Genomic DNA, 65,614 nt, shown 5'->3' on the forward strand with positions numbered 1-65,614 from the left:
TGCTGATTCTGTAAACTTTGGCAGATCACGAGAGGGAGGCATCTGTGCTTAGTTCTTGTGACCTCTTCTTACACACCTAAGGAAATACTGATTGCTACTTTTGGGACAGTCAGCAATTTTTCTCCAGGCCAGTTTGGCAAGGGATCCTGTTGTTTTTTTTTTTCCATCTTCTGGGCATGGAGCAGGGGTCACTGGGGATGTATATGTGTGTGGGAGGTATTTGAAAATTTCTTGCATTGTGCAGGGGGTTGGTCTAGATGACCTTGAAGGTCACTTCCAACTCTATGGTTCTATGGGTGATTACAGAATAGCCTCTGAAATCGACCCAAAAAAATCCTTCCAGATGGCAGCATCTGCTGCCTGTCTGCTGCCTGTCTGCGTCCTGTACTCACCCCGTCCTCCAGGCTCCACAGAGAGGCACAAAAAGCTACCATTTCCAAAGTGGTGGCAAATATTTGAGCCAACTGCCAGCTATCTGGATGAGGAAGGGTGCAGTTGAGGTGACGTGGCTGTGTGTCAGTGCCAAGCCGCTTCTGCCTTTTTTTTTTTTTTAAGAAACCAGCCAGAGTGCTTGAGTACTTGACCCATTGGGGGGAAAAAAGAGGAGTCCGGCTTCTGAGGCACCTCCAGGTCTGGAGGTGCCCGGCCTCCTGGCAGATAGGATGCAGGTGTTTTGCTGGGGAGTGTGCTGAGACTTCAGGATGGCTCTTTTTGAGCTGGCCAACTTTGGAATGGCTCCCAACCGCCCCAAACTGCCCATCTGTTATCATGCTATGATTCTAACCCAGAGCTGGCAACCCTACTTGTCAACCCCCACAGCTCTTTTGAGCTACTGTGGCCATAGGTGGAAAGTGAGAACCTTACTAGACCTTATTCTGGGTTCTCCAAGATTCTTAAAAGCTTAATTTTCAGGTGCCCAAGCCCCTAGTTTTGATTTGAACCATACAAAGGTGGAGAATAATAGGACCAATAGGACAAATAGTGTGTCTCTGAGGCTGTTTCAGGCTGTGGGAAAAGCCCTCCCTGTGTGTTACAATCCAACTTTGGGCCATGTGTTCCTGAAAATTAAGTTTAACATCTTACTGGAAGGTCCAAACACTGAATTCATAGCATGTGTCAGGGACAGCCATGAGGCACAGGATACTAGATTCCACAGTGTGCCTCGTTCATCTTAGGGTAGGTTCACTCTGTCCATTCTCAGAGTTGTATAGGTCTTTTTTTCTTTTTAAGTTGGTTTTTTGGGGGGAATCCTAGACATGTTCAAAGCCACTCAGTCCAAGGTTTTTGAAAATAACAGGCCACTTAGCACAGATTGGTTTCCCATTTATACTAATGGCAGCTATCAAGGTCCATTCATATAAACATTTCAATTTTAGTATATGTTATTCTGTGACTATGTCATAGCAGAGTGCTTGAGCAATAAAAGTAACATTATTTACTGATCTCCGACATGTAGTGGAAAGGGTTATAGTTCTGGAATTTCAGAGAAGTTTCTTTTTTTATTTACAATAAACAAACAAGCCAATAATTGATTGCTGTAGCACTACTTCACTCACTCCAGGGGTTGTCCCTCTGTAATCTTAGATTTATAGTTGCTTCACCTGAACCAAAATACTTTGGATTTTATATGTTTGCTGCACCTGCCTTCCAAGCATGACAACAAGGCATCTACCACAATGCAAGACTGTTAAAAACCAAAGCAGTCTGGGGCACAGAAACACAAGAATACGTATTTCCAGTTGGTTAGTTACACCCAAGCTGAGCTCCTGCCCTGAAGGGCGGGCAGTATTAACATAACTGAACAGATAACAACTCACCTGCCCAAGAGAACAGAAGGAAGAACCTGGAGCTGTTGGTCTATAGTGTGAGGACTTGCCTGGTGAGCTTGGAAAGAAACCAACAAGATGTCTTCAGCAACCACTTCTGTCTCCTTACCCAGTGGCCTCAAAGTCCTGGCTTCTTTTCCAGATATTCTTGTTCTCCCTGAATTTGTAAGTATGGCTTTAAAAAACAAGCAAAAAACATAGTCCAGTTCTGTAGGTAGAATCTATCTTCCAAAAACATTCTCTTCCATCAGCTTGTATCTCTTTCCCTAAAACAATGTTGCTATTATAAACAGAGAGTAAATCCTGAAAGCCTTTTTTTTTCATTCTAAGATCTAAAAACAAATTGATTAGTAAATACAACAGCTAAATTAGCAGGTGTGTTTGCCTCCCCACCCTCCAGTGCAGATATGATTTCTGGAGGAGTCTGAACTCCTATTTTTGAACCTTTTGCTGCCTTTTATTTTGTGACCAGAGCAGGGTAAGTTGGTTGCCCCTCAAGGTTACTCTGCTGCTAATCCATGCTGTCTTCCTTCAGCGCAGGTGGGGTGGGTAGCATTCAGGCAGCAATTTGTGACGCTGAACTGGTGGCCTGTGCTAAAATGAATCTTCAAGGTCCACTGAGCGTGCGGCTTACTGTGAAAGCACGGCTTGCTGCTCTGATTCAAAGAACTGGCAGGTGCTTGACTACTTTAACGGCTAATAAAGCCAGGAGCAAACTGGAAAAAAAGGGGGCTTGGGGAATGTGCAGCTGGGGGAAAAGGCTGCTGAGACTTGGAAGTTGTGAAGGGATGGATATGATTGCCAACATCCCTTACTGCCTCTGCTCTTGTGCCTTCTACAGCTTATATTCTCTGGTTACGCAGCAGAGGATGTTCTTTTATAGCTTCATTTCCTTTACAGACAACACACTGCCAGTTTAACTTTGGATAAAAGTGCAGGGAGAGAATGAGTACAAAACTGGGATGATGAACTGACATCTTTGGTTCTTGCATAGCCTTGTTTTAGCAGAAGGTTCATGGTCAAACAGAGTTGTAAGGTGTCTTACATGGATGTATCACAGACAGAAATTCAACAGGTGACATTTTCAACAGACATAACTGTCTATTAGAGTTGCCAATCCCCAATTGGGGACAGGGAATCCCCCTGTTTGGAGGCCCTCCCCTGCTTCAGGGTTATTAGAAAGTGGGTGGGTGGGTGGAGGGAAATGCTTGCTGGGCACTCCATTATTCCCTAAGGAGACCAAATCTCCATAGGGTATAATGGAGAATTGATCTGTGAGTATCTGGGGCTCTGGGGGGTGTTTACAGTCACAGAACCTTTATTGGCATAACTCGGTGTGTGTGTTTTTTGAGATAGAAGTATTTTCAGCATAGCACCTGGTGCTTCTACTAAATAAAACCCCCTCCAAGTTTCAAAATGATTGGATTAGAGGGTCCAATTCTATGAGCTCCAAAAGAAGGTGCCCCTATCCATTATTTCCAATGGAAGGAAGACATTTAAAAGGAGTGCAGTACCTTTAAATGAGATGACCAGAACTCCCTTTGGAGTTCAGTCATGCTTGTCACAACTTAGCTCCTGGCTCCACCCACAAAGTCCTCAGATATTTCCTGAACTGGACCTGGCAACCCTACTGTCTATACCAAGAATGGGTGTATGTAATAGTAAAACTGAAGGATAGGTGATTTTGTATGAATATGACCATGTTTTGAGGTGTTCTTTGATGGCTTGGCTTTGAGCTTACAGAAGTTTCAGATGAGAGCAGCAATTGGAGTCATGGCTGTTTGTGTAACTTCCGTTCCCAGAGATATTCAAAGGCTCCCTGATGCATCTCGTAGGTGCCAGTTTTAAGATGTGTTTATTTTCCCAGACATTTGATACTTGATTGGTTTTCACCGCTTTTATATTGCATTGCCTCTAGTTCTTGCTGCCTTATAGCAGTTTCATTTCATTGTTTTATAGTGTTTTGTTCAGTGGCTATATTAGTTTACACTGTTAGCTATCTTGCAGGCATTCTAAACACAGGCAAAACCTTTTTTAAAATAAACCCTACTAACTCAAATTCAGTACAGTATTTGGGAAATCTGATTTGTGAAGCTCTCAGTCACAATCTATCAACCTAAGCTTGCTCACAGAGTGTATGCTACAGTTACAAACTTCCAGGTGCAGCCTGGTCTTCCATTGGAATGTCCAGACCACAGAGATCAATTTCCCTGGAGGAAATGACAACTTCAGAGGGTGGACTCTGTAGCACCATATCCCCACTGAGTTCCTTTCCCTCCTCAAACTCCACCCTCCACAGGCACTACCCCAAATTGATAGGAATGTCCCAAAAGACGGTTGGTAGTAGGGTTTCCCGGTCACCAGTGTGTGTGTTGGGGTTGCCAGCTCCAGGTTGGGGAACTCCTGGAGATTTGGGAGTGGAGCCTGTGGAGGACAGAAACTTCAGTGGGGTACAATGCCATAGAGTTCACCCTCCAAAGCATCCATTTTTTCCAGGGGAACTGATCTCTGTAGCCATGAGATGAGGTGTAATTCTGGGAGATCTCCAGGTCCCAACTGAAGGCTGGGATCCTTAGTTGGTAACACTATGGGGTGGAAAATAATTTTTATTGTATTGAGTACCTTTTGAGGAAATGTAAGATGTAAATATGAGAAGTAATAGTCTGAAATGTCAGTTTTTATTTAGTGTGATACAGCAACGTTAAACATGAGGCCTAAGTGCTAAGAGAGGACCTTGATGAAAATCTGTGCCTCATATTAAAGATATACTTATGATTTTTTCCCAGACTAATAAAGGGTTTTAAGGGGACTGTCCAGAGATCTTTTGTTCCCTAAAGTTTCTGATCAAACAGGAAGCAATTAGTGTGGTAGCATGCTATGAAATGATGAAATATGCATATTAAGACAAAAGAGATTCCATTGGCTTAATGTTGGTAACAATCTGATATCATGGACACATGGATTCTGAGGAAGGGGCAAACACTGTCCCCTGGGTCCATTCCACCAGAGAAAATGGTGCAGAAAAGAAGCCTTGATCCCATCCATCCTTCTTGCAGTGTCTGGAGCTGCACAGAGCAACACAACAACCCTTTCAAAGTGAGCGTGGTGATCCTACATGTGAAACAAGCTTTTGAATGTCTTGGGAGTGATTAGGGTGCTGTGAGACTGAGGTTTTCCACTTTGCCTGGTTAATATTGGACATTAGGTTTAAATTCCATTTCTTAATTTATAACAAGTGTACACTGACCTGTGTTTTGAGTACCAACTGCATTGCATAGCATGATATTAATTTATCCAAGTCTGTGTTCGTAACCCCCAAGAGAATACCATATGCTTTGACTAGTATAACTGATCTCTGGGTAAATCTCAGTCTTCCTACCTTTATTGCTGTTGAAAGGCCCTCTGGTCTTTCACAGCACTAAAGCAACAAAGAGAAGTTGGAACAGAGGATACCTCCTAAACATGGGATTGGTTCCCTTTGTGAAAAATTTATTTGTATATGATTAGGGTTACAAATTCCTTATAGGCGTATTCCATTTTGTAACCAAGATATTTATATATGTGAATGGTATAAATTGCATTTTGAGAAATCTTCATAATACTACAGAACATTTTTGTAAGTCATGTATTTGTAATCTTGTGCACAGAGGCTATCTGCCTTTCCCTCCTTCATCAATCTCCTGCTAAAAGGAGGACTCTCAGAAATGGCACCTTAATCTTAAAGGAATATCCCAAGAAATTATAATTTAAAAAAAAAACCCCTACAAAAATCCCATCAGCAGTGGTAGAAGGGAAAAGGGTAGCAGATGGGGACAGTGAGAACAAACAGCCTCTGTATTCTGTTTTAGTACCTGGTTGCTGGTAGATTTAATTTCCCTTTTCATACAAAGGTGCTTGCATCTGGTCAGCAAAGCACGATTGAGCCAGTTTTGCAGGAAACCACTTTCTTCCATTATCATGTCTTCATTATGCTTCTGAATCACTGCCTGTAGCGCTTCCTACAATGTTGCTTCTTCCCCTTTCCATGGTGCAATCTTTCTTGAACTTTTTTGAATGTTTTAAGTTGAGTGCTATGGAGCTAGACCAATATAACAGTTCAGTGCTACTGGGGTACTGTTGAGATGCCTCGGCACCACTATGTTGGTCTAGTACTATAGCGCTCAATTGAGAACATTAAAAGGAAAAAAGTTGAAGGAAGACTGAGCCACAAAAAAAGGCAGGGAACCCCCCCCCCCTTACTCTTTGAAATGACCATAGCATTTCAGAGACAGCTCATTAATGGAAGGAAATTCACTGCATGAAACCCCTGTCCCTATATTGCATTACTTGGAACCAGGCCAACAATGGATAGCAACTGGTTTGGAATGGTAATGTGAAAGGGGCCATGGAAACCCATACCTTCTTCTATATTCTTCTGAACTTGAGGTACAATTTTTCAGAAACTAAAGTAACAAATTAGGTTTGGGAGAAATGACAGCAGAGCCAGGGAAAACAAGGAAGGCTGGCAGAAATTCAGTGATATCTTGCAGAAGCCAAAATTTAAATCCATTGTAGTGGGGGTAGGGAAGAAGAGTGCTGTGTGAAAGCAACCCATGTTTCTCAGCTGTTCAAAATATTCTGATCAGCACCCCATGAGCCTGGTTTAACTTCCAGGTGAAGATACTACTTTTGCATGCTTTTTTAATTTTGAGAGCCACTGTCTGACCTTTTAAAGATCTTGGGAACAACAGGGAGCTTGGTTTCTGACAGAGGAATCTTTCTGTATAAAGTGAATGAAAACCAGAGATGGCTGGCTGTGTTCAAATCGAAGGGCCACACAGTACCATAAAAGCTAATTTAACTTTCTCTGCAATGGTTGCAGTTGTGCAAAAATATAGCTAATAAGCTTCAACCATTCTGAGAACAAACTATTCTATGGAATTCAAGAAACTACATAATGACATCTCAGAGCCCAGTTTGGTAACTGAGGGGGACAGCAAATGGATGGCCAAACTGCATAGTTGTTGGAACAGCCCAAAGTTTCCAGCACTCCCAGTCTGTTTTCCTCCATTAAACAAACTGATAGCACAATTGAGACTTGTGATGGAGATAGCAAGAACTAAGGCTGGCACGGGTGGTGCCCACCCAATAAAAGATTAGGGAATGGGTTCAGAGTCTTGACAGCCAAAACCAACTTCCCACCCAGCTGATACAATAGCAGAGAATCTGATAGTGAGCAAAGATTAAGCAGAGGGTGGTGGCAAAAGCAGGAGAGAAACCCGTAGCTCCAGAGCTAAGAGTTGGTGGGGGAGAGGATTAGTGGCCCATTTGATCTTCATTGTGCAGCAGCTGCTAGAAACCTGTTAAACCAGGCTGCCTGCTGCAGAATGAAGACTCCAGTCACCTTCTGCAGCTAGGGAATATGAACCATAAAGTCCTTCCTTGCCATCTTTTGAGGAGGTGTGGTCAAGAGGACTTTGAGGTATGCCCCTAGCCCATCCAGCTCCATTGCACTCCCTCCTCCTAGGATCTCTGTCCTCCTCCTGTCTGGGGTCTGTGCTGCCTCCACATAGACCATCCATTGACTGCCCCCTGAGTTATGAAACCACAAACATAGCATTTGGTCAGAGGTCTTGATGCTGGCTGTTAAGCATCTGAAGGGAAGAAACTGTGATGGAGAACTGGAGGGTGGGAGACTGTTTTTGAGACTTTTTATAGATCCAACCTTTCTGCTCAATGAACAGCACTCCAGGCAGCACACCAAATAAGATCCAACAATAAAAGTCCAATACTCTTCAAACTGTTGTGAAATGTTCTCCTTTCTCTCCTCTCCCTTTATTTTTCAAGTTCCAACCATTGTTTTAATTCTTCTACAAGGCAAATGAAGGCTCAGGTTCATCAGAGAAAGAGTCAGGTGAACTGAAGGGAGAGACAGGTCGATGAGGGGACCTAGGGAGACCTCAGCACAACAGCATTTCCCTCAGAGCCAGAACCTAGTTCTCAAGGCCACACCCCAAGAACCTGCAGCTGAGACCTTGCTAGTGGGAGACCTGGAAACTTCAGCTCCATCCTGAAGGTGTGTGCCAAGAGCCTGCAGCCAAAACCTCACCAGCAAGAGACCCATCCTTGTCTGATGAAGTGTGCTTTTAGCACACGGAAGCTTACATCCTGAATAAAACCTTTGTGCTGCTGGACTCCAACTTTGTTCTGTTGCTTCAGACCAACATGGCCACCTACCTGGATCTAGGAGACCCAGGAGACATTCCAGATCCAATGACAACTATCCATTAGCTGGATCTGTCCAAATCCAGGACCACCAGCTCTCCTGGCTCAGCTGTCATTCCACAGGAGCAGTCATGCAAGGCAGGCAGGTGCATGCCATGATCACCAAGCCAGCTGCTGCTTGAGCCCCAGAGGGGGTGGGCATGCATGGCTGTTGCCAAGCTGGCTGGCTGCTACTTGAGCTCTGGTGGGAGCACATGGCCACTGTGGAATTGGCTACCTGAGAGCCAGAGGAGGTGCATGCATATCATGGCAGGAGCCTGCCTGCCTATTCTTCTTCTCCCCATTGGGGGTAGGGTGGGGTCATAACTTGTCACTGCTTTCTGCAGCCAAGGATTAGGGCAGCTGCCCCAGGTGTCCAGTGGCTAAGACTGACTTAGCATGTATCTGACTCATAACTTTAAGTTTTACCCTATTGGTTTTCATTTGTGTGAGCCAATTGGGCTTAGGATGAATGAATGAACTGAAGAAGACTGCAGAAGAAGACTGCAGATTTATACCCTACCCTTCTCTCTGAACCAGAGACTCAGAGTGGCTTACCATCTCCTATATCTTCTCCCCCCCACAACAGACACCTTGTGAGGTGGGTGGGGCTGAGAGGACTCTCACAGCAGCTGCCCTTTCAAGGACAACCTCTGCCAGAGTTATGGCTAACCCAAGAGCATTCCAGCAGCTGTAAGTGGAGGAGGGGGGAATCAAACCTGGTTCTCCCAAATAAGAGTCCGTACACTTAACCACTACACCAAACTAGCTCGCTACACCAAACTGGCTCTCTGATCATTATGAATGGGCTGATTTGGTTTATAAGCCCAAGGCAGTTGGGAAGAATGTTTCCAACATACCTGCCCCTTTCATGGGAGACATGGAATGTTTCTGCTTAAAAAAATGTGAAGGACAGCAGGCCAAAGGCTGCTTGCATATAGTTGAAATACACACCCAGAAACAGGCTTTTTTTTAAAAAAAACAGCCAGTTCCCACCTTTCTGATAACATCTGCACTCTAGCGAAGGTGGGGCCAGTGCACAGATTGCCTCACTTAAAAGGTCTTTTAAAAATGGAATTTACCTTCAGACATGACCCTTTATCCTTTTTAAAAAATGGGACATAGCGTTTAGTATATTTCTGTGGGTTTTTTTACTTTAATCTCTTCACTATTTTGATTAAATGTTTAGACCACAAGGCGTTACCTTCATAAATATATGGAGGTTTTATGCCTGCATGATATTCCCAAAAGAAAGAGTCACAGAAACTTAACCAATTTAAACTAAATGAAATATTAAGTAGCACTCACAACTAGAAATAGATCAAAACTGCAAACCTTTTTCTCCTACCCCCCCAGATGTTTTGTGAGTTTTCTCCCCCCCACCCCAGTAGGATGCCCTGGTTGTCCAGGATCTGCAGAAAATCTATAGGGCACCATCTGCATCTCATTAATTTTTATAATTTTAACTAATTTGTTATAAATACATGTTTTTAATTATATTGTACATCGCCCAGAGCCTGGTGTGAGCTGGGATGGGGGCATGGGGCAATCAATTAAAAGTAATAAATAATAATATAATAAAACAATGACTACAACTACATGAGCAAAAACCCATAATAAAAACCACCCTCTCCCTCCCAATAAACACATATGCAAACCTGAGAAGGGTAAGAGGATGAGGGGCAGAGGTTTTGAAAAGTTGATACTACCTGATCCTGGATGTGTAAGAAGTGGAGAATTGCAGCAAATCCATGCAGCAGAAGTCCAATGAGGAGGTACAGGAGTCTGCAAAGTCAGTGGTATTAATGGAACCTGGCACATGCTTCACTTCCATAGTTTGGCATGGGACCTGACTTCCCCAGGATCAGGATTGGTCCAAGGAAAAAGTTTGAATTTGACTAGACAGCTTGAAGGCAAGTGCTGCCCAAATCTGGTGGGAAGATTAGGAAGTAACATTTGCAACATACCTGCTCCTTTTATGGGAGACATGGAATGTTTCTGCTTAAAAAAATGTGAAGGACAGCAGGCCAAAGGCTGCTTGCATATAGTATTATATAGTTTATAGTAGAAAACTTCATGGTCATTCTAATTTGATGGGATGTAGAGGAAACCACAAAATGAGCACCACAGTATGTAAGGCAACTACATAAAGAAACACAAGTCCATTGATAGATCCAGCTGGGCAGCCGTGTTGGTTTGAAGCAGTTGAACAAAGTCGGAGTCCAGTAGCACCTTTAAAACCAACGAAGTTTTGTTCAGAATGTAAGCTTTTGTATGCATGCATACTTCTTCAGACGAGGGGATGGGGTACAGTGAGCTAAAATACATACAAGTCCATTGAAATATTTAAATTATTCTTAACAAAATTACTAAAGTAATTCACATAAACAATTTACGAATCATAGAAGTGAAAATGTCCAGTCCAAAAAGACTAAGGCCCTTTCTACACTAAGTTTTGATTCAGATTTTGTGAACACTTGGTCCACCTGTTACAGATTTGTATTATCTATATTAAGGGGGGGTAGATAAAAAGCCTAGCAGGAACTCATTAGCATATTAGGCCACACCCCTGGTGTCACTGGAAGTGCGGTCATCCTACCACTGGTCTCTAATAATAATTGTGCATGCAGCTGGGAATCAGCGTCACCATATTCACAGGGGCGCAAGCACTGTACAAGAGGTCCAAAGATGCTGACTGTTGCATCCTACATGTCTGCTCAGAAATCTGTCCAATTCAGTGAGAAATTACAGAATAAAAGCATCCGGTTCTGGGATTCTCACTTAAGCTATTTTTCTCTCTCACCTGAAATGCCATTTAGTTGACTGAAGAAATAACTCCCTGAAATACCCAGGCTAGCCTGACCTCATCATTTATTTATTTATTTACCTTACATTTGTGTGCCCCCCACTCCATAGGGACTCTGGGTGGCTCACATCAGACCTTGGAAGCTAAACAGAGTCAGTCCTGGTTTGGATGGGAGACTACCAAAGCTGTCCAGGATTCCTGGGAAGAAGCAGGCAATGGCAAACCATCTCTGAATATCTCTTGCTTTGAAAACCCTGTGGGGTCTTCATAAGTGGGCTGCAACTTAACAGCACTTTCCACCACCAGGCATCACTAATTTTTCACAGGATAAGGCTGAAAGTTGCCTGCATGTAATGGCCCCAGGTGCCTTAATCACACCTCGTTCTTACTACCAACAGACTATCCAAGTCACATTCATAACAACTCCTGTCCCAAGTTAACTGTCATCTTAACTGTCAGGCCCCTTTGCATATCAAAAAGGTATTTACAAAGGATGTGAACCACTAATGATTAGTACCTAGGGTTGCCAATCCACAGGTGGGGGCAGGGGATACCCCGGTTTGGAGGGCCCCCCCCCCCATTCAGAGTCATCAGAAAGCAGGGCAGGGGGGAGAGGATGGCAATGTCTGCTGGAAACTCTACTATTCCCTATGGAGACTTATTCCCATAGAAAATAATAGAGAATTGATCTGCGGGTATCTGGGGCTCTGGAGGGGCTGTGTTTTGAGGTAGAAGCACCAAATTTTCAGTACAGCATCCAGTTCCTCTCCCCAAAATACCTCCCAAGTTTCAAAAAGTTTAGACCCCAGGGTCCAATTTTATGAGCCCTAAAAGAAGGTGCCCCTATCCTTCATTATTTCCTATGGAAGGAAGGCATTGAAAAGGTGTGCAGTCCCTTTAAAGGTGATGGCCAGAACTCCCTTTGGAGTTCAATTATGCTTCTCACAGCCTTGCTCCTGGCTCCACCCCCAATGTCTCCTGGCTCCACCCCCAAAGTCCCCAGCTATTTCTTGAATTGGACTAGGCAACCCTATTAGTATCTGTAGAGAAAACAAACAGAATAAGGTGAGTGAAAGTAACTCTGTGAACAGATGGCTGGAGAATGCAAAGTGAAGAGACAAGGGAGTTCTTTACCTCCCAATCCTAGGAGTTCGGGGATATCAAGTTGCCTGTAGCAGAGCCAAATAAACCCTGCTTCCATCAAGCAACTTTCTAACATCTCTCATTCTACCAGGCATTTGTGCACTAAGAGGGAACTGGGGGGGGGGGGGCACATCCCTCTGCTGTGTTTTTAAAAAACCTTAAGAGCTGGTAGCAAACCTGATTGTTCCAGCACACCTGACCTGTCCATCTGTCCACAATTAGGATGGAGGGGCTCCTCCTCGCTCCAACAGGTGAATCCTGGAGGCTTGTCATGCCACCCTGGCTACTTCATCCACCACCCTTTTTCCTGGATGAGGAGAGCAACACTAAACAAACTGTTCAGAAACAGAGAGACAGAGAGAGTGTGAGAGACACCTACCTGCGGAGTTGGGCAACTATGAGGCCAAGCCTGTGGCTGCAGCCCCCAAGCCGCTAGCAGCCTGCCCACTTCCCCACTCTTGCTGTCCTCTGATGAAGGCTAAGGGCACCTGCTAAGGGCTCCTGCAATGGGTCCTGCCTCCTGACTTCCAGATGCCTCCATGCCTCTCACCCGTATCACCTCGTGTTGCCTTTGCCCCTCAGTCTTGTACCAGGTGTTGCCCAGCAGAGAACCGACAGGGAGGGGAACTACCTGTGGCTGTTGCCCCCATGCCTATAGAGTGGTACAGCCCATGTCTGTGTGCTCACTGAACATCTGTGTTTGTCAGCACTTCCTTCAGGCTAACCTTGTGCTGGGGCTGGAAAGGTGTGCGCGTGTGTTGTGTTCATTCAGTTGGACTCTACTACATTCCTAACTATTACAGAGGGGTGTGTGTGTGGGGGGGGGGGGAGATGAAGGAAAGGAGTCGCTCTCACACATGCAAGAAACAGGCTTGCCCTTTGTAGCATTTCATTTGCTCATCCTTCCTCCTGTGTATTTTACAAAAAGGCATCTGTAGTGCACAGAATGACCCTCTGGGGTGCCACCAGAGATGTCGCTAGTTACAATCACTCAAAGCAGGGCTTTTTTTTGAGCCAGAGCATTGGCCAAGCCAGCTGGAATGCTGTTTCAGTGTGTTCTGGCTCAAAAAAGCCCTCATTCTTGAAGGAGCTTCTTTCTCAAGAGTAGTTCTCAAAAGAGCTCTCTCAGCCCCACCTACCTCACAGGGTATCTGTTGTGGAGAGAGGAAGGGAAGGAGATTGTAAGCCACTCTGAGACTCCAAGTGAAGAAGAAGATGAAGAAGATATTGGATTTATATCCCGCCCTCCACTCCGAAGAGTCTCAGAGCGGCTCACAATCTCCTTTACCTTCCTCCCCCACAACAAACACCCTATGAGGTTGGTGGGGCTGGAGAGGGCTCTCACAGCAGCTGCCCTTTCAAGGACAACCTCTGCCAGAGCTATGGCTGACCCAAGGCCATTCCAGCAGGTGCAAGTGGAGGAGTGGGGAATCAAACCCAGTTCTCCCAGATAAGAGTCTGCACACTTAACCACTACACCAAACTGGCTCTCCAAGTGAAGGATGGGGTATAAATCTAATCTCCTCCTCCCTTTCCTAAACCAGAATTAGAATAATAGAATCCAGGGTTATCTAGTCCAACCCCCTGCACAATGCAGGAAATTCACAAATACCTCCTCCACACACCAGTGATCCCTGCATAATGCTTAGAAGACAGCAAAAAAACTCCCTGGCCAATGTGGCCTGGAGAAAAATTGCTCCCTGACCCCAAAGTGGTAATCAGCATTTCCCTGGGTGTGTTAAAAAGGGCCACAAGAACTAAACACTGATGCAGCTCTTCTGCTCTCCTTCTCATAATCTGCCTAATTCACAGAATCAGCATTGCTGTCAGATGGCCATCTAGCCTCTGAAAATCTCCAAAGAAGGAGAGCCCACCACCTCCCGAGGAAACCTCTTCCACTGAGGAACCACTCTAACTATCAAGAAGTTCTTCCTAATGTTTAGCCAAAAACCTTTGATTTAATTTCAACCAGTTGGCTCTGGTCTGACCTTCTGGGGCAGTCTTATCCAGAACTGATATTATTCTGTAGGAAAAATCATAATCAAAGCACAGCAGCACACTATGTGGGTTGGAAGGTTTGCATTTTTTTGAATGTCTGACCTACATAAACAGCATTTCCTTGCCTCAGTCCCTTATGGCATCATTCTCTCCCCCTGGCCACAGATGGGGCATTTTTTTTTAAAAAAGTTCAGTAATTACTAGATCACTATCATTTTGTAACTCTGACTTGCAATGATCTTCTGAATTACCAGCTTCATTTTACATCAATCTTTAACCCTTTTTTGTTGTAGAAATGCACCTTTCTCCTGAGAATTCCAGGGAAATAGCAGATAACCAATATGCTATAATTCAGTTGCAATTATAATTTTTTCCCCATTTTAAAACAACTGCATAAACCCTATCATATTCTGTTGGGGAGATCCCATTATGTGAGTAGTTTTCTGTTAGTTGCTTAAATATAAATTCTCTGTGGTTTTTCAGGACCACTGATTCGAATGAAAAGTAAAAGAAAAGAAATAATGATAGTGCTATAGTTCAGTTGCAATTATCATTTTTTTAAAAAGTCCTCCAATGGTGTAGTGGGAAGAAAATGCAGGGGAAATGGCCGATGGATAGGGTTGCCAGCTCTGGATTTGGAAATTCTTGGAGATTTGGGGGATGGAGCCTGGGGAAGGTAAGGTGGGATATGGGGTGGGGAGGCACTTCAGTGAGGTATAATTCCATAGAGTCTGCCTTCCAAAGAAGCCAGAGGGTTCCAAAGAATCTCTGTTGTCTGGAGATTAGTTGTAATCTCAAGAGATCTCCCCACCCATTACTCAGAAGCTGGCAAACCTATACAAAATGTCCCTGTGAATGATCTGCTGCCAGTGAGAATACATTAGCAGCAGCAGTGACAGAGATGTGAAGAAGCCTTGCTGTGCCTGAATCTCTAGAACATTTAAGCCCACCATGGAGCAGTTTAGAAAGCAGGGGCAAAGTACATTATTTCAACCTAGATCTCTCTCTCTCTCTTTCTGTGTATTTGAAAAAAGATTTAGAAGGTTTTATAGCCTTGCTTTCAAGCAGTAAAATAAAGGTCCTTCAGATATACTATCTATTAGATAGGCTTCTACACTCCTGTTGTTCAGCAGATTGTGTGAAACAGAATTGTTCAGGAGGGCATTTTTATAAAAGGAATAAGTCTGTAGCAAAATAGAATTGGTCAGAATGGCATTTTATTTAGTAGTAAAATGGAATGGATCAGGCAAAGGACATTTTTATTAAGTGTTCAGGATTCTAACAGAATTCTAGTGCCTGAAAAATTTAGGCAACTTTCTTTATTCTTGCATTATTTATTATATGTATTATGCTATTTGTATTGCATTGTTTATAGCATGTATGGCATTGCTTTGCTTGCATTATTTGCAAGTTTTATGCTTAGGGTTGTCTACTCTGGTTAGAAATTCCTGGAGATTTGGGGAGGCTAGGATTTGAGGAAGGGAGGGACCTCAATAGGGTATAATTCTATAGAGTAGAGCCTCCAAAGCGGCCACTTTCTTCAGGGAAACTCAGCTCTGTAATCTGGAGTTCAATGGTAATCCCAGGAGATCTCCAGGGCCTACCTGGAGGTTGGTACCCCTAACTGTAAAGAGCCCCGTGGTTCAGAGTGGTAAAGCTGCAGTACTGCAGTCGGAGCCCTCTGCTCACAACCTGAGTTCAAACCCAGCGGACGCTGGTTCTCAGGTAGCCGACTCCAGGTTGACTCAGCCTTCCATCCTTCTGAGGTCGGTAAAATGAGTACCCAGCTTGCTGGGGGGAAAGTGTAGATGACTGGGGAAGGCAATGGCAAACCACCCCGTAAAAAGTCTGCCGTGAAAATGTAGTGAAAGCAGAGTCAAAAATGACTGGTGCTTGCACAGGGGACTACCTTTTATCTTTTTATCCCTCATTGTATTATTTTAAGTGCATTTTCTTCTCATTCTGTAATCTGCTTTGTGTTCAAATGAGAAATGTGGGCTGTGAATGAATTCATATATTATGATGAGCTAATGGTCTGCAATCAGCTGCACTAAAGTATAAATTTTGCTGTAACAATGGTCCAAAATCCTGGATAAATCAAACCCCACTCGAATTACTACCCAATGTAGATTAGAAGGACCATGGAAATCTTCTCTTTGTAGGCTTGAGGGAAAGTGACAAATCTTGTCACACGTCAAGAATCAACAACAGCAGTAAGGTTACACAAGATGTTTTGGGCTGTGGGTGGTGCACAGTGACAATGCAACTATTTGCACATTTGCAGGTCACAGGACAGCTGAATTCTCCAGGCTTTTGCATAAGTTTGTTTTGCAGTTCAGGGGAACAGCAAGAAGTTACATTGAAAGCTCCACCCCCTAAATGATCTTTGATAAGCTTGTTCAGTGTATGAAATGTCAGCCAATATAGCATCCCTCTCCGTTGCTTGCCCAGCTAAGACTCTCAGGGACTGAATGGTGCTTCCAGTACCGCATTCTCTGAACAATCCAAAATCAAGGCAACAAAAGAGGAGAAAAAATAAACTGCAGTTCATTTGGTGGTACTGCTAAGATTGATTTGAACAATTTCTTTAATCTCCCCTACTACTGTGGTATCGTCAATATTAATTGTATGGGAAATTGCTGTAAGATAATGACTCCCATCCCAGGAGTGGAACAAGAAAGCACAAATGGCAACCCTAATCTCATTTGCTAGAGAGTTAAGACAGGGTTGCCAGCCTACATGTGGGGCTGGAATTGCAACTACAGATATCTGTTCCCTGGAGAAAATGGCTGCTTTGGATGGACTCTAGGGCATTATAACCTGTTGAGGACCTTCCCCTCCCACGGTTGCCTACTCTAGGTTGGAAAATTCCATGGGATTTGGGATAGAGCCTGGGTAGGGTAAAGTTAGAGAAGAGAAGGATCTTAGTAGGATATAATGTCATATAGAGGATGTCCTCCAAAGCTGACATTTTCTCTAGGAGAACTGATATAGTCCGGAGATGATGGACCAAGGGTCTGATTCAGTATAAGCCAGCTTCATATGTTCATATGTTTGTATGGTGTACAAACTCCATTTTCCCCACATTTAAAAATTTTTAATTAAAAATTTAATTAAAAATTTTTAATTAAAAATTTAAATAAGCAGAATGAATTTAGCAATATGAGGCTATTGCTAGTCTTGGATTGCTGAATAAAAAAAATTAAATGATGGGAGGAAAGTCTAAAAGGAGCTGCACAAGGTTTAGTTCCCTTCTGGTATTGACAAGAAAGGGGGATTGCAAAAGAGGCAAACAGCAGTGTCCCCAGTGGGGAGAAAAGATTTCAGTGCTGCCTGCAAACAAAATAAAGGGGGGCGGGGATCGGTACAGAATAAAATTGACATGAGATGTAAAGAGAGACACACACACTGCGATGGGAAGCCTAAAACTTTGAAAACATTTCCCCTTTCATGCTGTAGTGAACAAAGGGTGTTTTTTTGGGTAGGGGGGCATTTTGGCAGTCTCCGAAATCCTAACATTTAAATGACAGCTGAAGCATATGGACCTTCTGTAAACTGCCAAACATATGGATTGCTTGGGAGGATCAATCCACTTGGAGGACAGAATGCTCTAAAAAATGGTAAAATCACAACCAGAGTGCAGGATTAAATAGAGAGTCACGAAAAGAAAACCATGTAAATTTGCAAGGAAAGGCAAGAAATTAGCATTACCATGCCCAGCTATGCTAGGGCAGTGACAAAAATACACCCCCCTTCTTTCAATTTAGTGGCACAAGACAAAAAAGCTCTCCAGAGCTTCTGCCAGAGGACTCCTACCCATATAAATTGCAGCCCTGTGCAAAGCATGGTAGAGTTGCAGCCAACTGCACAGGTGTGTGCAAACACACACATGTTGCCAATGATCACAGCTTGCAATGCCAATGTCAGTGGGTTCTACTGTGTATTCTGTGTGACTTTTTCTCATTGTTCACAGAGCAGAGAATCCCCTGTGATATGAATATGTAAGCTTAGATACCTTTGAAGTAATTAATGTTCTCCCCCCCACCCACCTTGTATTTGTAAATAGAAAATTCAATGAAAATTTAAATCAGGGAAAAAAGTAAAGTAAAGGGGGCTTTGCAGCTGCTTGTCAGTTTTTTTTTTAAATAAAAAGTCTTGTCAATTTCAGCATTGGGTTTTCCCCATTTGCCTGCCTTCTTTTCTGTTCTCTTTAATTCAACAAACTAAAATACATGTGCAGAACCTCAACCACAAGGATTTAAACAGAAGGCACTTGATGGACGCTACTATGCAGCTGCAATAGAGCAACTGCATAAATAAAAAATGTTTGAACACCCCCTTCCCACATACATCACAAATGATGGTTCATCCCTATTTAGAAAAGCACTTTAAAAATTGTAGTTGCAAAATAAATACACCAGAAAAAAAGAATGGTGTGCAAGGCAGGAACAAAATCCGAAGATTAAAGGCCTACCGCTCTGAAAATCTACAGTAAGATGTGCGGGCGTAATGGGCCTGTGTCCTTATATAAGCTTTGTGAAGCTAGAGGCTACTTGGTTAGATGAATCATCAAGCTTGTGGGGAGGGGAGTGTGTCAACCTTAATTCGAACAGAATCTGTTGCACCTGCGTAAAGAGGTCACTGTTACAGACCCCTTTGGACATTTGCCCATAGATCCACCAAATACAGAGAGAATGCAGCAGTTTCATCACAGCTGGTCCTGCCCTTGCATTTATGCATTTATCTGAATCTCTACAGTAATCTACTGTGGGTGTACAGGTTTAAGTAGATAGGTTCCTACAATTTAGGGTTGCCAAGTCCCCAGCTTCCCGCAGTGGAGGACTCTCTCTCATGCGTGGAATGCACACGCAATGTGATGATGTCACCCGGAAGTGACATCATCAAAATGGCGGCACCCATGCGGGGCTGCTCTAGGTTTTTCCCGGATGCTCTAGCCATTTGGGAGGTTAAAACTCTATGGTACCTGTGCACCATAGAGTTTTTACCTCCCAAATAGCTAGAGTGTCCAGGAAAACCATAGAATTTTCCTGGAAACGCATGGGCACCACCATTTTTATGATGTCACTTCCAGGCGATGTCATCGCGCCAGCGACGTTGGGGGAGGTTCCCCTCGCCAGCCCAATGTAGGCCGGTGGGTTGGGAACCTCCCGGGTGGGAGAACCCCCGCCTGGACCTGGGGATTGGCAGCCCTATCCTACATGCAACAGGGACTTTTGTGCTATGTCAGGGTCACAGCCAGCAGGTCTCTGTGTGTTCCATGAATCATCAGATGAATGCCTGAAGAGATGCCTTAAATAATGGAGATGCCTTAAGTAATGCTGTTGTGGGTCTGTTTTACACCTGATTTCTCAGGTTTTAGCTCCTCCTAAACCTCTGGAAATTCAATATTGGAATGGAAGGTGCATGCACAGTAATTCGAATAGACAGGCATGCCTGTTTACCACTTTCTTTCAGTCTCTTTCCTTTCCTCCTACAGTTAGTAGTTGCTGAATATTTTTGAGCTACAGATCATTCTTTTAAAGCTATAACAGAAAAATCTACAGGAGCTCAAATCATTTAAGGAATTAATTACTAACAAGTCTGGCTGCTTCCATGTGCTGACAGACAGGAGGAGAAAAGTCTTCAGACACATGGCGGTATCAGAAGTTAGCCTCAGGCTGTACGAACAAGTATGAAGCATCCTATGAAGTGTGAGCATCAATGGGTAATGATGCATGAACTGATTCCCCTCTGCTCAGTTAAAATGGTCTTGACAACATGGGTTTGTTCCTTTTTTTTTTTTTTTTAATGAAAATTGCTTCTTCCCAGACCATTTTGCTTACACAGCAGGGGCACCATGCATCTTGAAAACTGCATGTCCTTGCATTTTTTTTCACTGATTTGTACATGATTGGAAGCTTGATTAATATTCCAAGCAAGATGACAATTTCTTGGGGAAATAGAATCTGACAAAAGTGGAGACCTGCAAGAAACTTGAAAGAATTGCTGTCTTATTCCCCCAATCTTTGCTTCTTCCCTTCTCTCACTGTTTCTCCATTCTGCCACCTCCTCTCTCTCTCTCTGCATTCTTGTCATTTCCTCTCTCTTTCTGCCCCTCACTGATAATTCTCTCTTTTTTTGACCCCCACCTCATCACTCTTTATCTCTCTCTTTCTGCCTACCCCATCACCAGTGTTCCCTCTAAACTGAGTTAGTGTGAGCTAACTCAGTTTTTCACACAGTCTTAGCTCAGGAAAAATGACCCCAGAGCAAATTAATTTATGCAGTAGCTCACAGCTTTAACGCCAGTAGCTCACAAAGTGGAATTTTTGCTCACTAGACCCCACAGCTTAGAGGGAGTATTGCCCATCACCCTCTTTTTATGACCCCCATCAATCTCCCACCTGCTTCTCCCTGCACAGCAACAGGGGAGACAGTGGTGTTCCCAGCTGCCCATGTGCTCCCCCCTCCCCAGCAGCAGTGGCAGTGAAGTTCAGGCCAATAGTGGTAAAAATTAGGATGGTATACAATTTTTTTTATTGTTATATTGAAAGTAACCCTCCTTCTGCATACCTGAAGAAAAGGGAAAAAGTTTTCAGTGTAGATGGGCATCTAATAGCAATGCTGTGAACTTAGGCAGATCATGAGAAGGAGGGAAGGAAGGTTTGCATCAGTGCTTCGTTCTCATCGCCCTTTTTTACACACCTGAGGAAATTCTGTTCACCACTTCAGGATCATGCAACAATTTTTCTCCAGGCCATTTTGGCCAGAGATCCTGGAAGTTTTTGCCATCTTCTGGTCATAGAGCAGGTGTCACTGAAAGTGTGCATGGGGAGGTATGTGTAAGTTTCCTGCATTGTGCAGGGGGTTGGGCTAGATGACCCTGGAGATCCCATCCTACTCTACGATTCTAGTCTGATATTCCACAGGAAGACATTGGGATTTCAAAATCTGACAGATTGGGTATCCATGGCACCCACCAACTGTTTTCAAAGAGCAGGCAGGGCTAGGTGGGGCTTTTGTCCAGCAATACTTTTTAAAAAGTGTGTGTGTGAGAGAGAGTGTGTGAGTGTGCATGAACCTGGAAGTCTTGGTGACCTCTAGTGATGGATCCCTACTGGGGACATGGAGTATATTTAGAGAGGTGGCTGAATAAAACCTGTCCCTGCCTCGGGTGTTGGTATTCCAAGGAGGTCTCCCATCCAAGTACTTGCCAGAGTTGACTCTCCTTAGTATGTCCAGCACAACTTTTGATTGGCTATGCAGAGTTTTTAAAACATTGTTTTGCCAGCATCTGCCTCCACAGCACAAGAATCTTGACTGTGTGACTGAAGGTAAACTGTGGAAGCCATTTTGTGGAAGTCATTGTGTGGCTATACCCACCATACTATGTCATAATTCCAAAGATGCCCGCAGATTAAGAAGATTAGGGATCCCTGGGTTAGAGTATTGGATGAAAACAAGGAGACCTGGGTTTGAATGCCCACAAAATCATGAAGTGATCTTGGGCTAATCACTCTTGCTCTCTCAACCTAACCTACAACTAGGGTTGCCAAGTCCAATTTAAGAAATATCTGGGGACTTTGGGGGTGGAGCCAGAAGACTTTGGGGGTGGAGCCAGGAGACATTATGGATGGAGCCAAGTTCAAGTCTGTGACAAGCATAATTGAACTCCAAAGGGAGTTCTGGCCATCATATTTAAAGGGACGGCACACCTTTTCAATGCCTTCCTTCCATAGGAAATAATGAAAGATAGAGGCACCTTCTTTTGGGGCTCATAGAATTGGACCCCCTGGTCCAATCGTTTTGAAACTTGGGGGATATTTTGGGGAGAGGCACTAGATGCTGTACTGAAAATTTGGTGCCTCTACGTCAAAAAACAACTCCCCCAGAGCCCCAGATACCCGCGGATCAATTCTCTATTATTTTCTATGGGAATAAATCTCCATAGGGAATAACAGAGTTCCCAGCAGGCATTTCCCTCCCCTCCTCCCACTTTCTGATGACCCTGAAGTGGGGGGAGGGCCTCCAAACTGGGGGATCCCTGCCCCCACCTGGGGATTGGCAACTCTACCTACAACCCCGGATTATTGTTAGGATAAAATGGAAGCAAGGAAACCATGTATACTGCCCTGAATTCCTTAGGCAAACAGTAGGCTAAAAATGCAACTAAAAAAATCCAAGTTGTCTGGTTCAGAATAAAAAATGATTTCAGTACCATGTGTTTAAAAAGTGGTCATGTACTTGTTATCCGTGTAATGCTGGAGAGTAAGCAGCGGTCTTGAGTTCTTCTAGGTCTAACAAGAGCTCCTCAGTGGCAGGTGATCCTTCATTAGCTACAAGAAAGAAGCCATTAGGAATAGTATCTGTACATGTCTACCTTTGAAGGCTGTGAAGGAAAGTTCTGTGGCTGTCCCAAGATTTAAAAAGGATGTTGGTGTGATCAAGATACTGGTGAGCAAACATTTTAATAGCACTGTACTGCTCAGAGGCTGGCATCATGCCAACTGGGCAAATGGCTAAATACTACTGAAAGTGGAGCTATGCATTATATAACAGTTCCATGATCTTTGCTTGGAATATTCTTTTATATAATGCAAGGAATGAGGCTGCTCTCTGTCTGAATCTCTCTATCACAAAGTTTTTTTTCTTGTTGATATTGGGGAGAAGATGCAGATATATCTGAAAATAAAAATGTTTTTTGAGGGGAAAAGAGCAAAAAAAGAAAGGGTTAACAACCTCCTTCCCTCCTCCTCCTGGTTCAATGCAAATGATAGCATCAGCTGTTGCATGATGTTTAAAACAAAACAAAACAAAAAAAGAACTTCACAATATATAATTTTGCCGTTTGTATCTGGGTTCCAGCTGAAGTGCTAGGAATTGTCCTGTAAAATACAAATAGACCCCATCTGATATGCTCCACTTGAATGCAAATTCAGCAAGGAGTGAATCAAAGCGATCAGGGTTCTGACTGCAGTGATGGAATGGCTGGAACTGCACAGTGAATGCTAAACCAGTGCGCTCTAATCATTCTGTCTTGCTCTGAACTATGCAACAAAACAAACCCTAACCCCAGCTCTAAATACCCAGCATTGATAGTATCTGAATCGTTTTGGTGAAAAGAACAACTCTGGCAAGGATTAACTTGGCAAACAATGGAGGTGTGTCAGTTGCTACAAATAATGCTAGGGAACTTTTGGCTTGCAATTTTGGCCAGGTCTTATGATCATATATCATGTACCCTGCTTGTGGGGTAGGGCAGGATAAAAAATCCCAAAATAAAAAATAAAATAAAGAAATGAATCTCGAAGAGCTAACACTGCTCACCCACCCAAAACAAGACTGGAATCGGATCCAGGCAAGATCAATGGGATGCTGGGGTTCTGTAAGAAAAAAACTTTACCCATGGTGGTGGTGGTGGTGGTGGTGGTGAGGGGTTGCCTCCCAAGCTGAGAACCTAGGATGACTCCTAGACTATGTCTTGGTTTAGAGAAGGAAGTTGGAGCAAATGCTCCCTCTAAACTGTGGAGTCTTGTGAACAAAATTTCTACTTCATGAGCTACTGGCATCAAAGTTGCGAGTGAGCAATTTAGCTACTGCATAAATTAGTTTCCTCTGCAGCCATCCTTCCTGAGCTAAGACAAAAGTGTGTGAGCCAAAGGCTAAAAAAACTGTGAGCTAGCTCACACTAGCTCAGCTTTAAGGGAACCCTGTGGCTGAGTGTGCCTTCTCCCTTCTAAACAGTCATCCATGTTATAGTAACTGAAGATGAGCGGAGCATCAGTCAAGGGCAGCTCCACTTTGCAACATCAGAATTGCAGTGCAGCTTCTTCTGTGGCTCCTGGGTGGAATGCTCATATCTAGCTGCAATGGCTAGGAGGGCTGAGATGTCCCTGCTGGCCACTGATTGGGGTGGGTGGGTAGAGTTGTCAGCCCCAGGTTGGGAAACTCCTGGAGATTTGAGGGAAGGAGCTGGGGAGGACAGGGACATCAGTGGGATACAATGCCATACAGTCCACCCTCCAAAGTATCCATTTTCTCCAGGGGAACTCATCTCTTAGTCTGGAGGTGAGCTGTAATTCTGGGAGATCCCCAGGCCCTACCTGGAGTCTGGCATCCCTACCTGGCAATTTGCTTGTATGCTCAATTCAAAATGCTGGTCTTTGGTTGCATGAGGCCCATATCCCTGAAGACAGCCATTATCTGTATGAACCTGCATTCCTGGTCAACAGGCAATGTTTGTGGTGCCTTCTCCACCCAGCAGGTAAAATCAAAGCTGCCCTTTCTGCAAATACAGCCCTTTCTGAATGATCAGGAACTGACTCCTGGAACAGGTGTCAGGAAACTTTTATTAAACTTTTGTGGAGGGCATTAAAGTTTTGTCTTTGTCGTTTTACTGAAATTCTCATTCAACACTGCTGATCTGTTTTTACATTGTGATATGCTGTAATTTTAATATAAGATTTCATTATTGAATGTTTAACATTTGTTGATATTTGTAACCTGCCTTAAACATCAGAAAGGCGGTATAAAAATTTCTAAGCTCTGTTAGCTCACTGCTGATTCCATGTTCATGTCCAAGTAGGGTTGCCAAGTCCGACTCAAGAAATATTTGGAGACTTTGGGGGTGGAGCCAGGAGACTTGGGGGGTGGAGCTGGGTGCAAGGTGGTGAGAGGCACGATTGAACTCTGAAGGGAGTATTGGCCATCACATTTAAAGGGACATTAAAAGGGCCTTTTAAATACCTTCTCTCCATTTGGAATAATGAAGGATATGGGCACCTTCTTTTGGGTCTCATAGAAACTTGGGGTTTGTTTTGAGGAGAGGCATCACATGCTATGCTGAAAATATGGTGCCTGTACCTCAAAAAGCAGCTCTATCAAGCCCCAGATACCCAGAGATCAATGCTCCATTATATTCTACAGGAATTGGTCTCCATAGGGAATAATGGAGTGCCCAGCAGACATTTCCCTTCCCACCCTGATTTCTGATGACCCTGAAGCAGGGGGAGGGCCTCCAAACTGGGGGATCCCCTGCCCCCAACTGGAGATTGGCAGCCTTGTGTCCAAGTCATCAGTCAATGTGCATTCACATGTGAGTGTTTTTTGAGGAAGAGAAGTGCAGCTGCAGGGCATGGCAGGTTTCTGTTTAAACGAATAAAAACAAACTGCAGCAAAAGTGTAGAAGAACTTGAGTGCTGGCTTCTATCAATGTACTATACAACCTGGTGTGGAGTTTACATTTCCACCCAGTATGACACGTAGCTAAGGGAATGAATGTTTGACCAGTGTTTTTATTATCTTTATCTATTTCAAGAACCAATCCCCTGAACATTTCCCAGGTACTTAATGGTTTAAATTAAAGAGATCCATCTTTGTGAAAATCAGAGGTTGATGTTGCATACAAAGGGAAACAGAAAATGTGGCTGTGGATTGAATGTTGACGCCCCCTCTTTGATTTGTTGCCTTGTGTGCAGGATTTCAAGAACATTTTGCCCCCTCTCTATTGTGATTGCTGTCATCTATATTTATGAGACTATGTTTCCCTTCCGCTGCTACTCCAGGAGTTAATTTCTGCCCAGTTAAGTGTTGTGTTTTACCTAATCTCGAGACAGGTTGCTATATGCAAAATGACAGCATTCTTAGCCTGCTTCTATCTGCAGAGTTTCAGAAAGAGGGGGGAAGAGAAAGAGGGCTATACTTGGACACAGACTGCCAGCATGGATTTAAGGAGCACTGCAGCTGAGAAATGGCTTTGAAATAGTAAGATGTCCTGAGGCTATGATGCAGGCTGGGCAAGATTTTGGCTCCAGCTCAAAGTCACCTTCACTTGACGCAGATTGGAATATGCTTTTTAAAAAGGTCTAGTAGACAGAAAATCAGCTGTCCAATAGCCCGGTTTGCTTTATGGTAGGGTTGCCAGATCCCCCAGTGGAGGCGGGGATCCCCCACCACCAGGCCCTAATCAATCAGCTGGCTGGGAGGGGGGATTTATCCGGAGAAAGGAAAAGACCTTGGCCTCATTGCCAGCAGTTCACATGAAGTGATGTCATCACACCAGTGACATCCAGATGATGGTTTGGTGTTTGGGCAAAACTCATAGCAGAAGCCAGTTTTACCATGGAGTTTTTTGCCCAACTATCAGCATGTCACCCGGATGTTGCTGCTGCTGCTGATATTGGATTTATATCCCGCCCTCCACTCCAAATCTCAGAGTCTCAGAGCGGCTCACAATCTCCTTTTTCTTCCTCCCCCACAACAGACACCCTGTGAAGTGGTTGGGGCTGAAAGGACTCTCACAGTAGCTGCCCTTTCAAGGACAACCTCTGCCAGAGCTATGGCTGACCCAAGGCCATTCCAGCAGGTGCAAGCGGAGAAGTGGGGAATCAAACCTGGTTCTCCCAGATAAGATTTAACCACTACACCAAACTGGCTCTCTGAGTTACTGATGTTGCTGTACATCAGTTACTGTACATCAGTTACTGATGTTACTGATGCTTGCATGACGATGTCACATCCTGTGTGATGCTGGCAACTAGGCCTAGGCCTTTCTCTTTCTCCTCGTAAGTCCCCCCATCCCCCACTGGTTGCCAAAAGGGACCTGATAACCCTACTATATGGCCATATAGACAACATCAGTAACTCAATCAATCAGTAATGGATTGATTAGGAGGGGGCTTTGTCTCAGTAACAGAGCAAAAGGTCCAAGGTTCAGTTCCCAGTTTCTCCAGTTAAGACCAAGTAATATGTGATGTGAAAGACCCTGGACAGCTGCTGCCTGTCAGTGTAGTCAGTACTAGCATCAATGATCTTAAGCAACTTCACATGTTTATATGATGCTGTTTTGATGGACTCCCAGGGTGCTTCTACACAGAGGTTTCTTCCACCTATTTCATGTCTAAACTGGAGAGCTCCCCCCACTTTTTGGGGCATCCACCCAGCATTGTCCACTTTCCAAGTCCCCCCCTGCTTTGTTCTGCTCTTTCTCAAACCTGGGTTGGTGTGATCTTTTGGGAAAGACTGCAGTCAAAGTGGCATTGTGTGTGCTGTGGATGGGAAAGCAGACGCGTAGAGAGGGGGGGGGCGGGAAGGGCGGCCCGCCCCGGGTCTGGGGGTCCACGCGTTGGCAAGGGGGCCCCCAAAACAATGGCCGTGACGTTGCTGCGCCTGCGCTGAAAGGGGGGGGAGAAAAAGAATGGAAGCGCAAGCGCCCGCGGCGCCTGACAGCGCGAGGGGGAGCGCGCGCGCACGGCGGAAGAAGGGGGTGGGGAGCGGCGCGCGCACGCAGGGCTCCTCGTTCCCTTCCCTTCCCCCCTCCCCCTTTTTTCCCCCTCAGTCACTCACTCACACAATTGAAAGCATTAAGCAAAGCACCGGAAAGGCGCGCCGCGTTCGTCGCTTCGCTTTTCTCCTCTCTCGCTCGGAGTCGTCGCTTCCTCGCCTCAGATTGAAGGCGCGCATGTGGCAGCATGCGCACCAGCCTCCTCGGGCTTCTCCCGTTGCGGGGGGAGGGTCTTGTCCTTGGGGCTGGGGGCTGCCGCCTGGGCCGGGGGAGGCGCTGCTGGGGCTGGTTCGGGTGGCATCAGCTGGGGGAAAGGGGGAGGCTGGCCTGGCGGGACCCTCCAAGCTGCCGCCGGGGCTCCGGCCGGGAGATCTCCCTCCCGGGAGAGTAGCCCAGGATCTTGTGTGTGTGACTGAGATAGGATCTCCAGGAATTAAAGCTCATCTCCAGGCAACAGAAATCGCTTCCTAGAAGAAAATGGCTGCTTTGGAAGGTGGATCTATCACATACTTCTTCAGGTCCCCTTCCATCTTCCCAAATATCCAGGTATTCGACAACCTACAGTTGGCAACCCTGGAGAGGTGGGGGGCCTTGTGGAACAATACCAACCAAAGTACATCTGAACCATTTCGACGATGCCACACTTCTGGGATATGGTCAGGATTGTTGTTGGGGGTCTGGTTTCTAAGCAAGCTAGGGTGGGGTAGGGACGGATCCAGGCCCTATTTGCTTTTTTTTTTTTTAAAGTAAGCGAGCTTCCTCGGGGCTGATGAAAGGACGGAAGGCTTTACTAACGAAGGGCAGGATGTTTGGAAAGAGTGCGCCCGCAGGCCCAGGCGCGGGATGAGAGACTTCCCCCGGTGAGAGATGGGGGTGCGGGGGAAACTCTGCTTACAATTGTGCTGCCGGTCATATAGAAAGGAGGTGAAGAGGTTTCAGGGTTTCTCGGTTCAATGTTAAGGAGCCACTGAAGATTTGAACTGAACGTTTCTTGTTTGAACATATATGAACATATGAAGCTGCCTTATACTGAATCAGACTCCCCCTCGGTCCATCAAAGTCAGTCTTGTCTTCTCAGACTGGCAGCGGCTCTCCAGGATCTCAGGCTGAGGTTTTCCATGCCTACTTACCTGGACCCTTTTTAGTTGGAGATGCCGGGGATTGAACCTGCGACCTTCTGCTTACCAAGCAGATGCTCTCTACCACTGAGCCACCGTCCCTCCCCTAAGTATTTCATACTTGGACATTCTCTTTTAGCTCCTTGTTTTAGCCATCGGCACAGCCCAGTTGCTGCTGGTTTCCGGCCCTCTTACCCCCAGCTCGTTTCCTGCCTTGCCGCTTACGGCTTTGGTCAAGGCCTCTGAGAAAGTCGCTTCTAGGCTTTGCAAACCCCGGCTCTGTAAACAAGAAGGAAGAGCTTGCTTAGAAGAAGCCTCTGGAGGTTTCTTAGTATGCAGATGTGCCTGGTCCAGTTGATCTCATCTAGCATCAGCTGCTTTCCCCTTGATGGTCAGGAACCGGCCTCAGCAGCACAAGTCTTGAGCAACTTCTGGAGTGCTCTGAAGGGGTAGTTGCCCTGTAGTGTGGCTGAGGCTTTGACTTCCCATTCACAAAACGTTCTAGGCCCCCTTCTGACTGAAATAAGGAAGGGGAGCATCAGGTTTTGTGAGATGAGATGCATCAGTGTAACGAAGAGGGCAGGACTGCAGAGGGAGATGGACTGGTTGGACGATCACTCCGAGCATCAAGTCCCAGTAGAGTTCTTTCTTGCGCTTGGCCCATGGAGTTCAGCAAGGCCGTTGGCTCAACAGAAAGGGGAGGGTGCAGGTAGATGTCTGTGGGAATCCCCAGCTACCTTGAGTTCATAGGCAGGCTGCTTGTGGCATTTCTCCCTGTCACATGGTGTGGTGGGGTAATCAGGTTATCAATCACATGACCTAGATTGCACCAGCAGTGCCATCGCGGGGGGGGGGGGGGGCGTGCCGCCCCCAAAGTGACACCACTTCCTGTTTCCCCCCCACAAGTGGTGGCCATTTTGGGGAAGTTACATCACTTCCTGTTTCCAGCAGGGCTCCCTCGCAAGTGGTGGCCATCTTGCGGAAGTGACATCACCGGAAGTGACATCATATCCTGTTTCTGGAGGCATGCACACACATGGGGGGCCCACATAAATCTTGGGCCCCGGGCCCCCAAAGCCCTAGCTACGCCACTGTGGGAAAGTACCCAGTTTTTCAGGTTCTGCCCACATTAACCCTGTGCCCATTCCCCTGCAGCTGTCCCCCCCCCCTGCAGCTTATTTAGACCTCTAAAAAAAAATTGGTAGCTGACATGTCATATATTATTTGTACTATGTCAATTGCCAATTTTAAACTTTAAATTTTACTTTTGGCAGTTGATGTATTGCTATAGCTTAGAACTGGTACTTTGCATATTGTTGTAGCCTAATGCTATAGCAATATGTCAGTTACTATTTTCAAAACCCCTCCACTGGCGCAGGGGCAAATGGCAGCTTGGGGGGGGTGGTTCATGTGGCCACTGTAACTCTCTCTTCATTCACAGCCACAACAGAACACAGAAAATCTTCACCAAGTGGATGCATCACCAACTAGGATGAAAGCTTTGAAGACATTGGGTTTTATATTTTAAACCTCAGTTGTTCATGATAGCAATAAGCACCTTGAATGTGAAAGTCAGGATATCAGCACTATCCAATAACAGTTTTAGCTACATCAATGGTCATCTCTAATCATTCTTGCTTAGTGGTGGTGTTCCAAGATGCCTCTGATTTTGTCTCCTTCTACTTATGCTTTCTTGTAGGTTTTTGGTGGCCTTGTCTGGATTCTGGTGGCATCTACGAAAGTGTTTTTTCCAATGATTCAAGGCTGGGTGATGTTTGTCTCTGTCTATTGCTTTGTATTGTCAACATTGCTTCTGTTCCTCTATTTCTGTGGAGCTCATGGAGAAAAATCAGCTTGGGTTGCTGTGGTAAGTCTTGGAAGAGATTAAGTGCCACTCAGTTAATCCACTGCCCCAAGTGCATGGCCATTTCTGCATGTGCTAGGCAAGACACAATCCTGAACAACTGGTGTGATGAGTGAAAGAAGGAAGGGAAAGGTCCCCTGTGCAAGCACCAGTCATTTCCGACTCTGGGGTGACGTCGCTTTCACAATGTTTTCATGGCACACCTTTTATGGGGTGGTTTGCCATTGCCTTCCCCAGTCATCTACACTCTCCCCCCAGCAAGCTGGGTACTCATTTTACCAACCTCGGAAGGATGGAAGGCTGAGTCAACCTTGAGCCGGCTAACTGAAAACCCAGCTTTCACTGGGGGTCATGAGCAGAGCTTAGGACTGCAGTACAACCATTAAAAAATCAGCAGAGCAAACATCTTTGGATATGAACACTTGAAACGGCTTTCTATGAATTCAGACAACTGTTCTGCTCTGCCTAGGAACAGCTTTCCAGTCTCTCTGGCAGAAAAATGACCTTTTATGCCATCTGCTACCTAGGGTCCTTTAAGGGGTTGGACCTGAGACACGCTACACACATGGGCTCTACCAAGGAACTACAGCTTATTCCAGCTGGGAGGTAAGCCCAGCTACAGGATGACGGGAGGAGTCAAAGTAAAGCTTGTATAGCTGTTTACTGTAACCAGGTTCCTGGAGCGGTACCTTGTAAATGCCAAATCTGTAACATGCAGTCATAATTTAAGTCACTTTTTAGCATACTTTCCTCCAGACCTGCATCCACACATTGCACTATAGCAATCATTTGCAACTAGACTGTCTTGTTCACACTGAAATGATTGCTATAGGGCAACAGTAGCACAATATCCAACAATATGTGGATAGAGGCCTGTTACATATTTTAGGCAGGTTACTAAGGCACATGGACAAACAACTAACAAACAAAAAAGATCCATACAATTTGCAATTGGTGACGCTGTTGCCGATAACAACCTGACTATCAGCCCTGAAAGCTCTCCTAAATAATTCCGCCTTGTACAATAACCTTTCTGACATATTCAGGAAGCTTAGAGGATAGTTTCTTCCCACCACACAGGATTTATTCAAGGTTGGACAGGGAGGCAGTCCCCAAGAAAGCAGGAGTCACAGTTCTGCTTGCTGCTGGCAGTGCTGCTCTCTTTATGCTGTCCATGATGATGATGATGATAATCATCAATCCCTGCTACTGTAGAGCACTGGGTGATGTACAACATTTGATAAAAACATCACAATCATAAAATTAAAGCACAACGCTCTCCCAGAGACATACCAGAGGGGACAGTCCCGTAGATATGTTGGTCCCTGACTGCTCAAGGCCTTGAAGGTTAGCACCAAAACCTTGAACTTGAATCCGTACTTCACTAGAAGCCAGTGCAGCTGGCACAGCCCATGTTGTATATGTGCTGCCTATGACATTCCTGTCAGGACTTGTGCTGCTGCATTCTGGATCAATTGGAACTTCTGGGTAAGTTTTAAGGGCAGGCCAGAGTAAAGCAAGTTACAGGAGTCTAGCCTGGAGGCGACTGTTGCATGGATTACTGCGGCTAGGTGCAGATGGAAAAACACCATAGGGCTATGGGTTAGGCTAGAACAGAGAAAACAGCACTGGCTTCCAGTAATGTATCTGAGAAATACACTGGCACAAATGATCCAAGTTGCTGAAAACATGGACTCTCCTGCAGGATTGTGCTTGCAAAAAAAAAAACTAGTGGCTGCCTTCTGTTTATGGAGCGCCTGCTCAAGAAATAGCTCCCAGCTAGTTAATGCTTTATTTATTTGACAATTTCTACCCTGCCTCTCCAGAACAGTTGAAACAGCTTACCTAATAAAGTTTAAAATACAATATCAATTTATAAAAGCTTTAATCAATTAAAAGGCTCTTTGGAAGTTATATTGCTTACTAGGTTTCAGTTGGCAATCCAAATCCCCATGAACTCCTGGAGTGGCAGGGCCTCCTGCCACTTCTGCTGTCATAAGATATTTGGTGCCCTGACCTGGATAACGCAGGCTAGATCTTGAAAACTAAGCAAAAACTGACCAGTATTTGGAAGGGAGACCACCAGGCATATCAGGGTTACTGTGCAGAGGCAGGCAATGGCAAACCACCACTGAATGTCTCTTGCCTTGAAAGCACTATTGCAGGGGTGGCCAATGGTAGTTCTCCAGATGTTTTTTGCCTACAACTCCCATCAGCCCCAGCCATTGGCCATGCTGGCTGGGGCTGATAGGAGTTGTAGGCAAAAAACATCTGGAGAGCTACCGTTGGCCACCCCTGCCCTATTGGGTGGCTGTAAGTCAGCTGTGACTTAATGGGTGGGGGGAAAGGCAATTAAGCCCCTGTCAAATTGGCTTGATCCAGCTGATCTCTTTTGCAAACATTCCCAAATGAACTCCTTTGACCCCCAGTAACTACTCTTGCATGCCACACAACCCTTTTGTGCCATGACTACTGTTTTGGAGGGTGGGAGGATAGGTATATAAATAGATATTTACCTCTAACAGTGATGCCACACACACTGCTTTAAGCCACTCAGTTACACACTGCTGATTCAGCCACTCAGTTACTGAAAGATGTGGGTTATATGTGTGAGCATGAAGCAGGAAAAGATCAAAGTTAGCACAATGGTAAACTGCCAACTGAATTCCCAAATTGTGTGTCCAGTGGGTATCTCTACAACAATAGTCTTATCCATAGATGCTCAGAATAATTTTCACTGTTTTCGTGATGTGGTGTGTCAGAAAACTGCTAGTGTATATAAATGTTATCTCTACGGCCTGTCTCCTGTTTAAAACAACTGTTAAAAATTCCAGCATTAGTCATACCTGTATTTACTTCATTCATTGCTTTCTTCTTCATTTTTCCTCAAAACAACCCTGTGAGGCCATCCGGCAAGCTACTGTGGCAGACTGGGGATTTGAACCTCGTTCTCCCAGATCCTAGTCTGGGACTGTAGTATTACACCAGATTGTCTCAGTAGTGAAATAATAATTCTCAATAGTAAAACAATAATTAGTAAAATCTGCAGAACTTTCCCCCTATAGTAAATGTAGTATGTGGCTTTTGTTGCTATTGTTAGATGTCTCAGGTGAGGTTTTTGAAGAGATGGTATAGAAATATTCAGAATTAAGAAATAGGTTGTGAGAAATAAAAGGCTCCACTATACCAAAGTACTTATCCACAGAGGAAGCTGCCTGCTGAATCACTGCATGATCCACTGCTTAGATCAGGAACGCTCACAAATATACCTAAGGGGCAGGTGCTTCTGAGAGCTGGCAATCCTTCCTTGCCACTAAAAAGCCTCTGCAATGTACAAATTCACTCTCTGAAACTTTTTTATGCTGTTAAATTGCAGCTGACTTATGGCAACACCATGGGATTCCCAAGGCAAGGGATGTACAGAAGTGGTTTGCCATTGTTTGTCTCTGGGCGTTTTCGCACTCACCTTCAGCCGGTGCGACCCCCCTCTTCACCGCGCAGGATCTGCGCGGATTTTGCACTAAATGCCGCGGAGCAGCCAGAAGAGCCGGAAACTCCCGTCGCAAAAGCCGCGCAAACGGAAACTGCTTTTTGGCGGTTTACGTTTGAGCGGCTTTTGCGCCAGGAGCTTCCAGCTCTTCCGGCTGCTCTGCGGCATTTAGTGCGAAATCCGCGCAGATCCTGTGCGGTGAAGAGGGGGGTTGCGCCGGCTGAAGGTGAGTGCGAAAACGCCCTCTGTGTAACTTCCTCAGTGGTCTCCTGTCCAAGTACTATCCAGGACCAACACTGTTTAGCTTCCAAGATTGGATGAGATTGGGATTACCATAGGCCATGCAGGCTACAGTAGTCAAAATCCTTTAGTTGTGGCACAATATCTGCTACAGTTGGATTATGCTTTAAATGCTCTATAATGCCTTGTCTAGTAGTGTTCTGAAGATCCTTGACCATCTCTCTTACAGGATGCTTTCTACCAGGTAACAGCTTCTCTCTTCTACTTGAGTGCAGCAGTTTTGCAAGCCTATGCTACAATCCAAGTTAAGGATAAAGAGGTGTACAAAAACTACCAAATAGATATTGCGGCAGTGGTGAGTCTGTTTATTTTGCCGCTGCTGACTTGTTGATAAATGTCACAATTTAAGTTGCACAAGGAATTGACCAGGTTTGACACTATTCCTGTTTAACTACTGTTAGCATCTTTGTCCTGGAGGAAGCAGGGTGTTTTACCTCTAAGAAACAATGCAGACCAGGAGAGCTGTGGGCATCTAGTTCGGGAGATCGGTAAAATTGGACCCTCTTGTCTAATCCTCTTCAAACACACAGGAGTATTTTTAGGAGAGAGGGAAAACTTGGTTTCCTGACGACTTTCCCTCATTTTCTCTGAAAACTAGCTGCTCCAGACTGCCAGTAACATTCTACCACAAAATTTCACAATCACCCCTTTCCTGGAAAGATTGAGATTCTGATGTTTTGGGGTATATGTTTGGTTCAAGATTTTCAGGGTACACATTGCTAGTCTAGAGCTTTATTTTTTAAAAAAAGTTACTATGTGGGGCCCTGACCCCTACCCTGCCATTTTCTTGATCTAAAATGGCTTGTGGAGGTCCTGTTTGCCCATTGGGGCAAACATACAGGCACCTGTATTTGTACTGGTGGGTTTCCTCAGTGGGGGCAAAAAGCAGCACCCCAGATTTAAAAAAAAAAAAAGATTGGGGGAAGCCATGCAGCCTTAACTCAATTTCTCTGCCCTTGTGCCTGATCCTGATCCAAGCTGGGCCCCTATATGCCTAATAATTGGGTTTATTAAAAACATTGGGAGCTTCAAACATAGAAGTGCCAGAGTATTGTTGGGCTTGTTCCTTGGTGTACATTACAACAGGCAAACTTGTGACCCAATGAGGAGGGAAAGATGCAGATGAATAGACTAAGATGCACTTCAGCTAACCAAAAAAAGGAGAGGGAAAAATCTAAAGGAAGAGAGATTGCACTTCCTAGCTGTTAAGGCATGGAAGGCAGTAAGGGGGTGGGGGTGGTATGCAGAAGGCTCATTGCAGGAAGGAAATGCCAGTTTGGATGCACATGTTAATTAATTTATCTAGTTAATCTAGTCAAGCTACTAAATGTTCCTTTCTTCTCTTTAGGTCTTTGCCTTCCTAGCCACACTGACCTATGTGATCCATATGATTTTTTCACTACTGAGATGGAAATCTTCCTAAAAACCCTTGAACATTCTTTAGCAGAGAGTTTTACAGGTGGATTTACTCTGTTGTTGGATTATTTTGGAGATGTGTGTTATAAATCTTGTTGTACTTTACCTGGACAGGAAAATCCCACAGTATATATTTTAATTTAACCATTTTCTTTTCCCCTTAGAGATTTGGACAGGTACAGTGTGTAGCATAGGGAAAATTGATAATCTCTTAAATATTTTTTCTTTTTTTTAAAAAACCTATTATATAAGTGGAGAGCAAAATTTGTATAATAAAAAGCATTGAGTTAGCTTGTTGGTGGAGGTCAGTAGACTATTCACTTTACCCTCTGGAGTGTAATTCCTACATCTTCTATCAAACCTTTGCCTATGCTGTGTGCAAAAAAGTACAATAAGGACCTTGCCTTCCATTCTTCCAGATTTGGTGCAGACTTGTGACTGCAGTGATCAGGATTTGAGGGTACTGGTGCAATTCTTGGGTTACAACGTGGCTGCATCTACAAAACAAGGGTTCTTTGTTTCCCTGTCATCACTACCACAAATGCAGGGACATTTGCACTGTCAACAGAACATCTGCATGGGAGTTCTGTGTGAATTCAACTACCATTTTCCTTGCATTTCCCCCTAGCCCACCTGCACAGGGCTTTTCGAGGGCTTCTTTAAAGAATGGTGATTGCTATTGTCTGATATCACAATAACATTATGATGAACTCTTGCTATGATCTAGTTCCTTTGAATTGCCAGCTTCAATTTTTTAATGGAGAGCCAGTTTGGTGTAGTGGTTAAGTGTGCGCACTGTTATCTGGGAGAACCGGGTTTGATTCCCCACTCCTCCACTTATAGCTGCTGGAATGGCCTTGGGTTAGCTATAGCTATTGCAGGAGTTGTCCTTGAAAGGGCAGCTGCTGTGAGAGCCCTCTCAGCCCCACCCACCTCACAGGGTGTCTGTTGTGGTGGAGAAGATATAGGAGATTGTAAGCCGCTCTGATTCAGAGAGAAGGGAGGGGTATAAATCTGCAATCTTCTTCTTCTAAAAAAAGAAGCAAGGCTGTAGCTCTTCTGTAAGAATGAAAATGCCAGTATGGACAAGATCTTTTTATATCTTTCCATCCAGATGTCTTGCTAACATGTGTAGACTATGTCCTTTCAGAAAGATTGTATCGAATGAGGTTTGCAAAAGAACATACCAAGGATGGAGAAAGCCTGGCAAGTGGACAATTGGAGGTCAAAGTCTAAGGACACCCCCCCCTCCCAAGCTCCACTGTAGTTTGGAAACTGACAAGGCAAAAACAAACAAACAAAACCCCAGCTTCTTTTCCTAGAAAGAAGGTGGAATAAAAGTATAACGGACATGTACACATTGGGATCTAACCAGTCGTGAAATATGTGATTTAGTCTACAGTGATGCCACTGCTGGTTGAATCAATTCAAGTTTACTCTGAAGTAAAATGTCAATAGGCTTGTGGATGAATGAAATATTGAAATCAAAATGGGGCTCCTTGCATTACTGAAGCTTGAGAATTGTGATACAACTCCATCTTGATATGAACAGCCTGCCATTACTTCAAAATGGAGACTGTAGGACAATGGTGATTAAAGACCAGGGTGACTGAAATGATATTTATGCTTGAACTGAGCACAAATGGGAATTCAAAAATGGAAGTACCAACATTGAGGGAGTTGTATTCTGAGCCCCAGGTAAACAAGCTTTCTGGGATGACCTGAAGGCTGAAGCAAGGATGAAGCAAGGATGGTGCCAGTTTGGTGTAGTGGTTAAGTGTGCGGACTCTTATCTGGGAGAAGTGGGTTTGATTCCCCACTCCTCCACTTACACCTGTTGGAATGGCCTTGGGTCAGCCATAGCTCTGGCAGAGGTTGTCCTTGAAAGGCAGCTGCTGTGAGAGTCTGCTCAGCCCCACCCACCTCACAGGGTGTCTGTTGTCGGGGAGGAAGATAAAGGGAATTGTGAGCTGCTCTGAGACACTGAGATTTGGAGTGGAGGGCGGGATATAAATCCAATATCATCATCATCATCTGGGGTCTGGTCTAGAATGTGGCTTCTGAGCAAGATGGTGGAATCTGCCTGACTCAGCAGATTTGGAGTCCCATGAAAGGGTAGTAAGCTTATCATGTTTTATTTAGGTTTTTATCATGACCATGAGTGGGGGTGGGGTTGGATTTCCAGCCATGAAGATTAAACAGTTTGGGACTTCTCTATTCATTATGCATGGCACTTGAGTCTCTCCAAACAACAAATATTTCATTCTGCCAAATTAGCTTGCAACAGCAAGCTGCATCTAATTCATCATTGGCCTGGCTTTTTGAACATCATGGCTGCTTAGGTTTGCAATGCAGAATAATTTTGAGAAGATAAGCTGACAGATGTTTAAAACTCAAGCTGAACTTTTGCTTCTTTCCTGTTGCTGGTACTTAAAGCCTGCAGACAGCCGGAAGTACAAGTCAAAGTGGTATAGTTTTGTGGTGGCCTTGATGGACTGGCCCAGCCCAGCCCAGTTTAGTGTACCTTTTTTGGGGGGGGGGGGGGCATTTATTTACACTGCAGATTGTTTAAATTGTATTTCAATTATATTGGCTGGCATTTTTGTAAATCTCTTTGAGTCTCCATTGGGAATAAATAGTACCAATAGCTACATAACTGTAGCATGATGGACGCTAAACAGCTGTCAGAAAACTGTTTCAGAAAGGGGAAACTGGGCTGGTATGCTTCGCCTCTTTTCTTTTCTTTTCTTTTCTTTTCTTTTCTTTTCTTTTCTTTTCTTTTCTTTTCTTTTCTTTTCTTTTCTCCTTTTCTTACCTACTGTGTTGAGGCAGCCGGCTCACTTGTTTGAATGGGCTTTCTTCTCTGTGCTCTAACAAGCTGATGGTAAGGCTTCTACTGCACTGTACTGGCGTGTTCGTCTTCTGTCATCCCGGATGAGAGAAATGGGAAGGAGAAGGGGTTCAGACACCCTGGTCTCCTGGTTCACTCCCCCTCCCTGATGGCTGGCTGGTTTTTTGTTTTTGGACTGCCTGACTTGGAAGCCTCTCTTTTGCACCTCCCCATTGGACCTTAGTCCCCATCAGGGTTTGGCCCCACCGCTTCCTGGAAGTGATAAAAGGAAGGCAGATACCCACTCTCGGGGCTGCCTGTCTTTTGCTCTGCCTCCTGGATTTTAAAGATATCAGACCCTTCTTCCACTTACCCTGGCCTTCCAGGCTGTTGGCCTTCACTGGCTGTCCATGTCTCCAGCCTCCACTGCAGCGGTGGTAGGGGCCCCTTCTTACTTGGGGCCTTCTCCTGCTTGCTTCACTAGGCTGGGTACTGCTCCTGGCTTTCCTACCAGTAACCAGTACTGAGTTGTTTGCAGCTTGCCTGGTGGGAAGGGCTTAAATTGGGGATGGTAGCTGGCCCTGAACACTGGTTATCTTTGGCTAGGAAGAAGGTGAACTCTAGAAGTGCTGTATATTCTATAGGATTCTCTAGCTACAGGCTGTCAGGTCCTTCCCTGTTGTCTGTTCTGGAAATGGCTCTCTTGATATATGCCCTTTGTCTGGTCAGTATCTTCTAGCCCTGTCCTAACAACTGCTCAGAGCCACTGAACTTAGAGTGAGCCTGGAAAGGAAAGGTCTTTACTTAACGTTTTCCTACTTATTGAATGACAGAATGTACATTTGAGCAATACATTCTTAAGGAACAGGTAAGACAGAGGAGACTGAGGCACCTGAGAGGGGAGGAGAAGGCACCATACTGTATACAGTGCTGCTTCTAAAAGTGAGTCAGGTGCCTGTAAAAGGTGTGTGGGTTAGCCCCACCTTTCTCAAACAATATGAAATATGTGGCAAAACAGCTTGTGGGTAAAAATGTCTTGCTTGGCTCTGAGCCCTGGTACCTGTTCCTTACATATACCTGAGGAGGAGCAGGTTATTAAAACACTGAAGCATGGCTCTGCAGAGAGGTTTGTCCACAGCTGCCCAGTTTGAGGGGGGGGTTGTACTGTGCAATGTGAAATTATCTTGAAGTAATCTCCTAATGTTCAGAAAGGCCTGTGCTTGTTTAATTTAGGCTAGAATGAAGAAGATTAGAGGGGAAGTGGTGTTAGATTCTGAACAGCAGTGAGCAGCTATTTAACTATACTTTGTTTAAAACATTAATACCTTTTCTGCCTCTAAAGGTCTCCGCAGTAGGATTAGCCTCTGTTCTTGCTGAAGATTCTTAGTCATTGAAGCTCTTTATCTTAGTATTCTTTCCCTGTAAGGTAGGCCAATATTATCCTCATATTGGTGAGAAAGTGATGAAAGAAAAGGCTTATGGTTGTTTGTGTCCTCCAGTTCATGATGGCGGCAAGAGGACTTAAGCTGCTTAATATTAAATCAGGCTATTGGTTCGTGCATCACAATGTTATCTCTCCACTCTGCCACCTAAAGTTTCTTCCTGGACATTCTGACTATCCCCCTTTAACTAAAGATACTAAGCTTTGAGACTCTGGGCAGTAACACCAAAGTGTGTTGTGCCACTGAGTGAAGCTTTCTTCAGATATTCCCTGGCTACTTCCATAGAGATGGTTCCCAAACCTGGACTGCTTCCACACCTTCTCATCCACACATTGTCTAAAGGTGTTACTTTTCCAAAAACATCTGACCAAATCAGATTGTAGCAAATTGGATTTAATACAGAAATCTGAGATGACGGTTGGATTTCCAGCCATGAAGATTAAACAGTTTGGGACTTCTCTATTCATTATGCATGGCACTTGCTGAGGCTGAACGTCCATGAAGAAACAGTCCTGATTTGGTACAATATTTTTGGAAAGATCATATTGGCAGCTGTGTTGATGGTGCTTTTGCAGATACCGTGTTGTGTTCTTATCATGCTATAGCAATGTGTCAATTACTGTTTTCTTTATAAAGCCCTCGGGGAAATGGCAGCTATGGGGGCTGAGGTAAGTAAAGTGGTGCTGATGTTGGATGGTACCTGCAAAAGCACCATCAACACAGCTGCCAATATGACCTTTTCATTTAAATGTGAACGAGTGTCAGCCTGCACTGGCACCCCCACATACTGAGTTATTTGCCACCCATAGTACTGGGGTTTGCCATGGCAAACAGCAGACCAGGGAGCTGTTCTCAGCCATAGTGGGTGGCAGGTGAGGGGCTTGTTCCTTCCCTCCCTTGGGAGAGTGGGGGCAACCTGGCCCTCTTCTTCCTTCTCTCACCACTTTGCATCACTGTGATGGGGATGGGTGGCAAGTAGGCAGTCACCAGCTTCCTGACACTCTGTAGTGTGGGAGGCAAGGAGGGCAAGCATCACTTTGCTGCTTTGTGTGGAGTGAGGAGGGCAGTCTAGGGTTGTCAGCCTTTAGGTAGTGCCACAAATTCTTCCAGAATTACAACCAAGAGATAACTTCTGCTGAGTAAATGTGACTTCTGAATGCTGGGCTCCCTGGCAACACATCACTGCTGAGCTCCCTCTGCTCCCCAGACTCCACCCTCCCCAGGGTGTGCCTCTATATCGTCAAGTATTCTTCATTGTTAGCAAGCCTAGGGCAGCCACAAACCTTTCTGCTGCCATACCTTGGGTCTGCACATCAGGCAGGTGTGCCCTGCTTTACCACATGGTAAGGAATGGTGTCTGTGTAGGGAAAGAGGATGGCAGCCAATACTCCCTCTAAGCTGTGGAGTCTTGTTAGCAAAAAGTCTACTTCATGAGCTACTGGCATTAAGGTTGTGATCTACTGCATAAATTACTTTGAAACTATTTTTCCTGAGCTAGGACAAAAATGTGTGAGCTGAAGGCTAAGAAATTGTGAGCTAGCTCACACTAACTCAGCCTAGTGGCAGCCATCTTTCTGTTCCTCATGTTGGTTTGGCAACAAGGGGGGCACCTTGTGTGCCCAAGCCTAGACTGCCCCCAAATCTGGGGTTGGCCCTGCCAATCCTTAAAGTGTTATGCACCATTTTTGAAAGCACATAGCAGAGACTAGACATGCTTCCTTTAGCAAACTCCATGTGAGATGTGCCCAATGCCCATGAAATGAGATGGCTTGAAGCCCAGAAAGGCTGTGATGCAGTGCTTTGATTTGGCTAATCAGGTGCATGCTGTCAGAGGCTACAGACATCTGGATGGACAGTACCATCTGCCTTCCTGCATGACTAAATTGCTTCTTGGGTTCAAGATGTCTGGCTCTAAATCACTGTTCTGTGCCAGAGGTGTCAAGATCTTTCTGAGCAACAGGCTTGTTTTCAGACATCTTCAGTCCCATTCAAATATTACAGCTATGTTGACTGGAAACAGACTAGGAGCACCTTAAAAGTAGGGTGCCATGAACTTCTGCATATTGATGCCACCATGCACCTGTAGTTATAAGACAAAATACAACTTTAAATGTTTGAATAGGATTTATTTTGGCTTGCTGCTTCATATGGAAGCCATCCAGGGCAGGAGGGGGTGGAGGAATCTGGTCAGCTGGAAAGGTTCTCAGCTGTGTTTGAAGAGTGCCCCGTTAGCATGTAAATCAAACACTGTGCATATATTTTGTCTTCCTATTTTAGCCATGTTTGTTTTTCTTTCTGTCACCCCCCAGAGTGGCTGCTTTTTTTTTTTTTAGTTTAGATGAATAAGGTGGCTAAGAAAACTTGAAATTATCATATGGTATTGTGTGTAGAACAGCCAGGAGATTTGGAGGGTGGGCTGGGGTGGGGTGGGAGTTGTTTGGCTGCTGAAGCTGCAGCTCTTTTTTGACACCATTAGGTGACGAGCTTGCTTATTTTTAGGCTGAGGGTGCTGTGACTTGTCTAAGGTCACCCTGCTAGCTTCAAGTGAGGAATTGAACCCAGTTCTCCTGATTGGAGTTCAACACTCTTAACCACTACACCAAACTGGAGTGTTGTTATGTGAAGATGGTTACTCTTGTGGTTCTAATATTTACTATCTGGATCCTATTGCCATTAAGGATATGTATACGGAGTGAACAGTCTCCTTAATGTGTCTCTTGAAGGGCTGCATGATAGCCATATGTTTAATAGATGGTTCAGGGCCTGATGGCACCCAGAAGTGACGTGCTGAACACACAAGCTAAACTGAGCAGAAAAGCTTAGTGAATGTTCGAGAAAAGTGCCTTCCATGAATCTTGGCTTGTGCAGTCTGAACTGGGCAAAATCTGGGCCAGACTTTGGCTTGCGTTGGGTTCTGTGCCCATCCACTATACTATACTATATTGTACTGTACTATACACAGTCTGAATTATGCATGAGTTAGCATTGTATAATAGCCGCACTGATATTTGATGTTACTCAGGTAAATTAGTCATCCTGTTCCTCCCTATTCATTGTTTCTAAAATGACCAAGGTATGAAGAGAACTATACACTGCAGATGCCCAGAAGTGTACTCTCTTTCATGGTTTCTTATTAGATTTTTATGCCTCGGTGATCCTTTCGAGCAGCTCAAGTGCATAGTCCTCGCCCTTTAATTCATGCAACAAACCTGTGAAATAGGTTAGATGAAAAGCTAGGTCACTCAGTGGATCTTATACTTGAGGTAGGATTTGAACCTGAGTCTGCTAGGACCTAGCTCAGCATTCTGATCACAGCATCATGCCGTCTGTGGGAGTAGACAGCTTTTCAGAACTGAGTCCTAGCATCCAATAGAGGCCCCAAATACAGCTTATCCAGGGGCTCCCCCCCTCCACCACCAACTTACTACTGCCCATAATTTTCACACATAGTGGCAGAGTGGGGTGAGTCTTAGGATGTTAAGAGAATCTCCAGCCACCTGGAGACAAGACAGGATGACAGTTGCAGTGTATGTCAGCCTTCATTAGTGTAAGAGCTCACTTTTACAATGTCAAATCCTCCTTTTTGTGCTATTTTTGCTTTTAAGAGGGTTCAATAGTTGTGGTGCAAGAAGGAACTGGTAAAAATACTGTTTGGTTTCCCCTCACACCCCTCCATAGCATAATTTATTATTGTATGTCTTAAGACCTGAGCTGATGAAAAGTCACGTGGGGCCAGCCATTCTATGTCTTTACATCTATAATGCTCTTTTCTACTTCTGCCTGACTTATCCCAGTCTCATCAAATTCTGTTTGACTGAGTCAGCCGTGATCTTTTCCCACCTTCTCTACAAGAATGTCCACTTAGAATGGTGCGGAGAAAGCCATGAAGCAAATGTGAAAAGAATGCTGTTCTCCAGGAAGACAAGTCAAAGCAAAGACAACTGTTGCAATGTTCTGTCCTCATTTTGTACAATGTGCTGAGTTTTGTGTGTCCCTGGTGTGTGCATGTTGCCACATATAGTCCTCTCTAAAGCAGTACTTGGACAACAATAAGGATAACACCCCAAGATGATGTCAATCATCTCTTCTATGCGGAAGAAGACTGTAAAACAGAAGCAAGTGGGACAGCACTCCTTGGGATACCTGCACTGACAAGCAGTCTAGAATCTCACTATCCTGAATAAGAGTTGTGTGTAACTGAAAAGTTTGCAAAGGGATATCTAGACAACAATTTTACATTGTTTTTATTGCAGTCCGGTTTAACTTTGTGTCTTTCCTCAATGAACCCCTGGCATAACGGTCTGGGGGAGGGTACTGAGAATTCTCTGCTTAAGGTGAGAATCACCTGGGAACAAAAAATGATTACCAAGCTAGTCTAGTTCATCAAGCTCTCTAAAAATTTTGTCATAAAGAGTGTTAAGATACACTATAACAAAGTTTGAGTCCAGGGGCACCTTTGAGACCAAAAAATTTTTATTCAAGGTATTAGCTTCTGAAGAGCCCTATGGCGCAGAGTGGTAAGCTGCACTACTGCAGTCCAAGCTCTGCTCATGACCTGAGTTCAATCCTGGTGGAAGCTGGGTTCAGGTAGCCAGTTCATGGTTGACTTAGCCTTCCATCCTTCCGAGGTTAGTAAAATGAGTACCCAGCTTGCTGGTGGGAAAGTGTAGATGACTGGGGAAGGCAATGGCAAACCACCCTGTAAAAAAAAGTCTGCCATGAAAACATGAAAGCAGCGTCACCCCAGAGTTGGAAACGACTGGTGCTTGCACAGGGGATTACCTTCACTTTTATAAGCTTTTTTGTGCAAGCACACTTTCTCAGATACAGATATAACTTCTGGCTACCCATCAGAAGATATTTCTACTCTTTTTAATTTTTTAATTTATTTTTAATTTCATTGGATTTATATCCCACCCTGCCTGCAAGCAGGCTCAAAAGAAGAGGACGAAGATATTGGATTTATATCCTGTCATTTTGTTATAGTGTATCTTAACACTCTTTATGACAAAATATACCCGAAGGAGTTTCAGAGCGATTTACAATCTCCTTTCCTTTCCCCTCCCCACAACAGACACCCTGTGAGCAGTGTTCCCTGTAAGTTGAGTTAGTGTGAGCTAGCTCACAGTTTTTTAGCCTCTGGCTCACACATTTTTGTCTTGGCTCAGGAAAAATCGCTCCAGAGCAAAGTAATTTTTGCAGTAGCTCACAACTTTAATGCTGGTAGCTGTCAAGAGTCATCCCCTCTGTATTCCTCTTGTCATGCTTTGTGTAATGTAACTAATTTTGCCTGGGTGCATTCCTGCTTAGCTTAGCTCATCTCCCTGCACACTTATCTTGGGAACTTATTATTCAAGCCGTTTCCACTGGCTTCAAGGTCAGATGCTAATGAAGTATAGATTAGACACCTGGATTCTAAAACTTGAGGTGGGAGGGGGTCCCGCCAAAGCCCCGGTTCCCGCTCTGCTTTGCTGCACTTGCACTTGAAATGTAATGGTTGGGTTGAGGGGTTAAAAGGAGAAGCACTGGGCTAAGACGTTAGTCTTAGCAAAAATGGTGTACTGCCTTATGATGCTTATGGAATAAACTGCTGAAATATTGGACTGTGTTATTCCTTAACTCGAGGTCCTGACAGTAGCTCACAAAGTAGAATTTTTGCTCACAACACTCCACAGCTTAGAGGAAGTATTGCCTGTGAGGTAGGTGGGGCTGAGAGAGCTCTGATGGAAACTGCTCTTGAGCAGAACAACTCTGTGAAAATTTGTGACTGGCTCAAGGTCACATCAGCAGGTGTTTGTGGAGGAGTGGGGAATCAAACCCGGTTCCCCAGATAAGAGTCCGTGCACTTAACTACTACACCATACTGGCTCCTTGCTGAGTAATGACTTCTGTTGCCTCTGTCTTATCCAGTGGTTGAAATGATTTCCTTTAACATTGTCTTCCACTGCATAGGTTGATTTCTTCCTCCTGTTACAAGCTAATGAGGCTGGAATTGAGGAAAGGTTGCCAGCTCCGGTTTTGGAAATTCCTAGAGATTTGGGAGTGAGAGCTGGGGAGAGGTTTGGGGAAAAAGAGGGACTTCAGCAGGGTAAAATGTTATTGAGCTCACCATCCAGTGCAGGCATTTTCTCCAGAGGAACTGATCTCTGGAGATCAGTTGGAATTCTGGGAGATCTTCTGGCCTCACCTGGAGGTTGGCAACCCTAGATGAAGGGGATATCCTGCATAATGAAGATGTTTTTAACAGATGAAAACAGGAATGACAAGCTAAGTTTATAAGGTCACCATTATCTGGACTTAATTCCATGGAAAAACAGTGAAGCAAATAAATATGTCAAAATTGGAGGTGGATGTGTTTGAAGGATACGTATGTATATGACCTGCTGTATGATAATTTGCTGTTCAACCTCTGCCTTATATGTATGAACTGTTAAATTCTATTTAATTGTATCTGAGGAAGTGTGCATGCACACAAAAGCTCATACCTTGAATAAAATATTGTTGGTCTTAAAGATGGACTTAAACTTTGTTCTCTTGAATTGGCTAAATTCACTTATTCCATTGGAACAACTATGGGATGGAACTGGTGTGGTATGCATGGACTGCAAAGACATTCACCAAGACACAGTGGTTCTACTTGCAATCATGTCTTTGGATTAAATCCCCTCAATTTTGTGACTAGCCTATACTGTACAAATTAAAAATGCTTGTGTTTGTCAGGCTAGCTAACCAAAACATGATTCATGCTATTACTGCTGCAGTAATCAGTCTTCCTCTTTAAGAGGCACTGCAACATTTCGCGGTTGGGCAAGGCCTGCCCAAGAAATATTCATGTTATGGATGGAGACTCAAGCCCAACCCCCCCCCCCCCCCCACAAAAGAAGCCCATCTCTGTTTTAAGTTACACTCTTCAAGCATCTTCTCATGTTCACAGATCTCATAGCTAAAGGTTTTGTTTTGTGAAAACAAGCTCTCATTCTTTAATGAGAAATATCCATGCTACAGATTAAAAGCTTTGTTCTGGAGAAATTATTATGGGGTGAGTGGAACAGTGTTCCAGGTGGGTTAATGCATCTACTAATCCCACCCTGACTATAGCCCTGGAAACGGCTTTCATCCCCTTTGCTCCTGCTGTTGTTTTATGAAATATACTGGAGAAGAGGGCAGCACTGAAGATGTGGGGGAAGGGAAGCAAAAGTATTTTATTCCCTTGTATTGCCCCTCTGTGTTTCACATACACTTCTTCAAGGGAATCTCTAAGAATGTCAATACAAAAAAGAAAATATAATGTACTGTTAAAAAACAAAGATAGGCTCTGTAAAAAGACAGTAATTCACTGAGCATGTGAAAAGTGCATAAATGCATCCAGAGCTTAAATTCCATTAACATGTTTCTGATATTATACAGGAACATTACAAAGACTATGTATGAGTGGAAACAGAGATCTTTAAACCATAATATAAATCACTCTAAAACATTTACAGGTTAGAAAAATATAACTAACCTGTAAAATCATGTAGCCAAAGCAGTCCCCACAGCAATAAAACACACAGAGAGAAGTGATGTATGATGGTCTGACTCAATTTTCATCTCATATAAATGATAATAACTGGAGGCTTTCATTTAACTCAAGGGGGACCAGAGTTAAATGAATGGTCTCAAAATCCAAAAAAAGGGGCATTTGTTTTCTGTGTTCTGCAATATGTGCTCAAAGTCCTTGTAATACATTGTATGTTGGCAAAACCTTGAGAACATAAGAACATAAGAGAAGCCATGTTGGATCAGGCCAATGGCTCATCCAGTCCAACACTTTGCGGCACACAGTGGCAAAAAATGTCCCCACAACCCAGGTGTCATCAGGAGGTCCATCAGTGGGTCCAGGACACTAGAAGCCCTCCCACTGTGCCCCCCCACCCAAGCACCAAGAATACAGAGCATCACTGCCCCAGACAGAGAGTTTCAACAATACGCTGTGGCTAATAGCCACTGATGGACCTCTGCTCCATATATTTATCCAATCCCCTCTTGAAGCTGTCTATGCTTGCAGCTGCCGCCAACTCCTGTGGCAGTGAATTCCATGTGTTAGTGGTTAAAACAATTTTATTTGGTAACATATGGTAACAAATTATATTTCTTGCATCATTAATAACTTCTTTTATCTATCCCATATATTACTTTCTACCCACCCCTTCCCCCGTTACTTGACCCCCACCGGTGTTATTTACTTAAAGTACTAATGTTTAAAGGTACCCTTAACTAATAAAAACAAAAAAATAATATTCTTCTTTTTTCTAAGACTTAATCATTATCAAAAATTGTCCAATGTCCTTTTATTTTCCACTCTTTTTCTACGTATCTTCTGAACTTTTTCCACTCCATCTTAAAAACTTCTAAATCATAGTCTCTTAAAATTCTTGTTAATTTGTCCATTTCACTCCATGTCATAACTTTTACAATCCAATCCCATTTCTCTGGTATTTTTTCTTGCTTCCGCAACTGTGTATATAATGAATTGAAAACAAATCAGCCAGTATCATAATGCCTCTGTATAAATCGATGGTGCGGTCTCATTTGGAGTACTGTGTGCAGTTCTGGTCGCCGCACCTCAAAAAGGATATTATAGCATTGGAGAAAGTTCAGAAAAGGGCAACTAAAATGATTAAAGGGCTGGAACACCTTCCCTATGAAGAAAGGTTGAAACGCTTAGGGCTCTTTAGCTTGGAGAAACGTCGACTGAGGGGTGACATGATAGAAGTTTACAAGATAATGCATGGGATGGAGAAAGTAGAGAAAGAAGTACTTTTCTCCCTTTCTCACAATACAAGAACTCGTGGGCATTCGATGAAATTGCTGAGCAGACAGGTTAAAACGGATAAAAGGAAGTACTTTTTCACCCAAAGGGTGATTAACATGTGGAATTCACTGCCACAGGAGGTGGTGGCGTCCACAAGCATAGCCACCTTCAAGAAGGGGTTAGATAAAAATATGGAGCAGAGGTCCATCAGTGGCTATTAGCCACAGTGTGTGTGTGTGTGTATATATATATATATATATATATATATATATATATATATATATATATATATATATATATATATATATATGGCCGCTGTGTGACACAGAATGTTGGACTGGATGGGCCATTGGCCTGATCTAACATGGCTTCTCTTATGTTCTTATGTTCTTATGTCCTAGCAGCTGAAAGCGAGTACCAAATTATAGTTCTATTTTCTTTTAGAAATGTTTCCATTTATAATCCCAACAGAAAAGTCTCTGCAACTTTCTTAAATTCATATCCCAAAATCCTAGAAATATCTTGTTGAATCATCTGCCAATACTTTTTTGCTCTTTCACAAGTCCACCACATATGGTAGAAAGAACCTTCATGTTTTTTACATTTCCAGCATCTGTCTGGCATCTTATTATTCATCTTTGCCAATTTCTTAGGAGTCATATACCATCCATACATCATTTTAAAACAGTTCTCTTTAATACTATGACACATCGAAAGCTTCATAGAGTTCTTCCACAAATATTCCCAAGTTTCCATCTGTATTTCTTTATTTACATTAATTGCCCACTTAATCATTTGAGATTTCACTATCTTCCGCAGACCATTTTAAAAGTAATTTATATAATTTTGAAATTAATTTTTCGTTGTCTCCAAGCAGAACTTTTTCCATTTCTGTTTGCTCTTTTCTTATTCCTTCAGTTTTAATGTCATTCTCCACCCAGCTCTGTAATGGCACCTTCCTGGTGGAACCAGCTGCCGGAGGAGGTGAGGGCCCTGCGGGACCTTGTTCAATTCTGCAGGGCCTGTAAGACAACCCTCTTCCGGCTGGCCTACAGCTAACCGGCATGGAAAATTAAGTGTGGTTCTGATAGATTTCTGATGTTTTAATGCTTTTAATGTTTTAAATGTTTTTAACTGTGTAAAATGCCTAAAACTTAATATTGTAATGTTAGACTTCATGTGTTGCGAGCCGCCCTGAGCCACCTTGGTGGGAAGGGCGGGATATAAATCATAAATAAACATAAACATATTTGTTGCATTTGAAACCAATCATATTTATTATTCAGCTCTTCAGCAGCTTTCAATTCTATTTTGCCACTTTGTATTTTTAATAGTTGATTATATGACAACCACTTTTCTTCACCCGTCTGTTATTTTTATCACTTTGGCTGGCACTATCCATAACGGTTTTCTCTCATCTCCATATTTCTTATATTTCATCCATGTATTTAGCAAGCTGTTTCTTATATAATGGTGAGAGAAAAAGCTGTCTATCTTTCCCCCCCCATAATACATATAAGCGTGCCAGCCAAATTCATTTCCATGACCTTCCAACGCTAAGAGTTTTTTGTTTAACAACATTATCCATTCTTTTATCCAACCTAAGCAAACTGCTTCATGATATAATTTTAAGTCTGGTAATTGAAATACGCCTCTCTCTTTTGCATCTGTTAAAATTTTCATTTTAATTCTTGGTTTCTTCCCCGCCCACACAAACTCTGAAATTTTTCTTTGCCATCTATTAAATTGTTTACTGTCTTTCACAATCGGAATAGTTTGAAACAAATATATTATTCTTGGTAGAATATTCATTTTAATTGCGGCTATTCTACCCAACAGTGACAAATTAAGTTTATTCCACTTTAACATATCTTCATCCATTTTACAACATAGCTTCCCATAATTATTTTTGAACAAATCAATATTCTTCATTATTATCTCCACACCCAAATATTTTACCTTGGAGGTAACTTTACAGCCCGTTAGTCTCTGCAATTCTTGTTGCTTATTTATTTGCACATTTTTACATAGAAGTTTTGATTTTTCTTTATTAATACAAAGTCCTGCCAACTCCCCATATTCTTGTATTTTAGCTAACAACAAAGGTGTGACTTGTATGGGGTTTTCATTTATAAACATTATATCATCTGCAAATGCTCTGTATTTGTAAGTAAATCCTTTTACTTTTAATCCTTCTATTTCTTTATCTTCTTGAATTTGCATCAGTAATATTTCAAGAGTCATTATAAACAACAGTGGGGAAAGTGGACACCCTTGTCTTGTACCTTTACTAATTATCATGTCTTCTGTAAGATCAGCATTTATACATAGCCTTGCACGTTGTTCAGTATATATTGCTTTTATCATTCTTATAAAGCTTTCTCCCAGCTCCATTTTCTTCATTACTGCAAACATAAAATCCCAATTTAAATTGTCAAATGCTTTCTCTGCGTCTGCAAAGAATAATGCTACTTCCTTTTCTGGATGTCTTTCATAATATTCTACAATATTTACAACAGTTCTGATATTGTCTCTTATTTGCCTTTTGGGAAGAAACCCCACTTGATCTTCCTTTATAAAATTTATCAAATATTGTTTAAACCATTCTGCCAAGATTCTTGTATATATTTTATAGTCATTATTTAATAATGAAATTGGTCTATAATTTTTTACATTCGTAACATCTCTATCTTCCTCTGGAATCAATGAAATAACAGCTTTCTTCCACGTATTTGGTATTTTCCCTTTTGTTCTTAACATATTCATCAATTTCTGAAGTTTTGGGATTAACTCCTCTTGGAGGGTTTTAAAAAATTTAGCTGTAAATCCATCTGGCCCAGGTGCTTTTCCATTTTTCATTGCATTAATTGCTGCTTCAATTTCTATTTTTTCAATTGGATCGTTCAAAACGTTTTGCATATTTTCTGCTAAGGGTGCTATTTTTATCTTTTGTATGTACTCATCCATCTTTCCTTTCCTTATTTTAACACCTTTAAATAACTTGGCATAATACTTAAAGAATTCTCTTTTTATTCCTTCTTGATCTACCACCTCTCTTCCATCCACCACAATTTTATTAATAATTTTACTTTCTCTCTTCTTCAGTTGCCAGGCCAAATATTTTCTGGGTTTGTTTGCTCCCTTGAAAGATTTCTGCTGCAATCTTTTCAGATTCCATTCCAGTTCTTTATTTAACAAATGTCTCATTTGCGTTTGTAATATTGTAATCTCATGAAAGAATTGCCAAGACAAGTGATAAATGACAGAAAAGCATACAAAAATTGACAGAAAAACTACGTGACAATGAAATGAGGTATAGATGGATAATACCTGAAGGTCTGAGCTTTGAGCTGCAAGGAAAAAGGATTACAATTACAAGCACACAGGAACTGCGTAGGTTTTATGAAGAACATAAAGAATTTGCACCATGATGGATTACAAATTATTATCTTGGAATGTAAATGGACTAAATTCACCACAAAAAAGAAAGGCAATTTTTCATTGGATTAAAAAGCAAAATTGTAATATAGTTTGTTTACAAGAAGTGCATATCAAACAAAAGGATTACAAATTTTTATGGAATAAACAACTGGGACTAGAATTTTATTCATTGGCTGAACAGAAGAAAAGGGGAGTGATTTTTTATATTAAACAAGAATTGGAGCTGAAATTAGTGTTTAAAGACAAAGATGGAAGATTTGTAGCGGTAGAGATAATATTAAATTAAAAAACCCGTTGTTATTGGGACTGTATGCACCAAATGGTGCAAAGGATGCTTTTTAAAAAGACATTATACAACAATCTGATACAACTGAGTTATGACCAAGTTTTGATAATGGAGGATTTAATGGAACAATTAAGAACACACTGGATAGGTCTGGGGGTAAAAAAAAATAATAAGGAAGGAAAGTTGCCAAAGTCTTTTTTTGAATTGGTCAAGCAAAAAAATTTGGAGGATATATGGAGGAAATGTGATTCTGAAGTGCGGGACTATACCTTTTTTTCAGCAAGACAAAAAACTTTTTCCAGAATTGACATGTTGTGGGGCACTAAAGACTTAGGCCTTATAACAAAGAAAATAGAGATTTTACCTAAAATTGGGGTTGACCATAACCCAATAATGTGGATTACAAAATTGTCTAAGAAGTTGAGAAGATGGAGATTGAATGAAGATTTACTACAGAATAAAGAAATAGTGACATCTCTAGAAAATGAAACTAAAGCTTTCTTCCAAATAAACGATAAAGAGGATATAGAATTTTAGACGGTCTGGGATGCTTATAAAGCAGTAATGAGAGGAATATTGATCGAATAACAAATATAAGAGGACAAAAGAAAAACAGATGTTGCACATTCAAAATGAAATAAAGAAAAAAGAAGGCGAACTGAGAAAAAGGCCAGGAAAAAAGAAAATTATAAGGGAGCAGTGAATTCCATGTGTTAATCAGCCTTTGGATGAAGAAGTACTTCCTTTTATCAGTTCTAACCCGACTGCTCAGCAATTTCATTTAATATCCATGAGTTCTCATATTGTGAGAAAGGGAGAAAAGTACTTCTTTCTCTATCCCATGCATAATCTTGTAAACCTCTATCATGTCACCCCTCAGTTGACGTTTCTCCTAGCGAAAGTACCCCAAGTGCTTTAATCTTTCTTCATAGGGAAAGTGTTCCAATCCTTTCTGGAGAGCCAGTTTGATGTAGTGGTTAAGTGTGTGGACTCTTATCTGGGAGAACCATGTTTGATTCCTCACTCCTCCACTTACAGCTGCTGGTATGGCCCTGGGTTAGCCATAGCTATCGCAGGAGCTGTCCTTGAAAGGGCAGTTGCTGTGAGAGCCCTCTCAGCCCCACCCACCTCACCGGGTGTCAGTTCTGGGGGGAGAAGATATAGATTGTAAGCAGCTTTGAGTCTCTGATTTAGAGAGAAGGGTGGGGTATAAATCTGCAGTCTTCTTCTTCTTTAATCATTCTAGTTGCCCTTTTCTGCACTTTTTTCCAATGATATAATATCTTCTTTGAGGTGCGGTGATCAGAATTGTACACAGTATTCCAAATGAGGCTGCACCATCGATTTATTCAGGGGCATTATGATACTGACTGATTTGTTTTCAATTCCCTTCCTAATAATTCCCAGCATGGTGTTGGCCTTTTTTATTGCAGTCACACACTGTCTCAACATTTTCAGTGAGTTATCTACCATGACCCCAAGATCTCTCTCTTGGTCAGTCTCCGCCAGTTCACACCCCATCAACTTGTATTTATAGTTAGGATTTTTGGCCCCAATGTGCATTACTTTGCACTTGGTCACATTGAACCTCATTTGCCACGTTGATGCCCACTTGCCCAGCCTCAACAGATCCCTTTGGAGTGCCTCACATTTAAAGAAAATTCAAAATGCATAACAGAACACAACAGTAACATTCATTTTTAAAAAACAGGTGCCATTTTGCTTAAGCACTTTCTAAAGCATGGCTATGATCCAACAGAATTTACATTTGGGGTTAATTTTAGACAAGAATGCCCTAGTGCTAAAATGTTCTTTTAAAAAAGGCAGAGTGAATTTTGAGACTGATGGCTCTGGTCCCTCATGGGTTAAATGAAGGCTTCAAATTGTTATCTCTTATATGAAGTAAAAACAAGTCAGACTTCTCTCTCTGATGTTCTGTTGTTATGGAAACTACTTTGGCTACACAATTTTACAGGTTAGCTATATTTTTCTAACTTGTGAAAGTTTTAGAGTGACTTATACTGTGGTTTAAAGATCTGTTTCCACTCATACGTAGTATTTGTAATGTTCCTTTATTGCACCTGTATAATATCTGAAACATGTTCATGGATTTGTGGCTTTGGATACATTTATGCCATTTTCCTTAAATTTCTGTGTTGTTTTTTTAAAATGGTAAATTATATTTTCTTGTTTTGCTTACATTCTTACAGATCTTCCCAAAGAAGTGTATGTGAAAACAGTACAATTGATTGAAATATTTTTCTTCCTACTACACTGTTGTGCCCTCCCCCCACTCCCCGTTTTATGAAGATCAAGCTGAACACATTCCTGGGGGGAATGACAAGCATTTCTTTCAAACTAATTGGGGACGTCATGTGAGACAATTTTGACATAAGACTGGCAGTCATGTTCTTCCCAAGGTGGCATTTTGGTCTCTCGCTGCTGCCACTTTCCAAATCCTACAGTTGAACAACGCACTCTCCTTTTGCTGAACTGCTTTTGGGTTTCTTTGTCAGTTTCACTAGGTCTGCCTGGGAATGAAATTTGAAATTCCATTCCTCTAGCAGCCACCAGACCCAGAGAGCACAGAAGATGCTTGTCTCTGTGTGTCCTTCTCTGACACAATATTTGACACAGACCCTTATGTGATCAAGAGAAACAGACTTTATTCCTGTCATGGAATTTGTTGCGTCACTTATTTGTCAAACAGACACAATCTCCCCTCAGTCCCCTGTCACTGGAGTTATTGTCACAGAGCCCATGGACTTAACAGAACACCTCAGTACATTTTCAAAAAGACTGACAGGCCCTTGGACATTCTAAAATAACAAATCTTCCCCATTTCATAGGCTGCTAGATGTAAGTACGGTTACCAACCTCTAGTTGGTGGCTGGAAATCTCCTAGGATTACAATTGTTCTCCAAGTAACAGAGATCAGTTCACCTGGAGAAAATGGCCTCTTTGGAAGATGGACTCTATGGCATTATACCCCTATAAGGTCCCTCCCCTCCCCACCATCTTCAGGCTCCCCCCATATCTTCAGGTATATCCTAGCCCAGAACTGGCAACCCCATTAGTAAGACAAAATAAGGCATGGATACCATAAGGGACTAGTCTTATCCCTGGAAGGTCAGTGAAGAATATTCTGTTACCCACCTGATTTCTAGAAAAACAGTTCCTGAATGTGATCCCATTTTGATAAATGAGCAGTGGAGATTTATATCAACATCTTTGTAACATTTGTTTTATTGACAAAAATACAAATTGAACATATGTAGAGTCAAACAGGCAGTGCTGTAAGCAGGGCTGGCCCGAGGGCGCATAGCGTCCCAGGCAGCCCCACTGCCCCTCCCATGTGGTGCCGCATGCATCTGGGAAGGAAGTGGGAGGAGAAAGCGACACGTCTGCTCTTTCAGTAGCTAGCTCACTGCTGCTGCCCCGGCGCTGATCTTGAGCACGCCTGATGGGCGGCATAGGAACCCCAACCCCTGGCGCAGTTTTACCCACCTATCAGCTGATCAGCGGGGGTGGGGGGGTTGGCCTTAGAGAGCCCACTTCACTGCCATTCCTGGCATTAAAATTTTGACAAAGGGATGAAGGAAGGAGGAGGAGGCAAATAGGGATTTGCCTAGGGGGCAGGGTGAGGGTGATGCCGATTTTGGAGCCCCTGCCCTGCCAGCACCCTAGGCAAATGCCTAGTTTGCCTAGTGGGCAGGCCGGACCTGGCTGCAAGTCAGTAGGCCTGTCCATCAAGGGAAGGGAAAAAGTACCCTCCAGGTTTCAAGTTAGGTCTGAAGCCCATCTTTCCTCCATGCCACAGCCCCAATCCAAATGAGGGCACTTCTGCTGTGTTTCTGAACTGAGTCTCCATGGGGAACTCACAACTGCCTTCTGGCTGCAAGTGCATGTAGCAGTCACATGTTACACAAGACATTTAGTTCAGCGCTCACACAGTCAAAATTAGATAGGACTTCTAGCATATATGGTTACCACTTTGTAACATGGATAGCCCTGGACTGCATTAATTTTCTATAAAATACATAATATTGTGCCAAAATTACTCATTTTACAACAAACATATACTTAAAATATGCTGGATATGTCTAAAGATACATTGGGATGATCATAAGAACATAAGAGAAACCATGTTGGATCAGGCCAACGGCCCATCCAGTCCAACACTCTGTGTCACACAGTGGCAAAAATTTTTATATATACACACACACTGTGGCTAATAGCCACTGATGGACCTGTGTTCCATATTTTCATCTAAACTCCTCTTGAAGGTGGCTATACTTGTGGCCGCCACCACCTCCTGTGGCAGTGAATTCCACATGTTAATCACCCTTTGGGTGAAGAAGTGCTTCCTTTTATCCGTTTTAACCTGTCTGCTCAGCAATTTCATCGAATGCCCACGAGTTCTTGTATTGTGAGAAAGGGAGAAAAGTACTTCTTTCTCTACTTTCTCCATCCCATGCATTATCTTGTAAACCTCTATCATGTCACCCCGCAGTTGACGTTTCTCCAAGCTAAAGAGCCCCAAGCGTTTCAACCTTTCTTCATAGGGAAAGTGCTCCAGCCCTTTAATCATTCTAGTTGCCCTTTTCTGGACTTTCTCATTTAATGCTTTCTCATTTAATCATTTAATGCTGTAGATTGTTTATATGCTATATGATCTTCAAAGCACTCTTCTTCAGTGGGGCAAGTCATCCAAACTGGCTGGGTCATGCCTCCTCTTGCTCCAGGCAGGGCTATGCAAATATGTAGCTCAGAGTGAGGCTGGTCCTCCGGTTTCAATAGCCGAGGTGCTCCAGCAGGAAACTTTCTTGGAGACTCCTGTCTTATTGATATGGAAGATGGAAAAGCCTTGGAGAAAGGCCCCATTGCCAACCTTTAAAAAGAAAAAGAAAAAAAGACTGTTAAGATAAGCCTCTTCTGCCTGTCTGAGGTTCCAGGCATCAGAGACTGGCGGACAGCAGATACATCACACTGCCCCCCCCCCCCCAAAAAAAAATCTAGTTGGATGCAAAATCTGTTATGGAGCTGGGCTACACTAAGACTGGAGGGTCAGCCTCACTCTGAGCCAGTAAAGTTGACACAAATTTGCATAGCTCTGCCTGGAGTTAGGGGAGGTATGGCCTAACCAGAGGGTGACTTTGTCCCTCTGAAGAGAAGAATCCTTCAGTTTAGCTCCAGTGTTTTGTTCTGAAAAGAAGACAAATGTTTCATGGGAGGCTTTTTTTAATGCTTAAAAAATGTTCCAGCATTTTGCATCACAATATTGAAAAAAACAAGAAAAACTGCACCCTCCCCCCCAAATGTTATGTTATTCCTGCCCCCCTCCTGGGCCTTTGATGACAATTCCCTGTTGTCTCATTGCCACTGAGAATACAGTGGCATTTGCAGCAGCAAGAGAATCCACATGGGTGTGTGTGTGTAATTCTCTATGCTTTTCAGAGAATCCCCTCATGCCCACCATTCTCACCTTTGCAGCCGGTGTCCTTTTTGCTGGTTTTAAAAAAATCCGTAGTGCTATAGCATCATGATGCTATAGTGATATAGCAACTACTAGGATTTTTAAAAACCAAAAAAGGGCACACTGGAACTTTAGGGGAGGGGAGGGGAGGCATGGTGGTCACAAGGAGATACTAGGAAAAATGATGCTAGTATGGGTGGAGTTCTAAAAATCCATGCCTTTCTGATCACATAGTGAGAAGAGCCACTTTTATTATTCTTCTAGAAAATTCAGACCAAAGCAGATTTGGGAAAGACTGCAGATAACTGAGAGGAAACCCTGAAGGTGAATAATCTTAAACAAAGGGCTTCTGAGGGGGCTTGAATCGCAGGCATTTTTAAAGAGGGGGGGGGGAGTGGAGGAGAGATTTGCAATTTACTATTTTATTTTTGATTTTAACTGAAAATGGTTTTAACTATTTCTTTAAACTGCCTACCAGAAGGAAAGGTGGGATATAAATATTTGAATAAATAATATACTATAATATGGATACTCTGAAAGGTGGGATATAAATATTTGAATAAATAATATACTATAATATGGATACTCTGAAAAAACAGCTCAAGTTTGGAAGGAAAGATTGAGCAAAACAGCTTGGGTAAGCAGCCCGTATCAGAGCAAGGAGATTACATTAGCTTTGTCACTAATTTTCTGGGAGACTCAGCATGGTGCAGTGGTTAAGAGCAGGAAACTCTAATCTGGAGGACTGGATTTGATTCCCTATTCCTCCACATAAAGCCAGCTGGGTGACGTTGAATCAGTCACAGTTCTTGCCAACTCTCTCAGCTCCACTTACCTCACAAGGTGTTTGTTGTGGTGAAAGGAAGGAAAGGAGATTGTAAACTGCTCTGAGACTCCAAGTGAAGGGTAGGGTATAAATCCAATCTGCTCTTCCTCCTTCTCTTCCTCCTTCCCCCCCACCAGGAAGACCATCCTCCATGTAGTATTCTGAAGTTTTTGAAAAGTCACTTCTACACATGTCATAGAACTATTTTCACAGAGTAATTAGAAGGTGCATAAAGAAGTGCTTCCTTTCTGTTTGTTTTGAATCAACGACAACAAACTACTTGATACAAGAATCCATGGATGGAATTACATGCCCTTACATATCTCTCGATGTTTGTATAATAGACTAGCTAATCAAGAGTGGAAGAACACAAATTGCAAATCAAGCACCTACTGCACCAATTGTGCTTTATTGTTTCTTAAGATCCAATTATTTCTTCTCAGAGTGTGGGAGGACAGAATTTTAAAACCTTGGCAAAGAAAATTAAAATAAATGTAAAACTCGGCTTTGCAGTTAATTTGTTGAACACAATTATGGGAGCATAATTTTCTTCACTTGTACTGAGTCTATATGACCTTTTAAAAATCACTCATTCTTAGCTGTGCCTTTAATTTTATTCAGAATAATTTCCATAAATTTCTTTACTTCTTACAAAACATTTCAGTGCCAATATATATGTAATATGGAGTTCTGTGACTGATCGAAGCTGTCTGTATAACTTATTCTGGTTTAAAACAATTTATTAATAACATATGGTAACAATGTCAAATTATATCGTTACAATCCCTAACCCATATGATATTTTTCTAATCCCCCCTCCCTCCTTTTCTAGACTTCCGCAGATGTTGTATATTTAAGTTCACTTATAAAGGTACCCTTAACCCATCAAAGTTCAATTTCCCTTTTTCTTAAATTCATTGTTAAAAGATTGCCCAATGTCCTTTCAAATTCCACTCTTTTTCTATATATCCTCTAAATTTCTTCCATTCCCTCTTAAACACTTCCAAACCATAGTCTCTTAAAATTCTTGTTAGTTTATCCATCTCACTCCATGATAAAACTTTCACAATCCAGTCCCATTTCTCTGGTATTTTTTCTTGTTTCCATAACTGCGCATATAATGTTCTAGCAGCTGAGAGCAAGTACCAAATTAAAGTTCTATCTTCTTTTGGAAATTTTTCCATTTGTAGTCCCAATAAAAAAGTCTCTGCTACTTTCTTAAAATCATATCCCAAAATTTGCGATATTTCTTGTTGTATCATCTGTCAAAACTTTTTTGCTTTTCCACAAGTCCACCACATATGGTAAAAAGAACCTTCATGTTTCTTACATTTCCAACATCTATGCGACATCTTTTTACTCATCTTTGCCAGTTTTTTCAGAGTCATATACCACCTATACATCATCTTGAAACAGTTCTCTTTAATACTTTGACATGTTGATATTTTCATCGAGTTCTTCCAAAGATATTCCCATGTATCCATTTGTATTTCCTTGTTTATATTAATTGCCCATTTAATCATTTGAGATTTTACTACTTCTTCTTCTGTAGACCATTTCAACAATAATTTATATATTTTCAATATTAATTTTTCATTATCTCCAAGCAGAACCCTTTCCAATTCCATATCCTCACGTCTAATTCCAACAGATTTAATATCATTTTCCATCAAGCTTTTTATTTGTTGCATTTGAAACCAGTCATACTTGTTGTTTAACTCTTCTGCAGATTTTAATTCAACTTTATCACCTTGAATCTTTAGCAGTTGATTATATGACATCCCCCTCTCTTCACCAGATTCAGCTGTTATTTTTATTACTTCTGCTGGCACTATCCAAAGCGGCTTTCTTTCATCACCATATTTCTTATATTTTATCTATGCATTTAGTAAATTATTTCTAATATAATGGTGAGAAAAAAGACCATCCATCTTATTTTTCCCATAGTACATATAAGCATGCCAGCCGAATTTGTTCCCATGAGCTTCTAACAATAAAAGTTTTTTTTATTTAACAGCATTATCCAGTCCTTTATCCATGTCAAACAAACTGCATCATGGTACGGTCTTAAATCTGGAAGTTGAAAACCTCCTCTCTCCTTAGCATCTGTTAAAATTTTCATCTTAATCCCTGGTTTCTTCCCAGCCCATACAAATTCAGAAATCTTCCTTTGCCATTTGTTAAATTGTTTGCTATCTTTCACAATTGGAATAGTTTGGAACAAATACATTATTCTTGGCAAAATATTCATCTTAATTGCAGCAATCCTACCCAACAAAGACAAATTAAGTCTATTCCATTTCATCATATCTTTGTCCATCTTGCACCATAACTTTTCATAATTGTTTTTATACAAATCGATATTCTTCATAGTTATTTCTAGACCTAAATATTTAACTTTAGGAGTAACTTCACATCCCGTCAAAATCTGCAATTCTTTCTGTTTATTTGGTTGCATATTTTTTGCATAAAAATTTCAACTTCTCTTTCATTATTTTGACTCTACTCCCTTCTACTGTCAGGGCTTTTTGAAAACCTTTATTTAGAATTTTCCCTGCCATATCCTTGGACCTTAGTCTTATAATTATATCTCTTGGTAGGCCTTTATCTTTTGCATATGATGAATTAACTCTATAGACACTGTCCAGCATGTTTCTAAATTTTTCAGGATCTTCCTCTAAATAGTCAGCAATTGTTTTCACCATATAATCCAATAAATCAATTCCCTCCCCTTCAGGTATTCCTCTCAGACGTACTTGAGTTTCCATTAATCTGCAGTCATGAACTGTTACCTTCTCTTGAAGTTTTAATAAGGTGGAAGCATGTATATCAACTTTCTCTTCAACCTCCTTGACCCTGTTTTAACCATACCCAGTTCATCTTTAAAATCTTCAACTTCTTTTTAAAGATCTCCAATATCCTTCTTAAGCTCTTTTTTGCTAGCTGTTATCATCTTCTCCATGCCCTTCATAATCCTGGCTTCTATGGTATCAAACTGGCTTTGCATTTTGTCCAAAGAATGAGATCTTGCACGAGTTAATCTTCCCTCTGACATAACTCCCCCCCAACAAAAAACTCAGAGGGCTCCAATTCTAAATTCAGCACCAAGTCCAGTAGCTTAGAACTTGCTGTTTAAAATAAGATTAATTTCGTCTTTCTCCTACCTTCCTGGGCTGAGATATTGATTTTTAACAGTTTTTGGCAATTTTCCCTCTTTCAAAATGGCGATTGTACTTTCTCTATGGTTAAAAATCCCTAGCAAAGACCTTCTTCTTGCTCTTCTCTCCTTCAACTTTTACTTCCTGGTTCACGTACTCCAACTATCGCGGTCTTTGGAATCCTTGTTATGTTGACTGCCAGTACACCTTCAGCTTTTACTTCCTGGATCACTGAGCTCAGCTCTCGTTCCCCAAATATCGCAGTCTCTGAATACTTGTTATGTTGATTGCAAGTACAGAGCCATAACACAGACGCCTTTGTCACTGACCACAGGTATTCAAAACAATTTTCTTCTTCCCCAAATCCTAGCAATGCCTTTAATTTAACAAAGTCCAAATTTCAAAGTTTCTCCTCTTCCCCTCACTTTCGTTCTTGTTCAAGTTTTTCCACCTTCTACTGTTATTTAGATTAGCTTAGAAATGTCCTGGAGTGAGAGATAATGATCAAAGTACCTTAACGGCTATGTTTTTAAAACTTCGGTTTTCCTGGTCTTTCAGATGCTTATCAGTCCCAAAAGAGAGTGATATCCAAACATGCTTAAGCCAATTGAATGGCTCTTAATCTTTTGTAGATGCTGGACGACACTCCTTTTCCTTGCCGGATCATCAAAGCCTCAGAAAAATCCCCTCTGGAATCAATCATTAGCTGAGATCAATGGCTCAAAGTATTTCTGACGTCATCCTGGGCAATTCTCTAACTGAGAAATGCAGGCAGAGAACCCGATAAGGCTCTTTACTACCTTGAACAAAGGATTAAGTTTTCCCCTTATTCAGGAGACAACAGCTCTGTTGGAAACTCACACCGGAAGCCCCCCTTCTGTATATCTTATTCTGAACACGGTTCTAGAGGGTGGATCAAAAACATCCTCACAATGGTGCTATGTAAAGTTAAAGGGGGACTTCCCCTCAAACCTGGGGAATTCACACAAGTTTGAACAAAAATCTAAAAACTTCTTAAATATGATTTCTGCACAAGTGCAAAAATTGCTACTCAGAATTGCAAAACTTGCAACACTTGCAAGATTGCAAGGGAATATTGGGTAAAAGTGGTAAGTTTAGAGTGAAAAATATACTATGTATACTTTCTGCTTGGAGCTTCTTCCCCTGCCACTGCCAGAAAACTGTTGGGTGGTGTTTGGGTCAGAGTTGCTTTCAACCCCTCCAACCCACTCCTGTACCATCTATCTGGAGGACACCAATGAGAAGTTTGGAGCAGAAAACATGCAGAATCCATTTTACTCCCCAGCACTGTCACTGCCACCCAGCTGATGGGGAGAGAACTGGAGGGGAAATACCTCTGACCCAGACAGCTTGCATCACCTTGTTGATGGGAGTGGCTTGGATTGGAGAGGAAGCAGTGATGGAGGAAGGGGGAAAGAGAAAATGTTGCTGAATTGTACTCTTATACATTTTGGTCCCAGTTTTGCATAAGTTTTAATCTCATAAGTACTGGACTAAGTCCATTCTGTTACATTCAAGGTGCATTTGTCATTCATAACTATTTTTCTCTAGATTGTACTCATTATCTTTTTGTAAAGTAGAATGCCCTCAGCTTAATTTGCAGAAATGTCTGGTCATAAAGTTTTGCTTAACTGGGCTATACCAGCTAAATACCACCACAAATAGTTATTGTAGAATTAAATGTATTATGTATCGTTCTCACCAGTGCGAACAGTTCATACTGCTCTCACTCTGCCATGGAAGCTGCTTGGGTGACCTTGGGCTACACTGCTTCCACCACAGCTTGCACTTGAACTTAACAGATAGCTCTGCACTGACTCTTCAACTTTGTGCCTGTGGATGGACAGCCACAGAAACCAATCATTCATTTGTCAGGCCATTGAAGAGAGTAGCCTTGCATAGCACTCATGCAACTGCCATTTTAAATGTTTGCCACCTCCTAGATGCTGACATGCATGGCTGATGGTGTTTTTGCAAAGATTCTAACATTAGCAGAGCAGAAGAAGTCACCCCAGGCAGGCTGATTTATACAAATGCTTTTCCTGCCCATTAACTGCTATCTTTCTCTCTATTTTATCAAACACCAGGTTGACTTAAATTAGTCTGGATGCGGACAAAACTATGAGGTGATTGATATGCAAAGCAGGAAGCTCCATCTACATCTTCCTGTTCACACATTTATCTTCCAATCTTTTGTTGTTGTTTCCTTTCAAAAACTGAACATCAGAATTTAAACAGCTAAGGGACCAATTTTTTGGTGCCCATTAGGGATCACAGACAAGTTTCTGGCAGTGGTATTTCAGTACCCAAAAGGTAGTGGGGAAGGTTGCATGTGTAAGAGAGGGCTTGCCTCATTTCCCCCTTTTTTTCTTGCTATATGGGGAAATACCACCACTCAGGCTCTGCCCTTTCTTTCCATTACTTCAGATGCTGATAGAGGCATGTTTGTCTGTGTTGCTTCACATCCTCTTCTCCCTGGCCAGCTAAGTGGCTGTTGCCCAGTCAGGAGTTTCTGGTCTTTATGTGGACAAGCAGCCAGGCACCCTGGGTGAGATCTTTGAATACAAGGAAAACATCTTTATTTACTAAAATATGATTTTGATTCACTAGAGCACTGGAAACACTGTAGGGTGTTACAGAACTGAGAAAAGAAACACAAACATGAGACTAACCAGGGCTTTTTTTGTACAAAAAGCCCAGGAGGAACTCATTTGTATATTAGCCACAGCCCTGACATCACCATTGTTTAACACAGGGCTTTTTAAAAGAAAAAGCACAACAGAAACTCATTTGCATATTAGGCCACACACCCCGATGCCAAGCCAACCAGAACTGTGTTCCTGTGTGTTCCTGCTAAAAAAAGCCCTGACCTGGCTAACTACAAGTCACTGATGTTACTTTGATATTCCCTCCCATGGAGTAGACACAAGCCTGCTGGAACTTTGAAATAGAGGCTGGTTAAGACAGACCACTCAATTTCACGTCTGTTCCCTGGTTCTTGGCTTTTGCCCTTTCTCCATAGTGTGTCAGACCTTTAACCTCTTCCAACTGGAAGGGGGTTCATTTAGACCTATCCTGAAGTTAGATTTGAGTCTCTGAGGCTATGATCGCACACACTAAATAATGCACTTTCAATCCACTTTCAATGCACTTTCCAACTGGATTTTTCCTGTTCACACAGAGAAATCCAGTTGGAAAGTGCACTGGAAGTGTATTGAAAGTGCATTATTTAATGTGTGCGATCACATAAGAACATAAGAGAAGCCATGTTGGATCAGGCCAATGGCCCATCCAGTCCAGCACTCTGTGTCACGCAGTGGCCAAACCCCCCCAAACTTCCATGTGTGCTGCCTTGTACCCTTCTTCAGTCATATCCAGTCATCTATCTTGCCTCTTCCTGGCAGGTGGGCAAATGGTCATCTCTATCCTATTTGTCTCCATAAAGGAAAACCCATCTCCTCTCCGCTTGAAATCTGAGTTTGTTCTGTTCCAAGAAATGAATATTTTCTCTTTAGATAAGGCCTCCCTGAGTAGCCTGCATCTTTATAATTACAGAGCCCATGCTCAATAACCTCTAATATGTTATGAGTAACTGGACCACACACATTAATCTGGAAAGAGGTCCTGGACACTGAAGCACAACATTTGCCAAGAGGACTCTGTCAAGCTTTGCTACAATGAACTTTATTCGTGACTGACCAAGGCCCCCCATGATTCAAATTCTGCCAGTTTCCAATGTCAGACTAGTCATGTCCCCATTAAAATTGAGACCACTCATTGTGTTGCATTTTTTGCATAGATTCTGTCATACAAATCACATAGTTTTCTGGTTTCATGCATCCTCAAAGTGATTG

At 42.8% G+C, this 65,614-nt stretch overlaps 1 protein-coding gene across 1 annotated transcript; it reads left to right on the forward strand.

Moving 5' to 3' along the window:
- The first annotated feature begins 1,714 nt into the window (after positions 1-1,714).
- MAL (mal, T cell differentiation protein) lies at positions 1,715-35,776 on the forward strand. The gene is made up of 4 exons (XM_060259679.1): positions 1,715-1,991; positions 30,116-30,283; positions 34,240-34,365; positions 35,419-35,776. The coding sequence occupies exons 1-4, from the start codon at positions 1,905-1,907 to the stop codon at positions 35,491-35,493; spliced, it is 456 nt and encodes a 151-aa protein (XP_060115662.1). The 5' UTR covers positions 1,715-1,904; the 3' UTR covers positions 35,494-35,776.
- The last annotated feature ends 29,838 nt before the right edge of the window (positions 35,777-65,614 follow it).

This window comes from Heteronotia binoei, chromosome 1 (assembly GCF_032191835.1).
Source record: "Heteronotia binoei isolate CCM8104 ecotype False Entrance Well chromosome 1, APGP_CSIRO_Hbin_v1, whole genome shotgun sequence".
NCBI lineage: Eukaryota > Metazoa > Chordata > Lepidosauria > Squamata > Gekkonidae > Heteronotia > Heteronotia binoei.

What these genes read in the sequence shown, in the direction of transcription:
- MAL (XM_060259679.1), top strand. Translation starts at nt 1,905, where the DNA reads ATGTCTTCAGCAACCACTTCTGTCTCCTTACCCAGTGGCCTCAAAGTC. An exon ending in AATCAGCTTGGGTTGCTGTG is followed by an intron (nt 30,284 to 34,239) that starts GTAAGTCTTGGA and finishes TCTCTCTTACAG; the next exon opens with GATGCTTTCTACCAGGTAAC. An exon ending in AAATAGATATTGCGGCAGTG is followed by an intron (nt 34,366 to 35,418) that starts GTGAGTCTGTTT and finishes TCTTCTCTTTAG; the next exon opens with GTCTTTGCCTTCCTAGCCAC.